Source organism: Anas acuta, chromosome 1 (genome assembly GCF_963932015.1).
Source record: "Anas acuta chromosome 1, bAnaAcu1.1, whole genome shotgun sequence".
Classification (NCBI taxonomy): Eukaryota; Metazoa; Chordata; class Aves; order Anseriformes; family Anatidae; genus Anas; species Anas acuta.
The window spans coordinates 122,372,374-122,444,462 of NC_088979.1; the positions used below are offsets into that span (position 1 = coordinate 122,372,374).

At 40.7% G+C, this 72,089-nt stretch overlaps 1 protein-coding gene across 5 annotated transcripts; it reads right to left on the reverse strand.

Moving 5' to 3' along the window:
• Positions 1 to 6,750: 6,750 nt before the first annotated feature.
• WARS2 (tryptophanyl tRNA synthetase 2, mitochondrial) lies at positions 6,751 to 57,222 on the reverse strand. Of its 5 annotated transcripts, none has more exons than XM_068698801.1 (7): positions 57,078 to 57,222; positions 54,875 to 54,945; positions 35,235 to 35,492; positions 23,176 to 23,256; positions 21,414 to 21,499; positions 18,804 to 18,922; positions 6,751 to 17,200 (listed from the first exon to the last, which is right to left on the reverse strand). In XM_068698801.1, the coding sequence occupies exons 1-7, from the start codon at positions 57,205 to 57,207 to the stop codon at positions 16,752 to 16,754; spliced, it is 1,194 nt and encodes a 397-aa protein (XP_068554902.1). In that variant the 5' UTR covers positions 57,208 to 57,222; the 3' UTR covers positions 6,751 to 16,751. The 5 variants fall into 5 exon arrangements, with proteins under 5 accessions (XP_068554902.1, XP_068554924.1, XP_068554921.1 ...); XM_068698823.1 differs by lacking the exon at positions 54,875 to 54,945 and adding an exon at positions 44,081 to 44,448 and having other exon boundaries at positions 57,078 to 57,195; XM_068698820.1 differs by lacking the exon at positions 54,875 to 54,945 and adding an exon at positions 47,428 to 47,511 and having other exon boundaries at positions 57,078 to 57,193.
• Positions 57,223 to 72,089: the final 14,867 nt, after the last annotated feature.

Here is a 72,089-nt window from a genome sequence, read left to right on the forward strand (position 1 = left end):
TCCCCTTCCCACGAGAGCGGCAGCCTTGCTCCCCCAGCCTTCCCGCACTCTCTGGGATGGAGCACGAAACTTCAGCTCGATCACGAGTAAAAGCTCCCGAGCTTTTGGGGATGGGAATGTCCGCGGCAGCAGAGCTGAGCCCAGCCGCAGTTTCAGGGCTAAACGCCGAGCGGCTCTTCCTTTCGTGAAGCGATTTCTCTTTAGGGTATTGCCATTTCCCAAAACACGTCTGTCTAGAAACAGAACTGGAGTGGTTGTATTAACTCGCCGTCCAATACACGGTTGTGAAATCGCTCACGTCCCGCTCGCAACGGCGGCTACATCACGGAAACGGGGGAAATGCCGGTGGAAAAAAACGTAACTATTTCGGAAATCAGTCTGTGTTTATTCCCGGAGAAAAAGCAACATCAAACTGGTAGCCTATTCCAAATGCGCCTACAGGGAGGCGAATGTTACATCTTTTCACACCATCCAGGAGCTGACATTTCTCGTTTACACATTGACACGGCTCGGGAGCTTTTAACAGGTCGATGCCCATGTATACAAATATAAATACAAATATATTTCCTTTATGGAGGCCCTCTGACTTTTGACTGCTGTGATTGGGTTTTGGTTTGGGGGCCTTAGCCGTTCAAGAATAAGACGGGTCTCTCTACGTTTCATAACTCAAATACGAACGAATTGGGGGTGGAGGGAGGGAGGGAGAGGGACACCAAAACAAACTGGTAAAAGAATGGATGTATACCTGAACACTCACTGATTTAATCTAGGCTGCCTCTCCCGAGAAGTTCAACCCCATAGGTAGATAGACAGACAGACAGGAGGATAGACCGGCAGGCAGGGGGACAGACAGACTTAGCAAGTGAGAAAATGAGCTTGAGCTCAGCCTGGAAAGGGCTGGCACAATTCAGAGAGCGGAACTTACTCGGATTTATTTATTTGGATGGAAACATATATCGCGTTTGCAACCACTGTCTCGCACAGAGTAAAACCGCACCAACACTTTCCTGGCAAGTTCAGAGCAAGAAGGAGGACGCGGAGTAAACTGATGCTGAGAGGCTGGCGGCTCAGACACAGCGCAAAGAGGGGTGACAGCCCGGGGCCACCATACTCACCCCTCTGCCTGGCCAGCGGCTCGTGGGGACACCGGGGACAGTGCTGCCGGGATGCCTTCAAGCAGCAACCGCGCACGGACAGAGCAGCCCACGGCACACACGCACACACGGAGGACGCTCCCACGCACACACACACGCGGGGCCGAGAGGCGGGCGAGCCCCCGCTGCGGGCTCCAGGCTCCTGCGAGAGCAGCGTGGGGGGAGCCTAGCGGGGTCCCGGCGGCACCGCCTGGGGTCGGCTGCCCCCAGACCCTGCTTCCCGGGCGGGGAGCAACCCGCGGGCGCTGGCACCTGAGGGCGGCGGCGGCGGGGGGGCTGCCTGGCACCTTGCCCCCCGCCCCGCGGCGCTGCCTGCCCCCTGCCCGCCCCCTGTTAAGCAGCCCCCGCCTGCTGCGCGCCCCGGAGCTCCCCCCCGGCATCGCACTCACCCTCTGTTACCAGCAGCTTTACGCGTCCCTTCTCTCTCTCTTTATTTTCCTTTCATTGCTATTCATCTATTTTTTACTGGTTTTGTTTGTTTGTTTGTTTGTTTATTTGTTTGCTTGTGTCACACGGGATCTTAGCTCTAATTTTCGATCTGTTTGCTATGGCAATCGATCTCTCGGCGCTTCGCCTGCTTTCCGCAAGAGCAACCGCGGTTTTCCAAAGCATTTTTAACTCCGTCTTAAGGATGGAAGCGCTTCCTCAGAGTTCTCTTAACAGTGCTTTTGCCCGACATTTCGTTTAATCCCTCTGCTCAGACAGATCTCCCCAAACACCCTACACCACTGCAAGCCTTAGAATGTGGAAGGAGTCAAATTCTTATAAATACGCCTTTCCCAACTCAAAACTGCCTAGCTCGCAAGAATTAGAGGGAAAAAACTAAACCATATGTGTACAAAGCCACGTTCCGTATTGCACTATAAGATAAAGAGCTTTGCAGCATTGATTCAATGGAGCTCATTACAAAGAAAGCCCAGAAAGATTATATCCGTGGTTGGGAGGCAAACGCTTGTTCGGCAAAGTTCTTTCGGGCACGGCAACGCTTGGGAAAAGCCGGTCTGGGCGTCGCAGTGGCCTGAAAGCAGGCGGAAAAGCGGCTCGGCGGGGCCGACCCCCGGGACGCCGGGAGGAGCGGCAGCGGAGACCGGGGCGAGCCGGGGTGAGCAGCCGGGGGCGGGCAGCGCCCGGCCGGGGCGAGCCGCGGGGGCGATGCGCAGCGCCCTCGGCACCGCTCCGGCTCCGGCTCCGGCTCCTGCAGCCGCTGGAAGCCGTGAGGCTTCCCCGGGCTCTGCCGAGGGAAAAGCAGCAGGGGGCCGCGGAGCTGACCGCGGCTGCTAGAGCTGTACCGCGCACGGAAAGGTGTCAGGCGCTGGGGGCTTCGTTGCTGGGAACAGATCACCTGCCTAACCGTTTTCTGTTTCCTCTTTCTCCCCTAAACTGTTTTTGCTCGTCGGGAAGTTGCTGCGATTTTTCCCGCTGAGATGCTTGAAAAGCAAGAGCGCTTGCAAGAGCGCAGCGTGCAGCCGCTGCCCACCCGCCAACCTGTGGCCCTAGGGGGGCTGCAGGGCCCGGGGGCTCCGGGCAGCCCCTCTCCGCCCGTCTGCTGCCCCTCTCCACCGCCCCGACGGGGCTCGCAGACCTGCGGCGCCGGGCCCCGCCAGGTTTAGCATCGCTAAAAACATCACCCCAAGGCTGGGATACGCGGACGGGAGCAGAAGTGGCTTTCCCAACCCTGCGTCTTTGCTTTTGTTTGGAAGGCACAGCTTCTAGCTGTTTTATTCGCAGTTTTTAGCTAGTCGGCGGGGAAGGAGAAAAGCCAGGAGGAAAAGGTCGTGGATGAGAGCAGAGCCCGTCCCGCAACAAAAGAAGACGTGCTTCTTTAGCGGCCGATACACGCGTGGTGCTGTGGCGGAAACGAGCAGGATCAGGTGTATTTTGCCCTGCTGATCCTGTTTAATGCCCTCTCTTGAACATGAAATAATGAAAGGTCTCCCGAGCAGCGCAGCACGATTCTCCTTCTCTCCTGGCGTTAGGGAGGTGTCAGCTCGGGCCAGCCTTCATCTCGGCTCTTATTTTGGTGCTTAGGGTAGCAAATGACCTTCGACGAGCAGATGTGACCGCGCCTGCACAGTCCCCTCCCGCACCCTTTCAAACCGCTCGGCCACCGAAATCCTCCCCAGCCTCCGGCTCGCTTCAAGGAAAGTGCTGGGGGGGAATAATCCCCGGGAGCGAGCCAGAGCGAGGGGGCCTGAGCCACGAGTCGAACCTCGTAGCCCCCGGGGGGTTTCCCCACCCCGACGGCGGGGCAGAGCTTGCCCCGATTTTTGCTCTGAAAGCTGCGGGAGGGGGAGGAAGGCTCCCTTCAGGCTGCCGACACCTCGGGGCGGCCTCCGGCGCATCGTCCTAGGAGGGGCAGGGAGGGAGCGGACAAGGCGACTCGAGGGCCGGGGCTCCTCCGGATGGCTTTGGGCGTTTGGCAGGGCTGGGAAACGCTCGGGGCTGGACGAACACCGCGGGGCCACGGAGGACCCTGGGCGCGGGAGGGGGGCGCAGCCCAGCCTCAGTGCCCAGCGGGGGGCTTGCGTGAGCCTGGCAGAGCTTCCGTGCCTCTCGGAGCCCCACCTCGCCCCGCATGCAAAGCCACAGGAGGGCGAGGAGGGGAGGGGAGACCCCGATTTCTCCCCCTCCCCGCCGCCCCCGAGCCCCCTCCGCGCCCTCGGCTGCCCCCTGGCGCCCTGCGCCGCGCTGCGCCCCCCGGCCTCGGGGCGCGGAGCCCCCCGCGTTTGGGCAGCTCCCTCCCGCCCGCCCCACCGCGGCGGAGCTCCCGTGGCACGTCCCCAGCCCAACCTGTTTGCTCCATTGGTGGCTATTTTCGGGACGGGGTGGGTGGGGTAGGGGTGGGGAAGAGCCTTGCAGCAGCAGCAGAGAGGCTTACCGCCCTAGAGACATCCACCAGCACAGCGAGGGCCAAAACTGCTCCTTAAAAAAAAAAAAAAAAAAGGAAAGAAAAAAAACCACCAAGCCCAAACTGTTTACTATTCAGGAAATTTAGTAATTATTTTTCCCCTCCCTGTAGTGGCATTACCCTTCTTTTGATATTAGATCCTTGCTAGAGGCCCTCACTTTCAGGCTGCAGGGAGGAGACAAAGAGCAAGGAGCTGCAGCAGAGATTGTAGTGCAAGCTGCTTTTGGGATATTTTCAGGCATTTTTGAAGCAGAACAAAAAGTATCAAGTTAGGGTGGAATAGCCTACAGGTTTCTGTGAAGCAGACAACTTTGATGCTTTCATTGGATCCGTTATTTATTACTCCGGATTGAACTGGCTGCCCTCTGGCACATTTCACTATGTTTATTCATGCCACAAGCACCACTAATAGTGCATCTCAGGAAGAAATACTATAACTCAAAGCCAAGTGAAGGCATCTTCAACTGGAAGGCTCAAAACGCTTAGCAAATATTAGCTTAGCCTTCCTATACCTCCGCAATGCAATCTCACATGCCTCGTTTTATAGCAAAGAAAACTGAGACAAAACAAGTTAAGCAATTTGTTCAAGGACGTCAAAGAAATAAAAGGCAAAACACATTTTTAGATTTTTTCTTAAGAAGAGAGCAAAAATCTTCCCATAGAAATAACACTAAAAGAGCAGAACACCAGAAGGCAGACAACAAAGACACAAAGTAGATTAAAAACTACAGACCACAATGGCCTTGCTGATATACATTTTGTTGATTTCTACAAAGTTGTGGAAGAACACATTCTACAAAGTTGATAGGAAATCTCTATTTTAATTTTCAGCTGCTGATATTCAACTGCAGATACATTAAGCATTTTATTAAACTGAAGAGAGCTAAGACAACTCCCCCAAACCTTCCAGCATCCATTAAATCTTCTCAGGCCACCCAGAGATCTCCCTTGACAACCCACTCATCATCCACTGAAACATCCTCATAAACCACAAAGACGACATTCACACTTCAGCTAATCCATCTCTTCAAAGGCAAGCAAAGAGGAGAGTGAAGCCCTTTGAGTCAGGACTTTGCTGGCTTAAAGAAGGAAAAAAGTGGAGTTTCCACTCCAAGGCAGTCTGCCAGCATGTGACGTGGGTAAGCAAAATGGATTAAAATAGCAGTGATGCTCACCACCTCAATTCTGCTGTTATTTTGTACACGTGTACGATAAATCTGAAGTCTATTTTAACAACACTGTGTCTCCATAGGAAGTAGAGCCCTTAGAAATAAGAAACCTGCAAAAGCACATTTCATCTTCAGTGGAGCCAGAATAACCTGCTCTCACATATAGGTCAGCAACACACCTGAATCCAAGATCTTCAGGATCCCAGCACATCCCTGAACCATTTCTGCAATGGTTATTAAACACCAAAATGGCACTTTCCCAATGGGTCACAGCAATCCTACGCAACATACAGCATTCACACAGTCCATGTGGTATATTCATCTACTTCACAGTTTACTTCTAGGGGGTTCAGGTTGCTGGGCACAAGCCAGGAGTGTTGCAGCTTGGATTAGTTTTCTCAATGGTAGCAGTAATAATCCTCTGCCAACCAACATTTTACCAGAGTCCATCAAGGCCCTTCTGCCTCGTGTGTCAATGTACGTGCCTTGAGAATGCATGTGCTCTGAGAAAGAAATGGGTTATTCATTCAGGTCCAGTGCACTCAGCCTGCAACTACACAGTATGTCTAGTGCTTCTTGAGGAGTGTTCTTGACATGATGGGGCATTTTCTGTGCATCAGAACTACAGTCTAACTGTGGTCCTTTGAGTTGCCTTGTCCACATGGACTCCACATATGTCCCAGAATGACTGGACTTTTTAAAAGAGTTGCAGCCATTAAAGTTCAACATTCACTCTGCACAACTTTCTTTCTCTTGCAAGAAAAAAAATTGTAACGTATTTTTAAGAGCAAGAATCTCAAGAGCAACTTTCTGATCAGGACAGAAGGCAGGACAGCCTGCGCATGTGTGCAACAAGCCACAGCCACTGTAAAGTAAATCACATTTTTTCCATCTATTCTTTTTCTCTTCCTCTCTTTCATCCTTCTCTCTTTTTTAATTTTCTTTCTCCCTTCCCTTCCCTTCCCTTCCCTTCCCTTCCCTTCCCTTCCCTTCCCTTCCCTTCCCTTCCCTTCCCTTCCCTTCCCTTCCCTTCCCTTCCCTTCCCTTCCCTTCCCTTCCCTTCCCTTCCCTTCCCTTCCCTTCCCTTCCTTCCCTTCCCTTCCCTTCCCTTCCCTTCCCTTCCCTTCCCTTCCCTTCCCTTCCCTTCCCTCTACACAACTTCAAGTTTTAAGGGTTGGCAAGCAGTTCCATCACTATCAGAAAATAGATGAGGGTAACTTAAGAAGAATGGATACCACATCACCACTCACAGGTTACTCGTGGCCCACAAGCCTAAGCAGAAACAGAATATTGCTATTTTTTCATATTCTTGCTGTAGGAACATCTGCCAGACAGACAGTGAAGGAACAAATGTGGGCAAAGAAAGCCTCAACCCACTCAGGACGATCTTTCTTGGCTTGAGTGCTCAGTTCAAGAGCCACTTATTGAGATCTTTGTTATTCATTCAGCAAACACCATGAAGAGTGTCTTGAAATACATCTGAACAACTGTTTTCAGTCACAATAAAAAGTCAGTTCCGTAACATTCAAGATCTTTCTTTACTCAGAGGGGTATGGTTTAGGGAAGGAAACATGAAGGTAAACAGGGTGAATGAAGTCAGAGACCACCTACACCAGAAACACTGGATAACATCAGAGAGTAACAACGTTGATAAATCTCATCTGTACTTAGCTTAACAATATGTTTTTGTAGATGCTGGGGTATCATGAAAGAAGTTTTCACCAAAGACAGAAAAAAAGAACACGTGTTCAATGCGTCTAACAGACGTTTCATTGACTTTATCAGTACCTGACCATTGCTTCATGTGGATGGATGACAATAAAATCAGACTATGACTGAAGACATGCTTAGGAGAACACATGGGACAACTGACGTTGTCCATACAAGATCTTGTGCTTCTGCTTTGTACATCCTGAAGTTTCCACCTAAACTGGAAGCATCTTGTTTCATAATGATTTACGGCAGTAAGAGAGACATGATTCCACCTTACTCTGTTGTAAGCTGCTGCTCCCCAACTGTGGGAGTTAATCCATTAACCCTTCAGATTAGACTCACACAGCCTTTATTTACAGTGATTGTATAAAGGAAGCAGATGGCTTACTTCATCACAGACTTGTGACTTGTCATGTCAACCATATGAATGAGACTATGGCCATGCTCCCATAGCCAGGCTTTTACAAGCATGCTGTTACTACCAAACTTTTAATAACTTGTAAGGACTTCAGTGTTGGAACTCTTGTCCTGACATTTCATCTTGCAGATAGGCCAAATATAGCACATCTGGAACTGATCGAGCCTTCTGGTGTGGCATAGATTTGCCGTTGCTGCCTCACAGCCATGTTGGAGTGCTGAGAGCATGACAGCACAACAGACATTAAGCTCAGTGCTTAGTTTCATGTCCATGGGCAGTATGAGACCACTCATGTAGTGGATAATCTCATCTTCAAGTCATGGTGTTCTGTGACAGCAATTTACCACAGTAGTAAAATTTCTACCAGATTGTTAACTGTTTACTGCAACTGGGCTCATCCCTCAGCACAGGCTGACATTCCATTTTATATAAAATAATTGTTGAAAACAAAGCTGCCTAAAAGTAAAATAATCATCAAATTGCGGCCTCTGCATAACAATATGGAAGTGTTACAGGCAGAATGATTTTTCATTGGCACAAAGCAAAATAAATACTGTCAAATCTTTCATAATATGAGCATTAGCACATCCAAAAAAATCAATAATAAAAAAAAATTCATCATCATCAACAAAAACATACAGAAAAGATGGTGAGAATCAGCACAGAATCTTTTGTGACAAGAAAGGATTTTCTGTTACTTCGGATGCCATTCAGTCACCAAAGGACTGCGAGATAGACAGCTTGGTTGGAAATTCAAAGTTAAACAAAAGTCTTGCCTCACAACCTATTGAGCTGAAAAATAAAATAAAAAAGCTTGAATTAGATGGATGAATGTCACAGAAGATCACAGTTTTTCTGTAGCATTTTCACTGAAATTGGCTGACACAAACAGTAAAGTCCCTCAATGGAAGGTACTTCTGAAATAATGAGAGGAGACGCCTAGATCCTTCCAACACTTTTGACTGCACAAGAAAGTGCCTTTCTTCTTATAGCTATTATTGCCAAATTTGCCCAGGCAAAAGAAACAGACCAATAATTTAAATGAAATTAGATAGTCCAATATAGGAGATAGAGGGTTTTTGCTTTCCTGGCATGAAAACATCTCTTCTGAGCAGAAAACCTTTTCCACTAGACTCCCTATGCTACCTCTTTCTCTCTGTGAAGCAACTATTTGTGAACAGGTAGCCATCATCCAGTAATGCAAACAGAGATATCAACAGAGTGAAAGATACATGTGTTGTTCTTAAAACAAATCTAGACAAGCTGGACCACTGAAAGAGCATGCTCATTAGACGTAAGACTCAAACCCACATGGGTCCATATTGTTGCCATTACCAGAACCACATCCAGACCTTTTCTGAATTTTATCGTCATCTTAGAGACATATTTCCCAGTAAATTTCATGGGCTAAATTGGGAGCACAAAACCGTGATTCACATACAACATCTTCTTGTCAGTGGTAAAAGGACTTGGAACAAAAGGATTTGGCAGAGACAAATGTCTCAAGTGTATAAACATTTTAGTTAGATCTTAATAAACAGTTATTTGCTGGGGAGTTGGTGTTAATCTCTAAACGTAAGTGGACCTCTTCAGTTATTTGGAGATGCTGGGTCCATCTCTGTTCTGATACTGTGGTCCCAACCACTATCATATATGCTTCCCATTCATTAAACATGCAGGAATGAGAAAGGAAGAGATTTAGGTACCAAGACCACAAATTACTGCATGTATTTAAGGAAGATCACTGAAGAAAGGGAAGCTGAACAAAGAGCAACAAAGAAAGTGAGGGTAGTAAGGATACGTCTCCATCTTTCAACTCTTTTTTCTTCAACCAGGAAAGATACAATTTGATCTCTTACCCACCCAGTCTGGGATAACACCTGAGGTTGACTTCCACAGCAGCACAGGCATTGTCTACACTAGCACTGTGACTAGGAGCAGGAGTGTCCCTTTGCAGAAACTCCCCATTGTCCCCACTTACTGCAATTCAGCAGGCATCAAAGAGAAGTTTCATGGTTCATGAATTGGATGAAACCAAACAAGAAAATGCATTTCATGAGTGTACTTACTGCACTCCAGTTGTAAATAAACCCATGGGACCAGGCTACACTTAGCATGAAACAAGTCCCTCTGAGATACATCACATCAGGTCCTCCAAAAAACTGTTTTGCTCTAAAGAGCTATTCTCACTCATCTGCACTACTTTGTTAAAGTAAGCACTGCCACAGAACACCATTTAGAATGTGTGCTTACAAAAATGTTCTGAAGAGGAAGCAGGGAGTTCAAAGAGCAAAGAGATCACAGTAGCTTGATATCAAACAACTTTTACTGATAGTAGCAAGCATATGTTGTTTCGAGCTCAGCTTCTTTCTGCCAACCTCCTTTGGTTGCCAAGTAAATGGTTCAAAGAATGCAAAGAGGCAGCCAGGCCAGGTCCAGCCAGACCCTTAATCTGAATGCCAAGATGGTTAACTTCCCAGAAAATCCATGCTTTCAGAAAACTGAAATAGGCAGCATACACCTGCAAATACCTACGTTATAGTTGTCTCCTCTCAGGAGACTCTAAAGACCATGGTTGTTAGCGGTATTGTGATTACTCCACTGGGCAGATGTAGCTTTTATTTTGGGAATTCCTGGACAGGAGCTTCTAAAATAAAAGCTACTAAAATAAGTCAACAATTGGTAGGTGAACATATTCATTTTACAGAAGTCTGAACTTCCTGAAGAAAAGAAAGGGTTATTTCCTTACTCGAAGGAAATAGGCCAGGCAAATAAGAATCATTTAATTGATAGGGGAAAGAGAAGGAATATATATATATTGTTAAATTAAAGAGAAAACCCTGAATTTGATTGAAACATTGCTAAATATGTTAGGTACAAAGCCCATGCACCAACCAAAGGGCTCTTCTGAAGCTTTTCTTCCTGCTCTGCCCTATATGATTTTCAGGAAAACAAACAAACAAAAAAACCAACATGACTGAGGCACTGAAACATTCTAATCATCCACTTAATCTATCTAATAATATCTAATATCTAATAATCTATTTATCTGTAATATACTTCTTCTTATAAACAATTATATACCTATGTAATTGTGTACATACAACAAAAAATAGTTTACCACCCAAGATGTTCTTTCTAGCCTGTAAGACAGAGATTACTGATCATAGCTGAAAAGGTTACCTAGATCTGGGCTCTGTTTCCAGCTGTTATATTAGACATCATCCACCAGGCTTCCTTTTTGATAGGTTCTTTAGGGCTGCTTAGCAAATGCAGTAAGCTCTACAGGGCAGAACAGTTCAGAATTACCTGGGTCCAGATATCAGTCATCTCTCAGATGCAATTTAGAATTATTTAATTTCATAATGATCCACAGACTGTGTGTGTGTGTATGATGCTAGAGAATGACAAAAGTAGACTAAGCTCAATAAAAACTTGCTTCAAATAATTTGCCCCATGCCTTTGACAATCATGATACAGAAATCCTTCACTAAGAAATGAGGAAGCTACAAACTTTGACAATCAAATAACTTCGGATGTTTCTTGATTTCACCACCAGCTATGGAACAACTACATTGTAAATACTTTCTTTAGTCATAATTATATATTCTTATAATTACTAAAACTGGCAGTTGTACTTAACCAAATCTAAAATTGGATTTTTATTAAATTGAACAGTAGGAGAGGATATGTAATATGTTGCCCCCCCCCTCCCCCCCCCCCCCCCAAAAAAAAAAAAAACCAAGAAAGAAAAAAAATAGTATTGAAGACGTATGAATACTCCTATTTCCTCTTTACTGCAAAGGAGATGTGTTGAATGCCAGTACCAGGTGTTAGGTGAATTGAGTATCGTATGTGTATAAAGACCTTAAAACTGTGTTTTGTCTTTTGAATACATGGTCCTGTCTTTGCTACTGGAAAATGAGAGGTAAAAATTAGATATATTAATGTTAAAGATTTTCAGTATCTCCATGAATACTATGCCTGTTTCTCCTGAAGAACGAATTGTGGGACCTTTGCTCTAATCCAATCCAAGTGTCACAGCAAAACACTTAATGACAATGCTGGCATGCAGTGCTAAGTGAACAAGGCTGTGTTGAGGAGAACTACAACTGGAAGGGGTATTTGCTTTTCATAATGTTATCTGCTCTAACTTACAATGCCAGAGCTTGAGATTTTGTGTGAAAGAAAGATCATTAAAAAGTGGAGATCTACTTCAGCTGAACTGTCCTGCTCTTTAGTCTATGAAGTCCCACTCACTAAATATAGCTAAACTCGTGACTTTAGCTATATTTAGTACAGATGACATTTTAACAACTTCTATTCATTTGCCTTTCACTTTCCCTTGAATATATTTTGTTTGGACAACACAAAAAGTAACAAATCCAGCTCTCTGTTATTTATTTTAATTTATTTTACCATCTTCGTCCTTTTTTTTTTTCTTCTTTACTTTCTCTGCTAAGATTGTGCCACAGAAAGGGGATAAAAAGATTGCAGAAGTCAAGTACGTCAAGTTCTTTGGTAACTCGGGTTAAAATTATGATACAAGCAGAAGAGAGTTAAATGAACCCAATAAGCCTTCATCTTGACATTAATGAATAAAAATAATTGTGAATTGTGTGTTAATTTTTTGTCTTATTTCCCATGCAGACTGATATATATACGAATCTGTTGTGAAACACTGGCCAAAGTCTTACAAAACCACCTGAATATGCACAGCAATAACTGTGCATAACTGTTCCTGAAGTACTACACCTATTTTAAAACCAGAGACTATTTATGAACACACTTATTCTTTTCAGAGGACTTGTCTACATTACATTTAGTTTCCCCTCATTCTCCCCATCTACTCTGCTCCTCTAGTCTTGACTAACTTTAGAAACTAGCATCAAGTTCTTGCCTCATGGCTCTCTTTCTTCAGATCCTTAACAAATACAGGTCTCAGTGCAGATTCCTAAACACTCAGAGCACAACCTCATGTTCTGCAAAATTAACTAGTTATTTCTGAATCACCTCACCATGATAATTAAGTAAATTAAAACTGAACATCATATTTATTTAAAAAGTCTGTATCATATAGAGACCCCCCATTTTTCCAACTCAATAACATAAGCCTACAGTCCCCCATGACAAATGCTACAGGCATATAATGGTTATGAGCTCACAGAATACAGAGCTCAATTTACATTACAGTACAGCAATTTCATACACAGCACCGTTAAATATGCTGGCATAGGATAAGTAAGGCTTTTATTACATTTTAGCATGTACTAGAATCACAGAATATCCTGATTTGGAAGGGACCCACCAAAACCATCGAGTTCAACTTCTGGCTCCACACAGGACTACCTAAAAATCAAACCATATTTTCAAGTGTTGTCCAAACACTTCTTGAGCTCTAGAACTTCTAGACCCTTCATCATCTTTGTAGCTCTCCTTTGGACACTCTTTAATAGTTTTATGCCTTTCTTATATTGAGGCACCCAAAACCACACATAGTGTTTGAGATGAGGCCACACCAGCACTTAGCCAGGCTTCTCTTCCCTCAGCTGGCTAGCAATGCTCTGCTTCATGCACCTCAAGGTATAACTGGCCCTTTAGGCTGCCAGGGCACACTGTTGACTCACATTCAACTTAGTGTTGACCAGAACCCTCAGTGCCCTTTCTGTGGGGCTGCTCTTCATCCTCTCATCTCATAGGCTGTATGCGTATCTGAGATTGCTCCATTCTAGGTGAAGAATCCAGCACTTGCTTCTCTTAAACTTCATATCGTTGTCCAGCCTTCTAATTTGTCAAGATCTCCCTGCAAGACCTCTCTACCCTCAAGGGAATCAACAGCTCCTCCCAGTTTAGTGCCATCTGCAAACCTGCTTAGTATACCTTGAAGTCTTGCATCTGAGAAATTTATGAAAACATTAAAGAGAACTGGACCTAAAATCAAGCCTTAGGTGATGTAACCCCATTTACTATAACCCTTTGAGCCTGACCTGTCAGCCAATTGTTTACTCATCACATTATGTTTTTGTCCAGCTGTATGCTGGATGTTTTGTCCAGAACAATACTGTGAGAAATAATATGGAAAGCTTTGCTGAAATTAAAAAGGATCACATCTACTGGATGCCCGCAGTCAACCAGATGGATAACCTCATCATACAAGGAAATTACATTAGTTAAACAGGACTTCCCCCTCACAAACCTGTATCAGCCATTAGCAGTGACTGTGTTGCCTTTCAAGTGTTTTTCAGTAACTCCCAGAATGACCTTTGTAATTTTACCAGGCACTGAAGCATAACTGACCAGCCTGCAATTTCTGGGGTCTTCCTTCTTGAAAACTGGGACAACATTTGTCAGCTTCCAGTCAGCTGGGACCTCTTCAGATTCCCAAGACCATTAAAAACTAATTGAGAGATCTCGCAATGACATCAGCCAGTTCTTTTAGTACCCTGTAATGAATCCCTATGGGCCCCATAGACTTATGTGCGTTTAGCTTGAGCAGCAAATCCCACAGCATAGGTCAGAGTCTGCAGGGAGTTTCCGGCAGTCATGGTCCTCCAACTCAGGGTTCTGGAGTCCCAGGGCCCATCATTGGTGTCAAAGACAGACAAAGACAGCATTAAACATCTCTGCTTTGTTTATGTCCCTATTTGTGAGGTGATCAACCTTACTAAGTAATGGACCAATGTCATCTCTGTTTCTCCTTTTGCTAACACACTTAAACAACCCTTTTTTTTGTTGTCCCCCACAGCACTGGCCAGTTTCAACTTTAATTGAGCTTTGTCTGCACAAATTTTCTCCCTACAATGGCAAACAGCATTTCTGTAGTCCTCCCATGTCACCTGACCTTGCTTCCAATGTCCACGCTCTTTCCTTTTCTGCCTAAGCTCTAGAAAAAGATCCCTGCTCAGTCAAGCTAGCCTTGTGTCCTACCTGCTTGATTTCTGACATTTTGGAATTGCCTGATCCTGCAGTCTTAAAGAGGTTGCTCTTAAAAAGTGACCAGCACAGATGGACCCCAATACCTTCTAAAGCACAATCACATGGGACCTGACTAATAAGTTCCTTGAGTAGCCTGAAATCTGTTCTTTCCATATCTAGGGTCAAAGTTTTGCTGGAAGTTTTATCACCAAAGATTTGAAACTCAACTATTTCATTGCCACTGTGGCCAAGATGGCCACCACTTCATGCAAGACTCTCTCTGTTCACAGGCCACCAATCCTAGTCTGCTTCCTGGTATCTGCTCTGAGAAGTTACCATCAATGTGCCACAGGAATTTCCTGGACCTGTTTGTATCAGTTGTGTGGTATTCTCAGTTAACATCTGGCAAGTTGAAGTTACCCATAAGGACAAGGGTAGCTGATCTAGAGTTCTCTCTTAATTCTTTATAGAGTAACTGATCAGTATGGTCAACCTGGCTGGGTGGTTTATAGTAGACTCCCACAATGACATCCACTTTATTTGCTTGTCCCTTAATCCTTATCCAGAGGCTCTCAAGCGTGTCATTGCCAACTGTAAGCTCTGTACAACTGAGTCCCTTTGTTACATACGGTGCCACCCCTGTATCCCTCCTGAAGAGCCTTAAGAGTGCATCATAACACACCAGTCACACAACTCTTTCCACCAAGTCTTGGTTATGCTAATGATGTTATAGCTCTGGGACAGAGCTCCTCAACCTGCCCACCTCCTCAGAGAGCTCTGCCATTAGGCTGAGCAGTTTCTCTGCCTGGCCACACCTCCAACAGCTGTGCTCACTGCTGCCCTCAGACACTGACAGAAAACTTGGGCACACCCTGCAGCTTGAGACCTGGATGGCTGTTTCCTTGGGAGCTCTGTCTGGGTAGCTGTGCCAGATCCAGTGAGTGCAGAGGCCACAGGTGCTGCAGAGGACATAGCTTTCTTCTTGGAGGATACCACTGCTAAAGCTCTTTTTGAGAGGATTATGACCATCAATTTAACTAACTTAACTAATTTAACATCAATATAACTAGCCATTTGGACTGGCAGAGTGACAATGCCCTTCCTGCATGCTCTTCCATGCAAACTGCCACCCCATACCTTGTTTGCCCCATGTTGGGGTTGCAGTGCTCCCTAGGGCTGCCTTTTGTAGATTTTGGAGTTTGCTCCTGGCCCCACCAAAGCCTCATCAGTTGCTTTCACAAGAATGATCGACCCCTTCTAGGAGAACAGTGTCTCCTTTTGACAGCTTGCCTTCATTCACCACACACTCCCCAATACACAGCGTGGCCCATGGGTCCCATCCTGTGGGTCTTCTGAAGCATAGGATCAGTAGATGCTAACATCATTCTCCCATTACTGCATTTTCCTGAGGCTCAGTAGTAAGATTTCATAAAGATCTATTTAATCTCATTTTAACAAAATATTTTACCATAGTTCTGGCTCTGACCTCAGCATAATTTTTAAATAAGTAATTTTGTAAATTATACAGGAAGTTCTCTATTTTATCAGTCTAAGATCTCTTTCACACACTCTCCCCCCACCCGGAACCTTTTCTAAAGGAATCTTAGATTTGATGCTGAACCAAAAATCCCCGAGTTCTCTGCTAAACCAAAGTGGGTAGAAAAGAAGCAGCTGAAGCACATGTAGTTTCCTGCTGAAGAACCTCAGAACTGAACAGCAGGATTGCACAGGCAGCAGAAATGAAATTCACATTCATTGCACATTCTTTGGAGTGACTACAAAAGAGGCCATCTAGCCCAGTAGTCAGAATTAGTTTTACAGTATAAATATCTGTATCCATAAGACAGACTAATTTACTTCACACAAACTAGATGTAAATCAAAAAATTACACTGGGTTTGAAGACACAACAGGGAGAGGCAGTAAGTTCTGTCTTCACCATCAAATCCCTGAGCATTTTTATTTGTAAGTCTATGCTTTCTGGTTATTCAAGAACACAGTCTACCACAGTATCAGAGCTGAATAACCATTAACAGGATGAGCTGTCCATCTGTAACAAGACCACATCCACAGCTAAGGATGTTATTGGGAAGATTACAACTCTTTTAGCGAGATTCAAATCATATTACCTATACTGTAGTTTTTTTACAGTAGTTGATATGTATTAAAAAAAACACACACACACACACACACACGGGCAACCTTGTCTTTTGCTTTTGTGGGATTTCTTCATGAACTGTGATTGCCTGCACCCTCCTCCTCTGACCATCCTCATAAGCTCACTGCTGGTCCCATTGGAAAGAACTGGCTTCACGCACATTTTTGATGCAAACATCTTAGATGTTCTACTTGGATTTTGCAATAGGAAAAGAAAAAATAAAAAGAGTGTCTGTTTCAAACTGATATGATTAAGATGATACAAGTAACAAAATAACTGTCCCAGGAGCAAAAGTCCTTACAACTACTCAGCAGTTTCTACTGAAATCCCACCAGTCTTCTTATTTCTTGATAGATGGGGGTAGCCAGTTCTTTGGCTTTCTCTGCTCCAGCCTCTAAAACCTGTATCAGATGGGCTTTGTCCTCCTGGAGTTTCTTGATTTCATTCCTGATTGGTGCAAATTTTTGAATAACTGACTCTGCTACCACCATTTTGTAGTGAGCAGTGTCAAGACCAACAGATTGGTGTAGCACTTCTTCTATGCTAAGTCCTGATACTGCAGAATGAATGGACACCAGATTAGAGACACCAGGACGATTGGCTGGGTCATAGGTCACCTCAGAGGTAAAGTCAGTCACAGCTTTGCGGAATTTCAGCACTATTTCATCAGGGCTGTCCACTATGTTAACAGTAGCTAACTTCTGTGTGTCTGACTTAGACATCTTCACCGTTGGATCTCTGAGGGATTTTATTTTCTTTGTTGTACCTTAAAAAAAAAAAAAAAAGAAGGAACAATTATGCACATGCACAGACAATGGTTTCTTATGACAGTTGCTAAGAACACTGGTAGCTGTATGGTTAAACTCTGTTTGCCCATGCTTAAAAAAGAGTTGTGAGCACAATCATGTACCCTCCTATTTAGTCCTTATGGCCTCTCTGTCCTTCTAAGTCAATTTTCACCTCCCCTAACTAAATGAAAACCTAGCTTCATTTTTGCCCTACTCTCTAAGTGGAAACTTCTGCGGGGACACTGTCTAATATCTTCTGTGGCTACATGATAAACTATTTCAGTCTTTCACCACGAAACATGATTCATGGTATACACAAAAGTACCTCTAATTTAGAAAGTATTCACACCAATTGTCTTTAGACATCTAATACAACCAACTAAATTAACTGTGTACTCTTCATTGACTGATTATGTACTCAGTGTAAGGACAGGGTACAGTTCAGACTGCCCCAGAAAGGGGTCTATTCTGAATCACCTTTTGGAAGGTTCTGTCTCTTCCCTGCAAATTTGAAGGAACCTGGGTAATTAAGCTTCCTACAGTTAGTGAGTCTGAGTAACTCCCTAACTGCTCCATTATTCTAGGTCATGTCATTGGTTTGTGTATACCTGTGCACTTATTAAGGTATGCTTCTCATGAGGAAAGTGAAAAGTTTTTTTTTGTTTTGTTTTGTTTTCTCTTTACAGTTTGAGCTTTTGCCATACTGTTAAACAGTCTCCCCCTGTGCCATAGGCTACATTCACCTCCTCATTACAGTGCTTACTGTTTAGTTGTTCATTAGAAACTACAGGGCTTGCAATAATCAGTATTCTTTAAACCCCACTCTAGGTCTAACACCATTTTTGTCACTGAGGCTTGAAAACTGAGAAAGGTTTATTACTGCCTGTCTTTTTTAAGGTGAGAGCTCCTTGCCCTTTTGGGGGCGAAGGTCTCTGCTGTGCATTCCTCTACATTACTTACAACAAAGATGCAATGCTTCTTCCTTGCCCAATTTTTCACGTTTCTTAACAAACATGCCATTTGCGCCATCTGACTCCCCCTCACCCCCCGGCCTATGACCTTGTAGCTCAAAATGGCTGAGAAGATTTTCCTTATAAGTCTCCCTTAGTCTAAGATCAAAAAACAGCAAGTCTAAGCTCTATAAAAGACCCTTACTGAAATATGCAAGTATAAATTAAACACACTTGAGCACTTTTTGAACACCGTAGCAATAAACCTATGAGCTATTTAGCATGCTTAATGTAAATATTACCATTCAGAAACTACAGAATTCTGCTTGCTAGGGTTCTTATCTTGTTCTTTAAACATCTCCTGAACTAGCAATATGTAGGAGAGCCCCTAAAAGCATACATTTCTCTACCAAGGCCTTGTAAAGACTTATGTCCATTTTGGTAGTTCATTTTCATAGCCGCTAGTCTTTTGCTGTCAGTTTTTCCCTTGTCAACCCTTTTAGCGTCAGAGCATTCTCTTTTCCTGGTACCTGAAACTGTTCCCACAATATTTAAATCCATCTTCAGCCTTGAAGTGCAATTTAGGGGGTAAATAAATAAATAAATAAATAAAACACCAAGACCAGCTCACTTAAAATGGCTTTGGGCACAGGAAAGAATTCTCCGTATTTCTTGTTGAAATGTTGTGCTATATCTTGGGCTAGTTCCAGGTGCAGGACTTGATCTTCTCCAACAGGAACATGTGTCGACCTTTTAATAAAAGACAGATACAGGAAATTCAGCAAAGCTCTGTGGTTCTGCTGAAATGTTACTCAAGACTGTCACAGCTCCTGCCATGACTAAGAGCCAGACTGAGCCAAACACACAGTCCCAGCTAGATATAGGTGCTGTGTGGACAAGATCCCAAACAGACTGCATCCCAGTGTGAATCTGCTTTCTGTGCTCAACGGAAGCACAATTCCAAGGGTAAAAATATTTTTTCACAAAAACACATACAGTAAAGAAACCAGTAAGAGCAAATAATTAAACTCAGCTCAAAGAAAGGTTTTTGTCGTATCTCCTGCTGTCTCTTTAGAGATCAAAGAGCATGTGTTAGAGTGTGTGAACAAAGCAAGAAAGATCTGCAAGGCATAAAGTCCAACCTTGCCTTGTCAAATCTCAGGAAGACATAACTGTTGTTGAGAAGTTAGTACTATGAATTTACCAAGGGAAGGAAAGAAGAGAGTGGTTCTTCCTCATGGGTCATGATTTTATAAATATCACGTGGGCCAGTATTTCTACTACCACAAGTGTTATCTTTCCTAGATTAGGGCTGTTAGGATCAAAGGATCATTTGATCTTCTGATTTTCTGTACTGAGCTCCATAGCTTGAATGAAATTCTGGAGGAAAATATAATCTGCGTCTGAGGACATGAGGAGGTGAAGAATCCATTACTTCCCCTGGTGATTCTTTCCCACAGTTAATCATACTCACTAAAAATATATATGATTCTTTAGATGAGGCTGACTTGAAATTTTGCCAGCTTTTGATTACTCTTCCCTCCTCCAAGCAGATTTTTTTTTCTAACGCTTGCAGGGTATTCAGCTCTGAATCCTGGATACGTTCCAGCGTAAGAAAGTTCACTATGCATCTTTCAAGTTCCCAGAAAAATTCAGTTCAACACGGTACTTCTTCCTTCCGATTCTGAATTACTGGGCAGACATCCAGGAATCAATTTGTCCACCTTTATCCCCCACCAAATAGTCAGCAAAGCAACCTAAAAACAGTTACAGTAGCCAATAGGAAATCACAGTGGCCTACAACTAACAGAAAGAAAATCAGTTACCATAATCAATATACTTTAAGCAGGTCAAAAGAAATGTTTCCATATGCCAAAATGGTTCCATATTCACAAAGTTTGCCACTAAACAGAAAACATATTGTTTTTATAAATGTCTCTGCATGATTCTTTGCCTTTTCCCTTGCTGCTTTTTTAATATTTCTGTCCTGTTGCTATTTTTATTCCTTTCTGTCATATATTTACCTTCTGTCCATTTTCCTTTTTCTTTGATCCTTGGTTCATCTGAATTAGTACTGTTTATCCCCTTCTCCTGTTCTTAATTCTTCTTCGTGACTGCTGTTCCCTTCCTGTGTTTCCATTTCTCCCTTATTCTTGTTCCCTATATTATGCTTTTACATTAAAACATTTCTTATTAAAAATACTATCCGAAACTTCTTCAAAGAGATATTGTTTCTCTTTCACTTCCCTGTTTTGCGCTCTGTCTGGACAACCTGCTGTTAATACACATGGTAGCAAACAAAACACAGACTTCACTAAAGAATGATGAATCACATAATCTTATTAGAGATGGAAGAGGCATACATGGTTGAAATCAATCAATCAAAGCAAGGTAATTTCTGATAATGTTGTCTACATTTCACCCTACAGTACTGCTTGACAACCAATTGGGTCTCAATATACAAAAGATTATTTTAATGTTCAAATTCTAATTCTTCCTTTTGCTTCCTTCCCATTATTTTTAGCTAAATTTCAAATTAATTAGAAATATCATCTACTGATCTTCCTATGTTACTGTCTTCCCCTACTAATGATTACTTAGGATTAAATTTCTCTAGATACGTTTTTCTGGTTAACAACTTGGAAATCTTAGTTATTTTGTCTTTATAGTTCTGCATATAACTTCAGTATTCCAGCAAATATTCACAACTTTACTTCAAAAAAAAATCAAAGTACATACACTTGAAACATAAAAATAATTAATGCACAGTGAAATGCTTCTGACTTTTACTTATGGAGACAGTTTAAAACATATGAAATATAACCAGCCATGACAGTGTACAGCAAGCTTCAACAGCTAGGCTCTATAGAACTAGCACTGCATGAAATAAAGCATAACTACTTGAAAAAGAAAAGATATGTACAAATGTGTGTGAATATGTAATATCTACAATTAAAATCAGTGTGCTATAATTTCCCAAGAGTCATTCTGAGATTGACTGGCTTTGTTGTTGTTGTTGTTGTTGTTTTTGTTTTGTTTACAGTCATGTCTTTTGCTTTCAACCTAAGCTAGATTTCAACTGGCCACTGTAGAGGGAAAAAGCTGTCATCCATTTCCAATCTTCTGATCTAATCACACCCAGCTCCCCACTTAGTAAGTTAGCATGTTGACCTGATGAACATTCATTCATTTTAAAGCAGATGAACAGACATTGCCCATGGGCTCAGATTATGACTCTTACTTGTACAGCAAAATATCTGCTGCTTGAAGCACAGGGTAAGTCAACAAACCAACAGTTCCACCATTACTCTGGCTGGCACGCTTCATCTGTTTGGACAAGAAAAACAAAAAGAAAACACCTTTAGCTAACAATATCAAAGTCCATGAATTATATCTCCAAGTAATTTGTGTGTTTCAGCCGTAGTGCTCATTCATCGTGTAACTCTATAGAAAAGTGTGTCATGTAAAATCTGCTCTTTGTGAATACATACATACCATTTTATGTTTGATATGAATTTTCCTACACTGTTCTAATATTGTAGTAGGAAGAGAATACAGGCTTATGCTTGCTTTCTGACCTACTAACCAAATGATTACAAACAGAAAACGGTCAGGTTGGTTATTACACTTCTTATGATAACCCCTACTTTTTAAATAACATTTTCAGCTGTACATTTTTGAAATAATTTATAGTGTAAATATAAAAAGGCATTAACCACCTGCATTTCAGTGACCAGAGATCAATATGCAGTGATCGCAGTCACCAGGAGGGTCAGTGACAACCCAGAACTACAGAGGCAGGGTCCAATGTTCCCTCCATTAGTTCACATTGCCCCACACAAACCAGCCTCTGTCCTGAAGTCTTCTACCACTCCAGGATATTGGTCATTGAAACCAAGATATTCCAGCTTAAGATACTCAGTATGTTATAGCAGCAGCACATCTACTTTTTGTTTTTAACCATAGTTAACTACACTAAAACTCTACAGCCTAAGTGATTTCAGTAAGACGAAAATATCTTTCATTTTTTCCTCACCCTATCACACAGATTCTCTCTTCATCCCCACAAAATCTACTCTGGAAAACCTAGCACCTGTAACACCCATCTGTAGATTTGGAAAGTCAATACAGTTAAAGTAGGACTTAAGAGTTTAACTTTAGAACCTCAGGTTTAAAAAGGTTGGCTTTAATCTATGCCACGCATTAACGCTGGTTGCTGTATTTAAGTTTTACTGTTTTTATTTAATTAAGAAGAAAAACAGGAAAAAAAGAAAACATCTGGAGGTATTTAGGATTGCTCTGAACTCTGCAAGCCAAACTGCTCTTAAGATTTTTTTCCCCCTTTTTTGATACTTCTCTCTCCTGCCGTTTGGTTTTTCTGCCTACTAAATGCCAAATAAAATCCAAGGAAATTAAATGCAAGAATGCAGTTGATACAGTAATGCTGATACAGTACCAAGATTAAGATGAGCATGGAACTTGTAAAGGCAAATATTCAAGGTGCATTAACTTTATCATTTGGCACACTTTTAATATTTATAATTTCTATACTCCTCTCCCAGCAAATGTTTCTTTTGCATCCTCTTCTATAAAATCTACAGAACAGCCACCTCCCTTTATGGAACTCCTTAATAAGCAAGGCTTCCACTACAAAATCTTGTACTTTTCTGCATTATTAAACAAACATTGAAACAAGTCATTAAAAAAAAAAAAAATCAGTTTAATAAAACTAATTAAACTACTCTTCCATCTGGTACAGCTTTTGCTAATCTCTGCCAAAAATATTATCCTGTAGTTTCTAACAGGAACACATTCACTGATAGCAACAGACATGAAAATACACATTTTCCTCTTTCCACCATATGACTAGAGAATTGTTTAACCCAAAAGCAAGGATAACCAAGATACAGTTGGTACTTCACAGATAGCAAATACTTCAAGGACAAAAATTCTACTGAATTCCCATGCATTTCCTTTCAACTTATTAAACAGTTCATAAATACCTTCCATTGGGGCAAGCGTAGTAAGCGTGGCACATTAGTTATGCACCCAAGAATCCAGGCAAGTTCTGCATGCTCAGGGACCTGGAAGTAAAAAGTCAGAATGTATTTTATTCTTCTGCATTTATATGTGCATTTCCTTGAAATCAAAATAGATAAACAATATCAAAGATTAGAAAATCATTTAATTTTGTCTTCTTTTTTTTTTTTTTTCACTGAGGTCAGCAATGACAAGTTAACTTAAAGGCTTAGGCCATGTCTGTGGGCAATCCAAGAAGCCCAGTAAGAAAATCAGGGCAGCAGGTACAGCACTAAGAACAGGTACACCATGACATAGCTCAGGTGAAGACCAGGGGCCACAGTCTGAGCTTAGGTGGAGACCCTGGGGCAATGGGCAGAAGGTGCATGGGTGGAGGGCCCTGGTGAGGTTTGTCAGGGCTTTCAGTGCACCAACAGGCCTTAATTACACTGCCACTGTCTGAGTAACAGGGATAACAGCAGAAGTTGTGTGTTGAACTTAGAGTATAGCCTGAATAGCACATTAATTTGCCCCTCAGTTCAGCAGTCCTATCAAAACTAATACTTATCTAGAGGTGGAAGAGAAGGATCAGGCCCTTTTAAAAGATGAGAGAGAAAGGAGACCCTTTGTAATCTTGTACAACAAAGTCTTCATTTAACCTTCTGGGGAAAATGTCACAACAGTGAAATTTTAATAGTTTCAGAAACACATTAGACAGAGTGATATTCCTTTCTTCCTGCTAAGAGGAAGACATTCTACAGACCAAGACAAGAAACACACTGTGCAGCAACCTATGCTGTATGAATCCACATTTAGATTTTTGATGTACATCCCTCAGTTTTTGCATTTTCAATATTTATTTCAGGATTTATAAAAAACACGCAAACTTTGCTGATGCATACTCTGTTCTTTAACATCTTTCTAGCCATTTTCATCTGCTGCTAGTTAGTTATAAGATAAAAAACAAAACAAAACAAAACAAAAACAAACAAACAAAAAAAAAACAACAAGGTGATCTGTATTCTGCTCCTTTGCTTCCAAATTTTATTCGCTCCTTTCAATATTGGCAGGTTTGGACATTTAAAAGCATGCTAACCATCTCGAAGGTGTTCAAAGCGTTATGCTCACAATATGATACAACCTCCCAGATGGAAGGCAGTAAGAAATGTTTGTTAACAAGTAAGAACTTGCATTGTTAATTGCAATTCCTTTGTTGTCACGTTTTATATTAAGTCATTTCCTAGCTAACAGTCATTAGACTGTTTTGGTTGCCAATGCTGCATAAAGGTATCTGACCTCAAGGCAAAATCCCAGCGAGAGATATGAAGTATTTCTGGTTGATTTTTTTTTTTCCTCTCTCTCTTTTAATTTCCTCATGCTTATATGACTTGCTATTTTCTGTGCACAAGACAAAGTGCATCAAGATGCACCAAATGTATCTTCTGCAAGACACAAGGAGTAAACTGAGCTGCATAGAAAATACTAAGCCCAGACTCCTATTTCATCTAGGAGGAATCACCATCTGGTTCAAAGTGGTTTCTCATTCCTTTCTTCTAGTCACGGATAGAGAGAAGATGGTGCTCTGTTGCACTTGTGTTGACAAGGACTCCCTTTAAAACTATGCAGTCATTGATCTGACTCTGTCAGACGTTGCTTCCACAGCCAAGACTGCATGTGTGTTTCATTGCATCAGGGGCTTTGACATTACATCAGTTACCAAAACACCAAGTGATCTAAACAGCATTTGTTGAGTTGATTCCACAGTTCTGGGTTCCTGCAAGCTATATTTCCTTCTAAACTTCAAAAGCAACCCAGTTCTTTCCTAAGTAAGTCTAGAAGAGTTCTGAATACTGTGAAGAAAAAGACTGATGAAAAGGGGAGAAAATATAAAAGAATGCACAGTAGGGTAGAGATTTCAGCTAGAAAAAAAAAATGTACTGGAGCCTAATGGGTTAACGTTCATCACCTAAATTGCAGTAACTGACTGTATGTTGGTCTGTGAATCCAGAGGTACTAGGCCTAAACCACAAATCATTTGTCAGACTAAATCACAGTTTAAGCTACTGTGTTTTACTTGGCAAGAGGGGCAGGTAATTGGTGCATTGGTCGGTCACTGTGCACCAGTTGAAATGTGATTACTCAAGCTACAGTACTCTACCACTTTGAGTTGTACAACTACAAAGTTGTATACAAATACAAAGAAACTGTAAGGTGATATGTATATGATATCAGTAAAACAAAGGCCCAGTCAACTCTGCCTTTCTGGCACTGAGCAATAGTAATAGATTGTCTCTTGGACAAGATCTGTTAGCCTCCTGCCTCCTCTCTCTCCCCACCACCACTCTGTTTAAAAATCTGACTGAAGGTCTGCATTAAGCAACCAAAACATAGGAACATTATGAAATATCATACTGGATCACAGTAGAGGTACCTGTAGCCAAGAACTCGTTTCCAAGAGTGGAAACAAGAAATGCAATTTAGAGAGCATATATGAGCCCATCACTTCCTGCAGTATCTTTCCCCTCATATTTCACCAGCATTCACAACAGTTGTACTAGGGAAAATCAGAAGCTATCATCAATGGCCTAGTCTCATTAGTATCCATGTTCCCCATGTATGGGCCTACCCCCTTCTTGAACCTCCTGGTACTACTCACTTCACAACCTCACACAGCAACAAGTCCCAGAGGTTCAAACCTGGTGGGTAAAATACTTTCATTTATCCACTAAATTCTCATTACTAGTTGTAAATGCCACCTACTTCTTGTATTGCATAATTCAACAATTCCACAAGACTTTATTGAGTTGTGACTAAGTTCAACACTGTGTAAGGGTTTCCAATACTTTTAGATAGATGCTTTACTTTGTATTTCAAGCTCTTCTGCCACCAGTGTGCCTACCTAATCTTGTTTTATGAATCCTCTTGGTGTTCTTTTCCCCTGCCATAGCATTTAACAACTCAAAAAGAGCTCAGTATTGCCCATAAACTTGGGGAATCCCTTTTCTTTGGGAAAGGGATTTTCTGGGCTACTGTGGTGTTTGAGTGGTGCTACATATTTTATATTTTTAAAAATATACATATATATGTTAGTTTTTTAAAATACTACCTCCAAGATGGAGGTAGCTTTCACACTTTTTTAAATATATTTTTGACAATTGGACTTCACTTTCAGCTAGCTCTCTTTCTTGAAATTGAGCATTTGTGTACTTTATTGCATTTGATCTCTCCAACTACAATGGTGGCTAGTACTGATAGGACTCCACTAAAACATCCTGATCTAGATAGGTCCTCTGCATCAACAAAAACAAACTGAGAATGGCATCATTTCTCATGGATTTTAAAACTAGGAAGCATCATCTGTTGCATCCAAAAATGTTACCAGTATGCCTTTGGTAAAGCTTTTACATGGATAGTTAAAATGTAATAATACTGCTCCCTGTCCTAAATGTTCAGCTTCTCTAATCAATAATTGGAGGACTAATTGTCTAGTAAATCATCTATTTATTGTTTCCGTGGCAGTGACGACTATTTTGCATTTTGTAGCTTTCACAAACAAGTCTAAGCAGATCCATACAGTGAATGCTGCTTTTTAGACAGCCCAAATCTCACCCTTTGCTTCTCTCTGTAAATACATTGTTTCCACCCATTTTCTGTTCTTCCCTCTTGCCCATTTTAATGCAGTTTTCCTTCCTAATCCTTTAAAAGTCTGTAAAACCCATCAACATTTCTCAAAGGGTCAAGATGGTCATCTCTCTGCTATTACCAGCAACACATTTCCTCCTTCAATTTCCATTGCATTACGCATCCCCCACGACTGGCTTGCTAATCACTACTCAAAGAGTTATTTCCAGAACAAACGACTGGCATTCCTTCCTCATGGCCCAACACACTCCATTCTGCAGTCAGGTTTTATTATTATTATTAATTATTATTTTTAAAACCACACTTTTAACAAAGGTTACCACTTACAAGTGGTAATGCACCGTTAGCTAGAAGGTACAGAGATCTCTGTTTCTTCATTTGGCTAAGTACCTTGCTCCTTCCTCTTTACAAATAGCTTCTTAATTGTTCACTTGTGCAGCCATTCAACATTACTAAACTCAGATCACAATTTACACTTGGAACATCTCTGGAGTGCTACATGCTGAAGTACAACCTCAGAACTTCTCCCTGCAGATGTACTACTTAGCTCTTGACCCCAGCTATTCCCTACCAAGTTATTACTGCTATCCCCTGGCCACAGCCAGAGTTGATGACATGGAAAACCAATAGCTACTTTGAGTCCAAGTAATTCTAGATGGCTTTTTATGCTGAAACATACAGCTGAGGAGAAGAGCAAGCTATGAGATTCAGGAACAGAGGGAAAGGCATGGATTCTGCACGCAGATAGGAAAGTAGGCAGCTTGGTAACAATGGTACCGAGCTTTCTGATGCTTATTACACAAAGTTTTGTGTCAGCAGCTGAAGAGGCTTCCTGCAAACAGGGATTCACTGTTTCATTTTGAAGATGGATTTCCTCAAGTTGCAACCTATGCCCTTCTTTATAAGGGACTTCAGACTTGCTGCATGTCTGCTATGTGGAAGCAGCTTCCCATCAGCCATGTAACCTCATTATGATCTACATTTTAAATGGGCACAAAGTTTCAAAGATTTGTTTTTGACAGCGCAGAAGACAAATAAACAGGTCTGGAAAGATATTTTGTATAGTTGTGTACTAAAAAAGCGGGGACAGAAGACAGAACACTTCCTAAACTACAAAAGAGAGAAAACATTTTTGAGGATTTTCATTTCATCTAGACATACCAGTTAGTGCTTCTAAGAAATTCAAGAGGCCTTTTATAACAAAGTTCTACCCACATTTGTTTTTCTACAAGAAATAAGATTTTATTAATGCCTAAGAATGCAAGCATTATGTTCAAGATGCTTGGTAATGCGTGTTTATATTATACAGTTAGAAAGAATAATGGAGCCATGAACAAGACAAATTAGACTGCTCTTGAATTAAATGCACATAGCAACTGAAGCACCCAGTGAGAAAGTTTTATGACAGAAAATTTAACATGACATCCCAAATTCCCATTCAAAGAAACAATTGCAGCATGGGTGAAATAAGTTCACGGTTACAAAGGCAGTGTCTCACTTAAAGAACATAAGTCAAGCAACATAGAAAATTGTGGGGGAGGGATGGTTAGCTATTGCTGGCAAATCCATCGGTATTTACAGCTTTCATTACCACCTTTGACCAATTTAATAATTTACCCTCATTTATATTTGATTAAAACTTACAGAAATAGGATCAGACTCCTCTTTCCCCCAAAATCTCATCAAGAATAACCCTGCCAGAGTCTAACAATTATAAACCCAGATAAAGTAGAGTCATTTCGTCCAGACAATCTTTTTCTTCCCTTTATTCAATACCAAATGAACTTATTTTCAGAAACATTTTTCCAGTTGAACCCACAATACTGTCTGAGTAATCAGTTTGGTGTGTCCAGAAGATTGGTGGAGAGGAACGTATAAACAACTACATCCTAGTATGAAATAAACCAGGTAAATTACAGAAGAGAAAAGCCAAAACCAAAACAAACAAACAAACAAACAAAAAAAACACTAGTAAACCATAACTTTTCTTTCTGCTGAGCACTGGTTATGTCTAGCTCAGTCCTATGAGGGAGAAAACACAGGGATGAGAGAAGCAGAATAATATGCTAAATTAGTTACATACTTCCTCTTATGACAGGAAGTTTTCAATGGACTATGGCAAACTAATGGACTTTAATGAATTTATAAGCCCTGATGCAATGGAAGCTTTTAAGGCCCTCTGAAAATTGGACAAGAAGTAGCTTGAATCTATTCAAACTCTGCCCACAAAACAAAGCAGCTGGATATTTCTGGAATATAATAGCAGTGCAACTGTTAGTGCACACATTTAAATTGTCGTATTTTGGCTTTTGGAGTTAAGGCTAAGACAAATTGGCAAATTCCCACCTCCAAGAGTTACTGCTTCAATTTGCTTGCACATTGCAAGAATACTGCAGTTAATTATACTTAAAAAAAATAAATCACCCCATCGAGAAGGCTGAAAACTGCAATTTTCCACCCAGAAATTGAAAGTTAAGTTGTCCAGAAACTCACAGGACTTTTCAGAGAAGTGTTAGTGCAGCATATCAACCTTTGCCTGCTGAATTGACTCTGATAGAATTCTAGTTTCTATTGGGACATTTTGCATGTGTGGACGAGGATAGGTAGGTGGACAGGAAGAACAGCCTGAGACCACATAAAAGCAACAGCAGTTTCTAAAATCGTTTTGACTGTGAAGCAGATGAGACACAAGATGGTTATGGGTAAGAACTGAAATGTGCATTGTATCTACCAGGAATCAGAGAAAATGGGTTATACCCTTTAAGCTTACCATGTGTGCAGATTGCTTAGTCTTCTTTTCTTCCCTGTAGTGCTTTTTGGTTTTAGTAAAAAATTCCCTGTTTTATGAAAGATGACTGTTACAGCTTTTTATCAGTTATGGTACAATTTAAGGAACATATTTATTCTTTTTTATAGTATTTTTAGGATACATTGTGTAAGTCATTATTCTGCTAACTTCCATTTTATGCCTGATAGGTAAAGGCAGCCACTGAAAGAGTATCCTGATATTGTTTTCTCTACGAGCAAAGACGGTTTCATACATCTTGCAACTGCACTCCAAATGAAAATTAATAATTCTGAAATATGCATTTATTTTTGTTTTTACAGATATTGTCACTCTTCTATGACTTGTCTTCCTACCTAAGAAAATGTAATTAAAAGAACTGGAATGAAAGATCTTCACTCACTAGGAGGCCATTAGAGCATCCAAGATATTCCACAGCTGTCTCTTCCTAGTTAATTTAACTAGGTGTGCTTGTTTATAACCCTTCACAGACAGAGTGATTCCAAACACTACCCTAAATCTTCATCATCGTCTTCTAAATATTTTCAAGTTATCATCATCTATTCTTTCCAGCCACTATTTACCTAAGCTAGAGACCAAACTTGTATAAGGTAACATAGGTGTGGGAGGTATTCCGAGAACAGCTATATATGTAGACCAAGTATTCAGACAGACATTCAGTTTCTGTTTGTGTATGTTACAGAAAACTGTAATTTACAAATGGTAGATTCTGAAGCATATACGCCTAATTTTCATCAAACTAGCACTGTGCATTTGTAGATAACCGAGCTATACACATGACAATTAAGAACAGATGCCATATGACCTCAAAGTAACACGACAGAAATCAGCCTATACAAAATTCCACTTACTTTTATTTCATTTTCCTTGCAAGGCACATCAAAGTTTGGGGACTCAAAGGCAACCTGTATCCTTATCACAATAGCACCTTTTGGATCTAGCGTAAATCCGAGAGCTATCAGTTCTCGCCACGCTATTTTCCCAGCAGCCAATTCATGTTTAATATTATTCAGCCTTCTGTCTCTTTCTTGCATTGGAATGGACGATAAAATGTGGGAAAACTTTGGAGGTATTTCAGATAGTTCTGGATTAGAGATTTGATCTGCATAAACCCTGCTGTAAATAAAAGACTACCGACAGTGAAACCCTTGCGAAATGCACATGCCTTTGGAGAAACAAAGTAATCAATATTTTTCTTCACATATGGCAAACATATTCCAGAGAAGCAACACAAACAGCAGAAAGAAAGAATAGAAAGAGTAGCTAAAATAAAACAAACCAAAAAATTCCTTCAGGGATTCTAGACCATTCTTCCCATGTTGATTCAGAGAAAGTAAAAGGATACAGGAACATTTTCAATAGCAACTGCATGATCAATTCCCTTAGTGGGAGCTTGCCATTATCAGCTTAGTTTTAAACTACAAGAATTTAATCATTATTACTGCTACAGGATCAGAGTGTTTCCAGTCATTATTTGTAGCTGTTTTTAGTAATTAAACACAAAAGTTCATATTTCATAATCACGTCATTGTGTAGTGTTTACTGAAAAATGAACAGAAGCGTTAATCAGAAGTAACTGCAGTAACATTTCTGTGATCTACAGATTTTGTAATTTTCAAGATAGAACAGAAAACACAAGAAGAATTGTGGTGTGCTAAGCTACTGAGAACTCTCTCTTTTAAATAGAAATCTGAACCGATAAAACAGAAAGTCACTTTGTCAAATCACCAAACACAAAAAACATTTCTCTATTTGCAGAGGGATTTTCTTTGCTTTTGTGCTGTCTTCTGAAAGTACAACCTACATCAGTATCCATCCAGTTTTCGTTACTTTGCTTTACACTTCAGCCAAATCTCTGTAAACAAAAATAGTCTTTTTTAAACTATCCTTGGGGACTGCTACAGTTGCTGAAAAGGAGAGGCCATCTCCTTTTCATCTCTCTTTTTTTTAAAAAAACAAACAAAACAAAAAGAAACAAAAACTAAGCAATTAGAAATCTAAAAAAGAAAATAAAATCAGGCAGTAAGCTTTCTTAATTAGAAATAACTGCAATCCATCTTACACCTTTGTTCTGAGGAACAATCATCTTAATATTATATCATTCCTTAACTTACTATTTCTTTATCATACTAATGCAATTATCACATTAGCAAGGTTCCTGTCTCCTTTCCTCGCATCAACAGCTACACGCAGATATTTCTTTTAATTGCTTCCAGAGAAATGTCTGGTCCTGCCAATGTAATTGTAACAGATGAAGAGTGCATCGCTGTGTATACCTGACCACCACATACAGCTTGAATAGATTTATTTTGGGGAAGTCAACAAACCACTTCAGCCTGAACCATTACTGAAACGGTCTTTATTCACGAACTACTATCATAGTACTTCTGCTGTTCGCAGTGTGACAACAAGCTTACAAAAACCTGCCAAGATCAGCCACTTCTGAAAGCTGTATTGATACATGTGGTAAGTACTAGTAAGACAATGGTTCAAGGCATTAGATACCACTCACAGAAAGCATATATTTAATGCTTTAGATTAAATATCAAGAAAAAACATTCTATCTGGACTGGTAAGGGTACCCAGAAAAGTTAAGATAAAAGCTAGTAAGCATATTTAGCAGAGGCCAGCCAACCTATCATAACATAAAACAATCATCTTTGCTGTCAACTTCTGTTTGATAAAGCTGAACATTTTTCAAGTCTAGCTAGCCAAAATTTTCACTGGTTTCTGAGTGCATTGGTTCTACAGAAGTGTCACTTTTAGTCCTGTCTTCCATTTTCTGAGTCTGATACTTTCTCTTTGGGGACACAAAGATTCAATCTCAGTATAACTTTTTTGTGAAAGATACAATGTGCTTTCTACGGCTAACTGCAATGCAAGATCCTCATTGATAATCTGGTAGGTTCAAGGGAATTCTGCATGTTGGCTTTTAGCAAGACCTGTAACAGCAACAGTTTAGCTTTAAAACTCATAAGAATGTAAGAATAGCAACACTGGATCAGACCAAATATTCACCTCTGACAGCAAACAACAGAAATGAGCTTAGGCACAGAGAAAAGCACAGATACTCTCCTAACATGGGCTAAGCATGGTGGCAGCTATTTCTGCAAAGGTGGAACCTCAGGTTTGCAACAGAACCCAAGAGAATTTGCAGATTATTTTGTCCAGTCCTTTTTGAATCCACCTTCAGTTTTAGAAACCTGTATTTCCTTTCCTTCCAACCATAACCTGCAAATCATCTGTCTTCCACACTGAAAAGTCCTTGTCTGTGTTTCTAGTTGCTTGTAACTAACTGAATTATTCAGTTGCTTGGAGAAAAAAAAAAAAAGAAAAACAAAAAGAAAAACAAACCAAACTGTTTTTTACTGCATTGATGGCTTGTAACTCATCTTGAGAATATTCCAGTTAATGTCAGCCTCAACCTTAATGAAGCTAAGTCAGGCTAGAGCCAAGTTAAAAGCCAAGCTTTTTATTCAAAAAGATGAACAGATTTGAACAAAGGTTAAATTAATTTAAGCACATCTCCATTAGAATTCTGTGGTAATCTACTTAGATTAGTTTTCTAAGATAGAGGAAAAAAAGATGCAGGCAGTGAATCTGTCTTCATCATTTCAATATCCATCAAGGACACGGAGCTATGATTATCATTTGCAGTTTGACAATGACAGGAAACTGCCTGTAAAGAACCACGTTCAAAAGAAAAAAGTAATAGCTGGGTTTCATCTCTCACTGATAAAATTCAGACCTTGTGTATATCACCTTTGCAGTTCTATTGCAAGTTGGACATCTGTTTAAAGATGTCTTCACAACAGCATAAGCTATGATACATCTGCCTCTGTTGGAAATAACAGAAGTTTGCCAATTTAGAGTCAGATACAGAAAGTTAATAGGGCAAGAGAATAAGTTGTGCCCCATGAAAATGCAGCGTGTGCTAGACCAGGCTTACACATGCCAAGTAGGAAGGTAAACCCACTATTGCTTGGCACAATCAGGAGAAGAAGCAATCACATACGAATTACCAGATCAGGTGGGCAAAGGTGTGTATGAAAAGGAGCTTGTACTGAAAGAGGAGAAAAAAAAATCCCAGAGAAGACAGAACTCACTGGTGATTATAATGGAACTAACAAAAAACATACCATGCCAATCACCTGCAGAAGATATTGTGCAGCTGGCAGATTGAGTAGTAAATGCCAAAACCAAAGCATAGAGGCATGTTTTACTTGCCCTTATGGCTGCACAGACTATGTTATGAGTTACCATACAGTGAACAAAATGAGACTTACTGAGCTAAATTAATGATTAACAGGTATTTTCATTGTGTTACTCATAACACACTCTATTGGTTTTACATGGCAAGGTTTTGGCTGCATGGGGGCTACAGGGGTGGCCTCCATGAGAAGAGTCCAGAAGCTGTCCCATGTTAGAGAAAAGCCAGCTCCAGCTGGCTGCAAAAGGGACCCACTGCTGGCCAGAGCTGAGCCACTGAACAACAGTGGTGTTCACATCTCGCATCTGTGACAGCATGTTTAAGAAGGGGAAAAATTGCTGCACAACAGAAACTGGGAGAGAGGAGTGTGAAAATGTAGAAAGAAACAGCCCTGCAGCCCCTAAGGTCAGTGCAGAAACAGAGCAGGAGGTGCTCCAGGCAGGCAGCAGCAGTTCCCCTGCAGCCTGTGGAGAGGCCCCTGGTGGAGCAGGCTGTCCCCCTGCAGCCCATGGGTCCCACAAGGAGCAGATCTCCACGCTGCAGCCCATGGAGAGCCCCCACAGGAGGAGGCCCCGGGCCGGAGCTGCAGCCCGTGGAGAGGAGCCCACGCAGGAGCAGGTCATCTAGAAATTGCTCCTGCCCAGTGTGGATGTGTGCTGGTGCAGTCCAGCTCCTGAAGGATAGACAGCATGGTACAGACCCATACTGAAGCAGTTCTTGAAGAACTGCAGCCTGTTGAAAGCCCATGTTGGATAAGTTCAGGAAGGGCTGCATCCCGTGGTAAGGACCCCACAATGGAGCAGGGGAAGAAAGTGAGGATGAAGGAGACACAGAGATGAAATGCTATGGACTAACAGTAACACTCCCTCTCCATTTTCTTGTGCCATTTGCAGGAAGGAGGTAGAAGGTGGATCAGGGGAAGGTGCTTTTAGTTCTTGCTGCTCTCTACTGTTACTAATTGGCAGTAAATTAAATTAATCTTTATCAAGCCAGGTCTTCTTTGTCCATGATAGTAACTGGTGAGAGATCTCCCTGTTCTTATCTCAGCCCACAAGTTGTTTCATCGTATTTTCTTCCCAGGTCCTGCTGAGGCAGGAGAGTGAAAGACTGGCATGGAGGGTACCTAGTGTCCACCACACATGCATAAGCTGCTAGCTCTGCTTGGGAAATTTATAATGTATTTTTCTCAAAATGGACTTTCTGATCATGGTTTCAGCCTCTTCAGAACAGCAGTAAGGGATGAATTTGAAATCCAACACTGCTAACATTTTCTAGGACCACAAATATGAAGAAGATACACGAATTTGGTAATGTTATATTCCTTCATTGACAGGACTGGAAAGCCACTTGACTAGAAATGATACTAATATAACAGGGGCACTAACCAGAGACTGTCGGAACAGGAAGCACTTCTTGGGGTCGATCCCACAGGCAAGGATGGCAGCGGTGGTGTCCAGGATGTTTTGACGCAGGAGAGCTGGTTCCTTCGGCATGGTGAGAGAGTGCATGTCCATAATGCTGTATAACACTGAGCTGTACTCTTCCTGCAGATTCACCCAGTTCTGAATGGCTCCGAGGTAGTTACCCAGATGGGGTGTCCCAGTTGGCTGTATGCCAGAGAAAATCCGATCCACAACCATGTTCTGTTACAAAGCATTGGTAAAATTAACATAAGCATTTTTGACAAATTCTTTTATATTTTACGTTTATTAATAAAGCCTTACTTATGCTTGTCTCTTCTTTCCACTTGTCAATGTATTAAAAAGCCCTACCTAGAGATGCCTAAAAATAAGCGTAATAAGTCAGTCAAAATACTGTTACTGCAGAGACTGACAATTAGCATGATCTTAAATAGTCAGATCAAATATGCAAACAAATATAGCTGTAAGCATGATCAGTGAATGTTAGGTTTCAGAAACCAAGTGGTAGATTCTTTCATCTTCTTTTTGCTCTGAAACTGCATATTTCTCTTTAGTACATTATCCTTTTTTATACCAATACTTAGGATCACAACACAGAGACATCAAAACATTTTTATTATAAACATACACAATACCCAAGCAGATTGCCATCTTAGCTCCCATGGACACTACACTCTTATTCTAGCTGCAGAGAACATTCTGAGTGTTCCTGAAAGAAAACTAGTCCTTGATCCAAAGGTCAAGACTATCAAAGTTCTGAAGCTATCCACCTTGGCAGCAGGAGAGTTTCTAAAGGGCTCTAAAAAGAAATACTGCCATAGCTCAGGATCACACCTGGAATACCATCAACACAACAGCACCAGTGAAAAGTCAACATCTGAAGGAAGTTCACAGAAACTGCTAAAAATGATTAAGAAGCTGAGGTTGTGAGCAAAGATTAAAAAGCTTAAAAGATGTATAGCTTGGCTAGGTGACAGTTACCATCTTGGAAAGTTTGTTTTCCCGCATCTCAGCGCTCCATCTGACCGTTTCTCAGAGCCCCAAGCTGTCAGCATATGATCAATTACCTCCCTACTTTTCCAAAGAATTCCACCATATTCAGAAAGTAATTCAGCAATGTTTTACGTGAAAATCCTTGTTACATGCCAGGTTGTGAAAGCATGCAAGACTGCTCAACTCATAAACGAGGGTCTCAGCAACATCAGCAGGGAGTCCCAGTCACAGAGATGTGCAATACAAACCATTAGACTCTGATGTGCAACAGGAACATCAACTCCATTATACCTCTGGCTGCAAGATTTCTTTCCCGCTAAGTTTTACAAGCAACATTTATAAAAAGTTATAGATTATTTATTTACTGATATTATGTTACCATTCCTGTGAATGTTTTAAATGTAGGGGGGTGGGAGGAGAAAAAAAAAAGTCACACAACTATGAAATCATGCAAAATGGCAGCAAGAATCAAAGACAAGTACCAGTAATTTTAACTATGAAAAATAGGACTTCAAATTGACTGCATTCCCTTAACACTTTTCAACTCTGACTCAAGAAAAATGATTGAGAAAGTATTTCCAAGCAGAGTTTTTTTTTTTTTTTTTTTTTAAATAATAATTATAATCTGTAGTTCAGAAAAGCCTAGCCTATTTACTTCAAAATTTGCTGAAAAATTATTGCTTTCAAAGCAAGCTAATTTTTCAGGTCAAGATAGTTTTCTTATCCAATGCATTAGCATTTGTGCCGACAGGTAAGCGCAAGTTCGGGCTAGCAGCCATACTAATTTCTCTCCTAAGTGCCTACACACTTAAGTCCATGTGGTAACCCTCCCCCTCCATCCCAAATATCTGCTTGATTTCACAGTATGTTCCTGAGTCAGTTTCTAAATGCTCTTGGGGAACCTCCAGCACAGTAGCTGGAATGTAGCTAGTGCTGTGAAAAGCACACCATTTCCTCCAACAGTAATTCTAACTCCCTGTTCTTGTGCTTCAGTCCTTGACCACCCATACCCCTTTTCTCCATCACAAAAAAATGCGATCATGCTATACAATGCCTTGCTTGCCATGTGACCCCTTGTTTTCCTAGGAACAGAGCATTTATTGCCACCTGCAGAACCCCTGAATTCCTGCTAAGCTACTACCTGGCCCGAGGACTGCAGCCAACTTGCTGTTAACTGAGCAAGTCCAGGTGCTCACCTAGAGAAGGAGACATAAAGAATCCCAACATATATATGTAAAGTGAAGTTTTGTAGACACTTGAACTGAAGATTCACTAGGGTTCAGAGCTGTGCTGTTATTATTAAGGACATAGAGCGGTGGCGAAGCAATGCAAAAGTTATTCAGCAACATTTGTCTTTTGTTTCCAATGTTGCTCAGGAAAGAAAACAAGACTATAAATAGATGATCACTAAGATGGCGTTCCGTACCCAGGGATCCCAGAACAGCTGGTTGTTTCTCAGAGCACATTTCCTCCCCTCATCTCTCTGTCTCCCTTCACTCACTTCTAATCCTGATGCTCCTTCCCACCTTCGTGTCTTTCCACAGTGCTGATTGTTTCCAGCACCCACTTATATGCCTGTTTAACCACACTATTCTACACAGGCTAAGGTTCACTTTTTGTTTTCTTCTCCATGTAGTTTTAGCCTTCCCGTGTTCTTGTAGTATTTTCTTCCCCTACTTGTTTTCTCCCATCCCCTGCTTCCCAGATGAACTCTTGCATGGCACATCAAGACAGCTAGGAGGCAGAGGATGCCATATGGTAAGGAGGCTATTGCTGCCTTGACTCCAGTGGCTTTATAGAGAATGTTTCCTAGCTGCACTGCTGGAATAGTTGAGAAACTGTACAATGTTTCAGAAATGCACTACGGATATAAATAAAGTATGTTAAGATGACCATGTTAAAGCATGATGCAGAAGATTGCACATCTTTTGACTGCCATCTAGACAAAGACAGCATCATGTGAAATACCCTGTTACTGTTTCATTTCCCTGAGACTCTGAAGCTCATAGCACTTTAGGACAGAAACAGCTCTGCCCCCTTGGGGTAAACATCTGTTGTACCAGGAATCTGGAATCTCTGCAGTTCACACAGGTCAGCTCACGTGCCAATGCCTTCACCCAAACACAGCTGGCACCCTAAGCCTGTGGAGAACAATTCTATCTACAAACCTCCTCAGCCCCAAAGTCACACTGATTCCTGTCTCCTGCAGCCTCAGTCCCTGCTTCATATGCTTTCCATGACATGTTCTTTATCTTCCTTCTTCCCTTCCAAGATCACTGCCAGCTCTGTAGATTAAGTCACTACGAACGTATCAGACATACTAACAAAATTGTCCCTGATTTTAATACACTCAAATAGATGGCACAAATGTAATAAAGACATTTTAACAGGTAGTTCGAAAACATTTTTCACCAATAAAATACAAAATATTGGTGTCTCAACATGCACGTTCAAATTCTGTGCTAACACCAAATATCTTAAGGGTAATGATGAGCTAATTAAAGATGGGTTTATTGTAATACTATGTAAGTTAACATTTGGTGACACAATTTAAGTTGGAAAGAAAACACCCAACTACAATGCAAAACGGACATCGTTTTATATAAACAGAGAAGAAAGTTCTCTGTCTACCCAGAAAAGAGTGTACCTGTGAAAGCGAGCATGGCATCTTTAATGGTACTTGTGTGTTCAAATGGTAAACAACTACTTATAAAAGGGTTGTTCGGTATATGGGCAATAAATAACAAGTTAAACACAAGAAACAAACAGTAGCAGCATTATACTGAGTCAAAGCTCAGCAATTACTTTACTCATAGTATGGAATTTGCAGAAACAAGTAAATCCAATAATGAAAACTGAGCTAGGCTTGACTTGCAAGTACATTACAAAGAACAAACCCACACTGGCTCCCAGCTGAGGGACCAGTTGACTAGAAGTCTTTCATCTTTAACTCCTTTGATTCTCTTTAACAACATAAAGCATGAGATGTTACAGCAAATAGGGTGGTATGAAATATTCCATTGTGTTAGCAGAAGTCTATATTAAACCAAAAAACAACAGAGAAAAACACCCCTAAACGAATCTTGAATTTCTAGCACTAAAAATATACAGAGAACATTGCTCCTTTGGAGAGAGTTTATGTTCCCTGTTTGTTCACTCCGTGAGAAGCAGCGGGCAGCATAGCAGCATGGCAGGGGAGTTCTGCCTGGTACCATGAAATCATAGGGCTGGAATGCGCTTCAGTGGAGCTGCTAGGTCAGGGGATGGGAGCTGTGTGCTCCGAAGTACCGAAGTTGGAAAAGGATGAAAACAAAAGGAGTGAAGACTTCCCAATGGAGCAGAGTGAAAGCCACAAGACATGCAGCTCCAGCCCACAGGCACTCACTCATTCAGACATCTGTAGTAAGCACAGTGTGAGCCTGCTGTTCGTATGTTTAACTCTGTATGGTGTGTGCACCTACACCACTAGTGCTGTATGTTAATCTACACTCCTGTTAAGAGGATGGGATCCGACAGACGTTTTAACATCCATTGCTTGTTTTCTCTCAATAAGACATCTGCAAGGCGATTCCAAACACCACAGTGCATTTCCTGGCTGCACTTCTAAACAAGTTTGGTCTAACGCCTGTTAAGGATCAGGTGTCTTCTTACCTGCCTTCTTTTTCAGTAGTGAATGAGTAACTGCTGCTCCTTGAACTGGAAGAGTTCAAGAGCATTTACTTGTCAGCTGCTATCAGGAATAAGCATAACGTTGTTGCAGAGTGCGATGATCCCAATACCCTGCATCTGTTCTGAATGCCAAAGGCTATATCGGAGAAGACGACACCTTCCCAAAGCCAGTGCTGCCGTTTTGGACCAATGCTGAGCTTTTCTCAACAGGTCACATATGCAGTAAGGAGAGATAGAATTGTCAAGGCATCAGTTTGGCAGTCAAAGCCAGACTCATTCCCTGTACATGTGAGACAAGTGTGCCAGAACTGGAGAACACAAAAAAGTTGCTAGTTAGGGAAACGCCACTTGTATGTCTCCTAAAGTCTATTGCAAACAGTTTTATTTTGAAAGCTAAGGTGTTTATAGCATGCTTGTCTACCCAAAATAATTCTTGAAAGAATATTACTAAAATCAATGAAATACTGTTCAGTTACATAGGGAAATATCTGCACGATACACAACTTTCTCATGTTAGTTATGGCATGGGCAGACTGGCTCAAGCAGCACTGAACCTTATTATCTTTGAAAGAAACATGCAGACTGCCTAAAGTTTATACGTACAACCATCTACCAAAGCAAGAAATTGTTTGAAGAGAATGGGGAATTCAAAAATACCTTTGACTTAAGTTCCCCTTATTTTTTTGTCCTTGGTGGGCCAAACTGTTTTCACATATTAAGCAGTCATGCTACATCAAGAAACAGTCCCTTTCACAAGTTATAGGAACCCTAGGGAAAGAGGATTTTAGGGGTTAAGATGTATACCTCAGAAAACAGACACATGACTCTCTCATCTGTTAAAAAGCACACAGAGAAGCTTCCAAGCTCTTCAGCAACCCAGCAGCACGTTAGAGCAGCTATGCAGTCCTTTCGATGCTGGTAGCTGTACAGATTGCATTTCCAATTGTGTTTAAAAGCTTTTTGCAACCTCCAGAGCAGGATGCCATATGCTCCTTAAACTATTTGCAGCTGTAGAAGAAGTTTCACAATAAAGTTTCTCTTTTTCATTCCATGACTTTCAGCTGACTCAAATTTACTTTGTTAATACCCTCTAATTTAGACATCTGTACAATTTGAGTACATATTACTCAGATATAGGTATAATTGATATCCAAACAAAACAACAGCTACAAGACATCTTCAAAAAAAAAGCCCATGTAAAACAATTACATACTTAAAAATTAAATTAAAATACATAATAGCTTCTTCAAAGAAATCTAGAAAAATGTATTTCTTTAAAATTAAAGATTACAGACTGTGGAAAGTAGAGACTTTAAGACTATTTTACGAACAAGCATGGAAATGTACAACTAGCTATGATCTAGCATTGCTTTACCAAACTAAAAATCAAGTGGAAAGCAAAACACATGTCCATTACTAAAAGCATTTCATTATATCACTGACCATGAACTTACAGGGCTCTTTCCATGAGCTCAGCACCACATCTGCACCTTTTAAAAGGGCAAGTCTTCTTTTGTTTATTAGTATAAGAAGCCACCTCTCTCTCCTTTAAAATTATAGGAAGTTGCTATTTTTTTTTTTTTTTTTTTTTTTTAAGATTTTTTAGATTCTTCACCAGGAAGAATTTATTTATTTATTTTAATTTGTCAGGCTAAGACCCAGGCAAGCTCAAGTATGAACTGTCTTCATACTGCAAGACACAGCACAGACACAAATATAGCCATTTCGTGAAGGAACCTGTGATTTGGGAAGCCTCAGACTGCATTCACTCAAAGATTCAAGCAGATCAAAAAACCTCTGTGTCACTCTAAGCAATTCTTTGTATCTTGACTATGCCCATCATGTTTAGCTTCATGAATTCTGGGAGAGCTGAATCTAAGTTAGATGTATTTATCTGGCATGGTCAACAGAAATCTGCCTCTCAAACACGCAGCAGAATCAGCCGTAATGCAATTAATTTGATTCTCAAAAGGAATTACACAAATAAAATGAAGTAAAAGCATTCACAGGAATTAAGCCTCTTCTTCCTAACTTCTTTATAACTTTATTTATAACATAAAGATTGCAATCATACACTTGAAAAGATGTCAGATGAAGACAAACCTACAAGTATAAAGAAATCTTATGCCAATAATTGAATCTCTTCCATGTTTTAAAAAGAGAAAAAAGCTAGCATCTGTTCAAGGAGATAGGAGAAAACTGCCCATTAGCAATTCTCAGGACTGCTTTCTCCTTTTCATTTGGCATAGGAAATATTTAGGTAATTTCATAAGAATTCAGCTGATAGGAGTCTATTATAGAGCTACGGTTTGACACGACAGACCATAATAAGACTATGGCATTAATCCTGGCCTAGAACTACAGAGGCAGTACATCTCAGTTTTTCAATCTAGTGGTACCCAGGGAAGGGGGAGATGGACGTTTGTATTTTCAAGACACCCCTCCCTCCAGCCAGATACAGAGATATAAAAATCAACTCCTGGAGAATCTGCTAATTGTATCGTCTGAGTAACAGAGCATAAAGGTGAGGTTTCTAAATAATTCCTTCGGTCTGTTCATAAATCTAACCCAGCAAGTTAACTGATGGGAGACCCCTGCATCTAAATAATATATCTAATTAATATTTTCATTTTTAGATTAATTAAAAGAAAAACAACTCGGTCACAAGCTCACCTTTGGGCTGAAACACGAGCAATAGTTTTCAGAGCTAAAAACCTCATCATTACAGAAGATTGCAGCAGTATTACAATAGCTGTAACACAACAACAGCTGCAGCAGCAATCACCCTGCAACCCACAGCGATGGTTGCTTTTCACATGCTATAGCATTTAGCCCCTCCGCTTTATTTTGATAGCCATGTAGTCAGGGCAGAACAGGTGAAGAGGCAAGTGAAGTCTGCAGCATCCGAGCTAATTCTAAACACAGGTGGCGGGCAAGACAGAGAGAACAGGAAGTCGACAGGAGAATCGCTGCTGACACGTATGACAGGCAAGATTGATGGCTTCCCTCTCTAGTTTTCCCCACTGTGTAGGCACGCAGGGGGTGGGGGAAAGGGACGGAGAAGCTGCTGTGCTGGCGACATAACACACCGCACAGCCGCCTCAGCGCTAGCACTGATTAATGAGACTGGAACGACTCAGGAAACAGCAAAGGATCATTCACAGACATTGCTCTTCTTGTTATAATTTTATCCGCGGCGGTTCATTTAGTCCTAGCTGTCCCAAACTGAAGCAAGTTCAAAGTTGCCAGAAAAAAAAAAGCAAATGTGAAAGTCAGGGGGAAGAAAGAGCAGCATTAAGTAAACACAGACTCGAGTAAAACACACAAATTAGAAATTTTCAAATTTCAAACGTGAAGATCCTCCCAACAGGGATCAAAAAGGGAGGAAAGAAAAAAAAAAAAACAACAGAAAACTAAAAACTTGCCTCAACCTCAAAGACAAAAGAAATTCTTGGGCTGACAAAAGTTCCCAACTACTGCATTTTTTGCATCTGTCTATGATTTTTTATTTCCCTCATTAATACTTTACAACTTCAAAGCTCTCGTTTCTAAAACGATACGCTGGCTTAGCAGAAAACTGTCTTCAACCAGCTATTAAGCAGCAAAATGCAGGGAAACCAGAAGTCAGATTTTACTAGCCAAAGCATATATTTTAAAGCCTAATTGGGACAATTTAAGTGTTAATGCCACTAGAAATCAGAAAAAAAATGTAAGAGGGAACCTTAGAAGCAGTCTATGTACTACAGGCTTTTCTTCATTTATTGCCTCTTAAGCAATTACTTCTCCGCAAAGTTGCTGTAGAAGCCTTTAAAACATGTTTATCTCGATCTCTTAATTCAATACATCAAATTCATCTGGTACAAATGCTATTTCATCATGCTTATTTCTTAAATTTAGGGATTAAAGAGCTAACATTAAATTAGAAAGAAAACATATTTATACCAGAGCAAGATTTCAGATTAATAGCTTCTCAGAAGGGCTTAACTCACTGCTCAGAAACCGAAATAAATTAAGATTTAAAGAGCACTGCCTGGTACCCCTTTCTTGAATGTCAAATACATTTATATTTAAACTTAAGTAAGATTTTAATATTTATATTTAAAATGAGAAACACATTTAAAGGAGAAACATTTACAGCATACACTAACCCCACTCTATAAATTTAACTCTGCCCTCTAGGGCTAGCAAACGACGGCAGTGTAACTGCGTTTGGGTTAGGCTGCCCTCTCATGCTGCCTCCTTGAAGATGACTAAGCGAATGGATCCTTTCATGTGGTGCGCTGTGTCCCACAAACGTATTCTCCCATTTGCCTTTATGAGCTCCACGTGCCACTCGACGTGCTAGTGACAGCTGTACTGACAGGCACAAGGATTATCTGTGGCAGGTTGCCGCAGTCCACACCACCGCACCACAGAGTCACCTCCGAGCCCCAGGCATCGCAGGCCTGTCCCCCTCTGTGCAGCGTTAAACAGGTGACACAAACTCCAGCTAAGGGACAGCGAAGCAGCTGGCAGCCTACAAAACAGAAGAGTTGGCTCAAATACCCCGCAGAGGTTTAGCACAAGAGGCAGTGTTAATCTTTGACAGGGCGGGAAGGGTTTGCTCGCAGTGGGTGAAGTAAGCAAGCACAGGTCCTGCACGCAGCCAGCTGTTGTGACCGATCCTACTCAAAAACACAAAGCCTCCCTGAGCAAGGCCACAGACCCATAGCCTGATTTTTGAGTGCTGTGCTCCCTACAGCACACAGACGCAGGGGCTGCTGCTGCACCGCCTGGTTCCAAAGCCACGCGCTGAACTGCAGCCGATGGTCTCAAACACCACAAGACGGGCAGCACCCTCCCTTTTTTAAAGCAATAAAGCTTTTTCAACCAAACTTCCTATTCACACATTAACTGCATTCACACATTAACTGCATCCATTAGCCAATTTCACCAAAACCCAGTGAAATACCCAGTTAGTGCCTCTCCAGCAGGAGGCTGCAGGGGGAGCTAGGCCTGCTGGACAACCAGCAGGAGGCTTCTGGCCAGCTGGGCAAGGCACCAAGGTCAGGCCAGCCCCATGCACGCTACCTCCAGATCCCTTAGGTGACACACGCAATGATCAAAGCTGAAATTATGATAGTTACACAGTACTGTAGGCACTGCTTACAAGGAAAAAGGAAAAGTAGAGGGAGTTATGCAGGCTCATTTCATTGCGGAGAACACACTTAGGACACACACCCATAGAAAAGTTTACTGAACTTCGCTGAATGAGCAGCAATCAAATAATAAACACTTGAGGGCACAGATTCCTGGAGACTGGAGACAATTCTCTGATGTATCCACCAGGTCTGCCTTCCTCCTGATCCAGCTGCAGCCCCATGGGCCGTACAAAGCACACTTGCACAGCAGCAGCGGGCCAGGAGAGAGCAGAGCGGCTTCTACTCCATGCTGGGACCTCACCCAAGAGTTACTCTGCATTAGTCAGAGTAACTGCAATTTTTGGAAAATACAGGAAGTAATTTTAAGAACCTAGAAGAAATTACAGCTATAAACAGCAAACAGCAGTACTTCTCAAGATCTAGCGATGCCAGACTTTTCTAATAACCTTCTACAGCAGAAGAGATGCTAGTATGGAGAAGTATTAAAGGTTATATCCTGATTTTTAGGGTCTCAATTTCCCATAAGCTACAGAAATAGCACCTAGACAAAATGCTACATGCTAGGGGGTGGAATTGGACAGCAAAAAAACAAAGAAACAAAACAGCATTTATTGATGGCTTACAGTGGGTGTGGAAAGATAAACCAATTGTAGATTTGCAGGGTTTCATCTGGGGTCCAGTACTATTCAGTACTTTAGTAATTCATTAATAATCTTGATGATGAAATAAAGAGTATTCATTAAATGTGCAGACACCAAGCTGGAAGGGCTCAAAGCGATCTTGATAGAGGGGCAAAATGGTCTGAAAAAATGGGATGCTCTTTACCAGGAAAACGGACATCGATATATACAGTGAGAAATACTGAACTGCATAAATACAATGAGAACAGCTGTTCAGGCAACAACTGCAGAACAGGATCTGAAGTTTATAACACTTCAGAAAGTGAAGACTTAATGTCATGCTTAAGCAAAAACACAGATTAATAAACCACAGCAAAAATTGCACAGGAATACATTGACAGAATCAAAATCGAAAGGCACAAAACAAATCTCTCACCCTACTCGCGATGATGACGGCCTCAAGCTGTAGCAGTGGGCCACGATCTCGGTCTGCATTTCAAAACAGTGGTAGAAGAAGGCCACAGACGTTTAACCAAATCTAATGAGAGACCTCAGAAATAAGACTATTAAGGAAAGCCTAAAAGAACTGAGGTTTAGTCCAATGGAAGGAAAACTGAGGAGAGACGAGATTTTAAACATGCCTTAAATACATAGTCCTCTGCATATGACTTTTGAGACCACAGTTAATAGGGTAAGAAAAAATGAGCTTAAGTTGCAGTAAGAAAGATTCAGACCAGATGTAAAGAAAACTTCAACAGCAAGAAAAAGAAAACATTTCAGAAGAGTGCTTACAGAGGTTCTGATTGCCTAACAGTAATGAAATAGTTATAAGAAAATATTATATGAGATGTGTTGATAAAGACATAGGACAGCTCACTTCTATTTTGGGACAGCGGAAGCACCAGATCACCTCTAGGTGGGTCTCTCCCAGTTCTTTGAGCCTATGATTTTATGTAACCATGACTAAGGTCAAAGTGAGATGAATGAAGATAGAAGACAGCTCTGTGTAGACTGGCTAGATCTCACGGTAGCTCAAGATGCAAGTCCTTCTACCAGCATTTAACAAAATTTGAGGTTTGAAGCCTTTTCACAGGTAGCAGCTATACACTGACATGCTTTGAAAGACCATTCTGTGTTGCTGAAAGATGTGAAATCCTGGTTAACGTCAACTGCTTGACATCTGGTAAATACCCATATTCAGAAATGTACACTGCATTAATAGAATAAAACTGACAGCCATCTTTGAAGAATTAGCACTCATTTTGCTACAAGAGACCAACATTAATAAAGTCATAAATTATTTAATAATTATAGCTTATTTGAACAAACACATTTTAAGTATTGAAAACATTGCACTCTTAAAAAACAAACAAACAAAAAAGCTAAAGAATGCCCCCATAACTAAATACTTCCCTCCCAGAGAAATTGGAGAAGTTTTATGTTTTTGATCACAGTAGTATCCAAATATCTTAAAACATCTGATGACTGTTGATTCTCCTCTGACCTCTAGCTGAAAGAGAGTTCATTATATTTCTTATATATTTTGTTTGAATGAAGAGTCTGCCTGCTACCAAGATTGCCCTATGGGATATAAACAAAGACTATCAACTTACATCTAGAGAGATGTTTTTCAAAAAATAAAAATTCCAAAGAAAAGTTATGTTTCTTCAGAATATTATCATAGAAACTCAAAGAGTAGTTCATTTCCCCTCCATTATTTTATTTGGCAATTACCTTTAGCTGGGAAAAGTTGTCTTCATTTCACATGGGGCCAAAATTAACACAGCTGTTTAAAAATTTTCACCTTGTGGTCACTGTCTGAAAAGGAAAATTTTAAAACCACCTGATGACTGTTGGAAGAACTTACAAAGTAGAAGTCTCAGTAAATTCCCTAATGGCATACTCATGCACAAAGAAAATGCCCCAACTGGTCCTCCTTGATAACTCTCCTAAGCATAGACAAGTTGAATGCTTTAGGCAGAATAATCACTTCTGTCAAGGACTTCTACAGCATTAAAAACCAAAACAAAACATTTTCTGAAGTGAGAAAGGTAATACTTGGAACTTCACTTAAATTGTTTTTAATAAGTCTGTCCCAAAAATCACCAGATCAGGCTGTTTCCACAGAAAGGACAAACAAAGAACAAGGAATGGATGAGGGGGACAAAACCAGGAAAGTTCATTTATGCTCAGGTCTTGCCCTCAAAGATGGATGTAGCCAAGGCATGATCCTGAGTCCTGGAGCACAGAAGCTCATCTGGAAGCTTCAGCTCAGATACAAGTACTGACCCCAAAGACAGTGGTCAATGTGGCCAATAAAAAAAATGGTCAAAATAGTCAATAAAAGCTGTATGCTTTCCCTAAGGAATTGTATCTAAGGTTGTGTTGAAGATAGGATGAGTGTAGTATCTAGATTTCTATTGCCTGTGCTGGAAAAAGTAGGCAAGCAACTATTGAAATCACAACTGCTAAAATGTTCAGTATACAGAGCAAATTCTTTGCTTACAAAAGAATTATTATTTATATGTATATATATATATTTTTTAATTTTGCGGATTTGTAGCAGTACATTTAAGGGTTATCATGATTGAGGCCTATTGCACGTAGAAGTTTGCAGAATGTTATATGTGAGATTAGAATAGCTGCATGAACTCCATCCATGTCACATTGTCCCATCACAGTCCCAACCGTGATGCACTTTGAGCCCAGAAATGTCAAATGAAAAGTTCCTTAGTTCCTGGATGACACTGATTTATTTTAAAGATGGAATCTCCCTCACTAACTTACCTCTATTACCCAAACTGGCCCACAGGAAACCAGAAAAATTGCCAACCCTCAGGTTGGATATACAATTTGTACATTGGTGTAAAAGCAGACTGTACTGCAGTTATACCAGAGACGTATATTCCATTCTGCTTTGAATGTATTCTGCTAAAGACTCAAAATCCATTTAGCATGGCCATGAACTGTAAAAATGTCACTCTGAAGTGAGGAACACCACCTTTGGCTGTTCTGACCTTGCTTAATATTTGATGAACATGAAAAGTGCTGACATTGCTTTAACTCTGCAAAGATGTCAAATGTGAATATATTCTAAAACAACAAAAAACATTAGAAATATATGGAGACCAGAAGTGTACTCATTCTTGGTGGTAGCAATTACATAGGTTAATTTGTAGCCAGCAGAGATGCAAAATGAGATTTGGTTAGGAATTCAGAGGGCTGGACCCTTCATTCCCTTTACATAAGCAACAAAGAGGCTTTGAAATGTTTGAAACCGTTTTGTTCTTCTGTGCAAAAGGAAAGCACCCTATGGATGCCTATTAAGTAAAGTCTTTCCACATCTTGGCAAGTATGTGATTTCAAGAAAAATATTTGCAAATGGATAACCCAATTCAAGTAGAAGTCAAAAGACCACCTTTGAAAGAAACTTTGATGTGGCTATAAAAAGATTATATTTAGGAAGGATAGAATAATGTGTTTCTGTCATCAAAAGTTTGTAGCTGCCCATAATTCTTTGCTGATGTTAATGTAAAAAGCAACGCTGGTAAGCAGAAAAGGGAATGCCCACGAGACCTTCTAGGATTAAGGAAGAATCCCTCAAAAGAACTGTTTCTGTTGTTGGATAAGCTCAAAACAGGCTATTTAGCAATCTCACTGCCAAAGGACAGTGATATTAGAGTATCTGTGAGCATGAAAGCAAGTGACAGAAATAGTCGCTATGTGAACCTTTGGTCATTTGGACCAAATCATCACTTCTGAGATCATTTGGAAGCCTGAAATCTTATTAACACAGAAATGTTGAAATATCTTTTTCAAGGCAGAGCTACACGGCAGATGTCAAAGTCAGAACTACACACCTGGCAAAAGGAAAAAGATGATGGTGAGCTTAGAAGCTGCGAAGATGCTGGCAACTCAAGTTTTCTGAAAGCTGGCCAGTAACTTTCCAAATGAGATCAACAGCTCAACATCCAGATTGTTGGGAGAATGCTATGAAGACCAAGGTATAATGATATTTGATTGTCACTGAAAGCATGTGACCAGAAAGAACAGTAAGAAGATTGTACTGATTGGATTCAGAACCACATATTAATACTCCATCTGTCAGAGTGGCAGTACATATACAATCTCATCTCACTTTAACTTCTGCATACTTCTGGGAATTAGAAGCGTTATACAGGAGCTTTGAGCCTCAGAAATGGAAGCTTATCACTACTTACCCTTGGGATCTTTCTGCACAGGAACTGAAATATTGACACACACCTAGGTGGGATTACCCCCCTTTGAAAGCTCAATAAGAAGCACTTACGTTACCTTCTAATGTGTACTGTAAGGCTCCAAACCCCTCATCTATAAACTAGTTAATGTAAACAAAACAATTCTATTCTGTACAGTAATGAAAGTGCTATATAAATACAAATGGAGCATTACAGGGTTTTATCTGCCTGGTTATGAAAAAAAAAACACATCAATATCCTGAGTAGTGGTTTGTAACATGACCTACGTGCAACACCACGAAAACTGAGGAACCCCCTATTAGTGGTCCCTGCACACAATACAAGTTCTTTATTCAGACATCGTGCAGATATCACTGAAACAATTGCATCAACTTCACCTTTGCAATGCTCGTGACAGCTCCAGGCAGTGGAAGCAAGCCCTAGCATAATCCAAAAAAACCTTGAGGTTAAAAGTTAAAAACAGACATTTGATTTCTGGTAGCAACCATATATATGGTTTCCCTTCTTTCTTCCCCTTGTAGTAAGAAGTTCAATATACTCTCAAGGCAGACAACACTGGGGACAAAAATGAATTGAATTGAGTCCAGTAGATGAAATGGATTTGCTTGATACAACACAAAGTGATAAGATTTCCTACAAGAGTCGTCCGAGCAGGGGACTCTGAGAACGGTATTGCTGCAGTTACTAACAGTTAACGGCTCAAATAACCAGAAGGAAAACAATTTCAATTCACTACTTACAAACTCAGCAGAGCTCAAAAAATAAATGATCTAAGGTGACATAACTGACTTAAAGTTTAGGGGTTTTCTTCACTTCAGCTTCTGATTCTACTGTAATTTGAGTCAACTCCATAAAATGCTTGTTCATCTAACCCTGGAGTCCCAGGATAAACCACAACTTGTGTCATGGAAAAAGTAATTGTTGAAGGTCTAGAATAGCACTTGCCGTATTAGTAAATGGAAACTCTATCTGCCAAAGAAACGGCATTAAAACAAGACCCCCAGTCTGCAATCTAGAGACAGAGGTGATCCACTACAGACTGCACAATTCATGATAAGTTTGTCCAATATATGCACCAGAGAAATGTACACAGAAATTCAACATCCAGGACTGCCAGTGTAGCATCTTTCATTAAACTCACTCTACAAAAACAAGTTAATAAAAACAGAAGTCTCTCAAGAGAAAAAACAGGCTCAGCCAAGCGACTCAAAGCAAGGGCCAGAGGGGGAAAGAATGGTGGGACTCTACCCAAGCCCTGCCAAGATGCCAGAATAAAGGGCTGTTTCCTGCTAAAACAGTCTACATTTGCCAGACTTTATTGTTAGAACTCCATTATGGAAATGAATAGGGCCAGTTCACGCCTCAAAGATGCTTCATTTCTGTCTACAATGGGGGGCTCTCTCTTGTGTAGCTACAACAGTGGCCAAAATTTGCTACAGACGAAGCACTAAGCAATGCAGATTAGGGGAAGTCTCTCTCTAAGTGGAAATTCTAATAAATCCGTGTGGAAATTTGAGTGCTCCCAAACCCAGTGAAGACTCGAGAAATATATATTCTCACTGCACACTAACTTCCTTTCACCCTTGAAAATGGCACACAAGATAATGGTTTCATTCTGGCATGGAGAGTACCTTCATTACTATCTAAAAGATAAGGCAGTTTTCCTAAATGCAAATTATTTAGTGATTAAAAATAAAACAAATGACTGATTGGGAAAGAATTCATTAATTTCCAAACTGGATAAAATATGCTAAAGTTTTAATCCAGAGGCTGGAACATGTTGCTAAATCCAATTGATTTCTGGGGCAGTTGGGTAACCGAACCATGAGCACCTATGCCCATCAGCAATAGCCAAAAAGCTAACATTTAAGAAAATGAGAAATCAAAATAAATAAATAAATTCAGTATCAATTTCTGTGCATGAATCCACATAGAAGCCACTCCAATTTGGAAGGTACTTCTCACGTCTCTTAGATCTTTCCTAAAGGTCCTGTAGATTACAACATACTGAACATACTGGGCACCAGGACATGGCACAGGTTTTTGCTATCAAATAGGCATTTGTATTTCCACCTTTTTTCTCAGTCAAGAGCACTTTGCTGCCTCCAACCTTCATTCTCCCTAGAAGAAAGAGATGCTACACCAGGGACTACCACAATCATAAATCCAAGGCAGGCACTTAAACTCTTTGCTCATCCATCAATCTCAGTACATGAGTGCCTGGATGGTCGTTCTGAAGTTGACCTGCTGCAGTAACCTGTGTACAACCACAGCTTGTTACATGCATCTGGGGACTAATTTCATTAATGATTAACAAAGTGATCCCTATGTAACAGCAACAAATTCAAGATGGGCACATGGTCTCCTTTAAAGAGTTTGCATTTCATTTATAACAAAGCTGAATGATACGAAGCATCGAGCTCTAGCTTCCACTGTAGTTTTAACTTCAGTCTTTGATATTTGTAAAGATTAGGGTCTGGTGCTTTCAGTTACCACCTTTCTCCCTAACTCATACAGTAACTATAGCTAAAAATATTCCAGATTAAATTTGCAATTTGGGAAAATGCATTTTAGCGGTTCTCTCTAAAACAACCCTTCAATTTTTATCTTTGATGCCTTTTTCACAGCAATCTTCATTAAAAAAATATGAAACATGACCAAACGTTAACATAACCAGCACAGTAACAATGGAGCGATCAGGTGGCCTGAATACAGAAAGAACAATAGTTCATCAAAAAATGAATCATATTTCATCAACGCCAACCAGTTTGAAGATCTTTTAAAGTACTAAGAATGCTGGCGTTCACAGAGGCCTAACAAAGTATCAGGAGACCAAAGAAGGACAAATGTCATTCCTGTCTCCAAAAATACAAGCGATGATAAAAGAGGCAGCCTGGAAGGTAGTCTGCTTAGCATAAATTCTCAGTGAACAAAACCCATTTTTTGTAATTCCCTGGAACATAACTAGAGGGAAAAAAACAATAGCAAACGCGGACTTCTTAAGAGCAAAGCATGCCAGACTAAGGAGTCTAACCTTGGCCTCTGGAAGCTGCCACAGCAGAGGAAGAAACAGTAAATGCACCTTGATTTTAGCACCATCTTTGGTCACAAACTGTGACCAAAAAGCAAGCTAGGGAAATGGATTTATCCTGTGGCATTTTTTTGGCTATTAACTCATGTAAAGGTACAGGTACACTACTAACTGACTGCTGAGTTTACCAACACATTGGCTAAGATGCCTTGGATTTGAAGGTCTTGTTTTTGTGATGGTCCTGACTAAACATTCACCAGGGATGTTTTCTGTGCAGCACTCTAAAAGAGGCAGGAGCAGCACCCTTGGGACTCCTGGACTCAAATCAATCTTTTCTCTGTATGACCTGAACAGTGCCTGACAGACTCACTGTCCTGAGTTTCGTTATAGCTAATCCAAATTTGAGTACAAGGAAAAAAATAAAAAGGGCTGAATTCTAATACCAAAGATGAAAGTATTTTGTATTAAAATAAGACATCCCATGTGTCTAGAAGAAGCAGTTCTGCATCACTGAGAGCTAAAAGAAAATCCACTTTCCAGCTAAGCAGAATGCTGCTAAAGTTGGTAAGAGATGGAGGTTGTAGGATATCAAAGCACACAGGTTACCAGAGACAATACCACCTCTGCAATAGATCATATGTGAAGGCCAGGAAAGGCTTAAGCATAGAAGAGGGAATGTCAGGGTAGGAGAAAAAGAAGCAAAATGAAAAGTGCATGTTTTCTTTAAAAGATGCTCTCAGAAAGAAAAAACAGAGGTATTACAGTATTCTTATAACAAGTGATAACTGCCTGGCTATTAGAACAGAAAAATGGTGCTAAAGGCTCCTGATATCTTCCAGAAGGCCAATAACACGTAAAAGTAGGCTTTTAGGCTAAAGGATGAAATTCTTCAATGTGAGGGTGGCAAGGCACTGGAACAGGTTGCCCAGAGAAGCTGTGGATACCCCCTCCCTGAAAGTATTCAAGGCCAGGCTGGATGGGACTTTGAGCAACCTGGTCTAGTGGGAAGTGCCCCTGCCTATGGCAGGGGAGTTGTAATTAGGCAATCTTTAAGGTCCCTTCCAACCCGAACAATTCTATGATTGTATGGATTCTACCTGGGTGCCTGGAAAACCAGCTAGTGGTGCATGAGAACCTATAATCAAAAGCAAGACCTCATAATTCTTCTACTTCACTGAGACAACATAAACAGTAAAGTGTGTCTGAAACATACTATGTAGCAACAGTTTTGTAGATCTGAACAAAGCAGAGTCTGAACGGGACACATACAATGCTGTCTAGACTTCTCTTTGACCAAATCCTAAGTCCATTTTGAGGTGTAAAGGAGAAAAGAAATATCCTGTCCAAGAGCTTAAGTTTACACTGGTACAAAAATGCTTGGCAGTTAGTCACAGACATTGGTAGTACTGCTGACAGGTAAGATTTTCTTCCCCAGTCACCTAACTACATACAGTTCATAAGTTCACCTCATTCACATACTCAGATTTTTTCATCAGTAGCTGCTGTGGTTAAGAATGTCCTGTTGTGGTTAAGAATGCCCTTTGCTGACAGGACTAAAACTCCGCTAATTCATATTTTATCAAGTCAGACACCAACACCAACTGACTTACCTTACATTGTATTTTCCTACTGATACTTTAGGCTATAGTTGGATTTCTCATAATATTATGAGTAATTCCCTGTTGTACCTGCAAGTTGCCATCTTTAAGACTCTCTGATCAAAGAAAAAAACTTGATTTCCCATAACCCTGGCTTACAGGCCACTGATGAGCAGTAAGTCAAAGAGTACGAAAGTAAGGTCTTAAAAGTCAAGATCCACAGAATATAATTAACCTCTCCAACAAAATATTAATTTCTTCTTAACCATGTATATTGTGTTTACATGTTCCAGTTGTGTAGTAAAATTACTTACAACACCAGGAACTTTTACACAGCAGGATAAATCCAGCCTAATGATGAACCGTTTACTCCAGTGAAACACAGCTGAAATCACAGAAATTGCATCTTCTAATAACGATGACTACATTATCAAATGCTTAAAATATCAAGTCTTTTAGGGTCCAAAAAGTACATATGACTGAAGCTTGAAGACAAACACATTTCCAGCTTGAAATTTGAATCTTCTGCATTAGCACACAGCAAATAAATGATCAACCCATTCCAAGCTGTCTGCTGTAATAGCTGAACTACACCAAAGTGCAGTCTGGCAATAGGAACAGCATAAATTAGGAAGCCAGTTTTTTTTCTTCAGATTAGAGTGCAATTCTTTGTAGATAGCCATAAGAGGACACTTAAAGTGAAAGTGACAAAAGCCCACAACACATTGGACTTGCAAATTTGAAAACAAAACAAAAAAAAAACAATTCAAATTACCACTATTGTCTGTGGGAGTGTGGGAGTACAGTAAGAAGTTACATAATACTAACTTTGAGCTTCTTGTTTTTTAAATTAAAAACATGTATAGAATAATAGGAAGGAATTACATTCTCACATACACAGCACATCTAAAGGACAACAGTTAAGAGTAAAGACGTGACAAAGCACCTGATGAGTAATCTTGACCTAATAGGTGACTTTAACCTGGCAAATAAGTTCAAGTCAGAGAGAATATTAAGATGTAACAAAGCCAAGTCTACTCAGAGCAGATTTGTCTACTATGCAGAACAGAACAACAACCTTTTCAAGAGGCATGAAGGCAGGGGAAATTACCTGTTAGGATACTAATTGGATCCCAAAGAGCTACAGTGAGTAGCTGAAAAGACAGACATGTACAATGTAAAGCTGCTTGTCGCATATTTGTGAGATCTGCATGTTGCTTGCTTTGACAAATGTATTACAGGGACAATGTAATTGTTCAAAACGTGAAGGGTTATAAACCTAGGATGACTTAGGTACACATCGATGAAACGAAATCAAAGCACCTAAAGGAATGGAAATACCTAACAAGCTTATTGAGTATGACGTGTCAAGACTCTTCAGGTCTTCCATATGGTTAAAATTCAGAGTAGCCTTATACACAAAATTAATTCCAAAACAAACAAAGAAAACTAAAATATAAGTGGACACCTTACCTCTGCCCCATAATAATACCTAGTAGGAAGTGTACAGAATTACTAAGTGAAGTATCACTTATGAAAGTTTTCTATGGGATAACAGATTCTTCCTCTTTCCCTCCCACTCCCCCTCCTCAACAGAGTGCTCCTTTCAAAACTTGGCAGAATCAGGGTCATTTGCATGCTATTAACTGTGTTGACAAGAAACCGAAATGTGCCCTCATTTCTTAAATTTAACCTTCAAAATCCTAGTTCTGAAATAATCCAAACATCCCTGCAACTTGAAACTTATCAAAACTTACTAATATGTAAAGATTTTTTTGTGTGTGTGTATTGGTGTATTTTTTTTTTGGCCAGAAATTTTCAGAACAACTTTGTGATCGAGGGGAATACAGTTGCTGCAAGGTCACAGCCAGCAGGATCAGTGAGAAACTGGAAGTGGTATTTGACCTTTCACTTCTCCCCCTGGGCTCCCTGAGATGCAGGTTGTCTGCGCTGGCAGCCATGAACTGCTGATGAACTGCTCCACTATAGAAACACAGAATATCAACCCAGATTTAGATGATATATAAACGTGACCATGATTTTCATGAAAAAGCCAACTGCCTCGCTATGAAAACAATGGTTTATTACGACAGATTCATGGCATTACAGAACAGTTTGGGTGGGAAGGGACCTTAAAGCCCATCCAGTTCCAACCCCTCTGCCATGTGCAGGGACACCTCCCACCAGCCCAGGCTGCCCAAAGCCCCATCCAGCCTGGCTTTGGGCACCTCCAGGGCTGGGGCACCCCCAGCTCCGTGCAGCCTGTGGGCAGCCCCACGTTCACACACGATTATTTGCCTTCTGCAGGGGGAACTCAGAGCCCCCCCCGGAACCCAGCGCTCGGGTCGAGCAGTGCCGGCCGGAGCTGCCCGGGGGAGCACCCACCGCCTCGCCCCGCCCCTGCGCATGCGCAGAGCCGGCCGCGGCCGCTGCGGGTGGGTACGGGCAGCCTGGCAATTGGGCAGGCCCGAGCCCGAGAGGCCGCGCAGGGCCCCGCGCTCGTCCCGGTGCCGTTACCTGGGCGAGGGTCCCGCGGCGCGCGGCCCGGATCAGCCCCCCCGGTGTCGCCATGGCTGGGGCGGGGGTGGGGGGGGAACGGGGAGGGGGAGGAGGGAACAAGGGCACAAGCCCGGAAGTGCCGGCGCATGCGCACAGCGCCCCACAGAGGCGCTTCGGGGTGTGGGCAGTTCTCGGGCGGTCACGTGGTGGCCGGGCACCGCCCACGGGGGGTGGGGGGAGGCAGTAGCCATGGCAACGGCTGGGCTAGGGGCGGTTAACGGGCCGCTGAGGTGGGGTTATGGCCGGCCCGGGGACCTGTGTGCAGATGCAGTGACACCACTCAGCACACAGGTGGTTATTCCCAGCAGCCAGCTCGGTGCTGGGCAAGATTAGCTCAAACCTTACCACAGGCAGCATTCCCCACTGTTTTACAGTCCCTAACTCCAAAATCCTGAAGTATTCTCAATAGTTAAAAGCACCACACGTTTATATAACCGTTTCCACTTGGATGCACTGGCTAATAATAACAATAAATGACAATTTTTACAGTTTACAGTACTCACAACATTGGACCCTAGCCTCTATTTAGCTCCCCAGACTCTAAAACCGTAAAAAATTGCAAGGTTAGTGAGAAATCTGAGCCCCAAAACCATACGTGTAATTTTCTTTTCATCGTTTGTATCATCGCTATGAATGTTGGTCATAATTCGAGCTGAAAACTTCCCCTGTACAATGTCTGTCTTCCTCTGACATTTTGTTTAGCTTTTGGTTTCAGCAAAAATGTCAGCCTGATTTTGAGAAAATCACATGAAACTGCTTGAATTGTAGGAGACATCAGAGAAGAAGCTGAAAAATAGAAAAGACCAGATGATATTTTTTTGAGATTTTCCTGTCCTAAGGCCAAAACAAGCAAAAAAAAATATTAGACAAGCTTGTGGCTGCACCACTGAAGTGAGACTGAAGACATGCTTTGAGTGAAGCGTTGGGGAACAATCCAGGCGGTGGGAGGGATGTATGGATGCCTTAGCCTCTGTCTCCTGACCAGAACTTCTTTCCATTGGAGAGAAATTAAACAAGTAGGGCTGTCTCAAAATAACAAGGTGAAGAGAGGGGTGCTAAAGAGAGAAGCAGAATATAAACCTAGCTTTAAAAGATATAAAGAAGGTTGAGATGACGTGACAAGGAAATGTAGGCCATTCCTCACTTGTGAAGAGTTTAAAAACAAGCCCTTTTCCAGTATGGAATTACCAAGGAGAAAGCTTTGCAGCAAATACTAAATATGAATATTATGATGTTATTATAAACCATTAAGTCAGACCTTGATTTCAGGCAAAATGATGAAGCGAAAAGCTATGTGTGTTTCAGTGATTGCAAACTTAAGAATGAAGGTATTGATGTTATGTCAAAAGTATTAGTGTTCATTTTCAATGTTATTAGAATTTGAATTAGTAAGTGTAACAGTGCAAAAGCAATACTTCTGAGAATTTTTAATTATTTTTGACATAGTACCACAGAGGATTCTAATTAAACTTATCAGAGAAACACATATTAAATGGGACTAAGGGTTGATTACCGGACAACTCTCAAAAAGTACTTTTCAAATTTGAATTTAGAGACTTTCTAGTAGACTTCTACAGTAACCCATGATTTACCCTACTTAGTACTGTTACCAGTGATCTGGAATATAGATGGTGAATAATTGATACCTGAAATATGCTCTTGACACAAATACTGACAGACTTGTAAATAGCACCAAAAACATAGCTATCACTTAGTTTATTCTGATAACCAGAGTGTATTAAAACAAAACATGTTTTAAAATCAAAATGAAACTGGAGTAAAAGCCTGAATTCACGTTGTTTTTTTCCTTTCAACCAGAAGAGTCTGAATTATTACTTTGAAGTCTTTGTTGAACCCTAACTCAAGCTGAACAAAGTGAAAAATTGCCACTTACTTGTTTACAAAAGCACTTTAACAAAAGAAGAGACCACTACTACAGCAGAAATCTAGCAGGCACAGAAGAAGCAGCATGGGATATTCTTGCTGCAGATAGAGAGGGAGAGAGATGTGAATGTATGAGAAGGGTGAGAAGAAAAAGAGGTTGGCTTAAAAATCCCAGAGAAAGACGAGAGACAGCTTGCATCTTGAGAGAAGGTCAACTTAGGGGAGGAGAAAGATTCACTGATCATATTTATTGCCCTCTGAAATCTCCCACTGCAGCCAAAACTCTTCCAACCTTTCTCATTGATGATTCTTAGACACTTTTCCCTGCTAATATTACTCCAGTACATATTGTGAATCCACCCAAGGCTGTTTAGATGTGAAGAATCTGTTATGGAGCCCAGATTAGGAAAATATCAGTAGCAGGTGCACATGAACCAGATCTCAGTCAAAATATAACTATGTCTGCTCTCTGTTTTTAATATCTCCAACTTGACTTAAAAACAAAAGTTTAAGACCATATATTTCAGGCTAGTGAGTGTCTCCTGGGACACAGCAGTTTTGTGAAAGATCTGGAGTTTGTGTTTGACAAACAACTCTATTTCTAGTGCAATCCTCTTGCTGAAATGTTGAAAAGTGATTTTTTAGTACTGGAGTACCCATCAATAAATCTAAGTCCACTTTGGGTATCCACGTTTAGAAAAAAATATTGAAAAATCAAGGAAAAACCTGCAGACAGTAGACATAAAATGATTCAGGAGAAGACTTAGACATATGCTCAAATAAGTGCTTAGTGAAAATGTGTGATAGTGCTAGAAGCAGAACACAAACTGTTTGTTTTTTTTTTCTTTTCTTTTCTGTTTTTTTTTTTTTTTTGGGCAGGAGGACTTCCATAGCTGAGCTATAGTCCACAAAACTTATATTTGCATAAAGCCTTTAAGAGGCACTGCTTTGCATAGGATCCAGCCTTGGTTGTTCTACAATATCAGTGGGGTCCAGGGAATATTAGGGATGTATAATAGTCCCTCTCGGGATTTTGTCCACAGCCTCCTTGTTGTATTTAAAGTAAAAATTAGAAATTGTTTGGTGGCTGTGGCAACAGACTGTAAAAATGACAAATGGTTAAAGAAATTGCATAAATGTTGAAAACATGGCTTTATTCCTTGCCACTTGTCCTAGAGTTCTTGTGTGATGCTAGGCAAATCATTGTTCGCTATAGTATTGCTCAGGTACTGTCTAAAATGTAGGCCCTTTGTGCCATTCATTGCTTAAGCCTACAAAAGGAGGTCGCCAATGCTCCAGATAGTTCATAGGCTGAACAGGCAAAGTGGACACAGATTAGAGAGTGTATGACACACTGTTTGATGAGGTTGCAGAGATTGCCATGTGCAATAATGTGCATTGCATGTGCCTAGCATTCTTTTTTAAATGAAGGATGACGTTACAAAGATAGTGTGTGAACAAAAAAGCAAGGACAGGACATTTTGGCAAACTAGATGATGCAGAGGAAGGAGGCCAGATAGGGTGGAATCTGAAGAATACAGTCAGAAACAAAGTTGGAACAGGCACAGGAAGGAGTCCAGTCCAACCCTTTACATTTCCGAACAGAAAAAAAAACTTCATTTCAGACACGTAAGTTGGCATAGTTTAAAAGCACATCTTTGACATTTTGGAGAGCCTCAATGTTAGCAGCATGACTGGCTGAAGAGGGTAAATCCCACTCTTACCAGCTTCATTTTATATTTTACACGTGCTATGGAAGGATTTTTGACCATTTTTATACATTTGCCAGCTCAATGAAACTTTGGCAGGGCAGTCATTTGAATGTGCTGAAGATCTGGCAGAGAATGAAGAAGTGTATTATCTTTTGTGTGCTGAAACTGTTGGTAGTATCATAGATAACTATTTTCTGTGAATTTCATGGAAATACACTGTACTGGTAGCCACTTGGAAATAAAAACACCTAGAATCTTCTGAAATCTGTAAACCTTTTCTCCCTATAATATGTTGGGAAAAAGAAATCTTTCCTACATGTTCTTTTGTATTATCATCAGTTATGGTGGCTGTGTTTTTTACATTCATTTTGAATCTGTGTTTCCTGTCATGAGCAGATTAAAAACAGAAGAGAGCAGAGTGAAAGTTTTCTATTGCAAACATCTGTGTCTGAAAAAGGATTGTATTTCCATGTCCTGGAACATCAAGGGGAAAAGCTTGCCCTCCCCAGACACACACCTTTAGTTTGCAGCAATAAGGAGTTTATAGACAAGGTTGGTTTACTACAGTAAATAGAAAACCCAAATCTGCTGTGATTTCCAGTGGTTAATCCAGCCTGGATGTCTGAGGAGACCTTCAAACATTATTCCCAGCACAGATATATCTCATTCTTTATCAGATAAGAGTAGATATCTATAGATAGAATATCTAAATGCGTAGCATATTTCTGGGTGCAATGTATCAGTGCTTTTGTGTTCGGTATCTGAAATAGTTTTGTATGCAAATGTTGCTGTCTAGATAGTGTTCTTAGGGACTATTAATAGAAATGGAGAATGAATGCATTTATCCTCTAGAAATTAAATGCAATCCACAGGCAGAAAAAAAAAAAAAAAAGGCTGTGTCAATGGAATTCACAAAGAAAAAAAGTAGTGCTGAGGTATCATCCACATATCTGTCTGCTTTAAAGAACACAGTTGGAAAAGGACATAAAAGATGTTACAAGAACCCCTGATTCCTGCAGGAACTGAGTCCTGGAAAGAAGACAGTTTATTGGTTTAGATGGTGCTCCAAGGCCTCCCTATCTCAAACATAAATGCTGTCCTATTAAAACTGTTATATATTAATATGCATTCAGTGCAGATACCACCCAAACAATATTTTACTAGATTCATGAACTCCCTCACCCAATCGTACACAAAGGTCTGTTATGTTGTATGCAAAACTGAAACAAATCTGGGAAATAGTTTAATAAAATTATCTTCTGGATTGGTTATTCAGTCATAATCTTCTTGTGCCTTGAGGATGCTTGTAAGGAACAGCACGTCTCCTTTCCTGAAGTGATAACATCTCTTGAAGTACCAGACTATTGACTAGAGTTTTACTTTGAGCAACATTATTGGCAAGGATGGTCTTACCTTTCCTTGTCATTTCCCCAGCTGCCAAATGTCATCCAGGTATACCCAGCTGATGGTGATATTTTCATACATGTGAACATTTTAAAGACTCTTAAGACTGCAACTGTTATTTCTATAATTAATAGAAAAAATGAAGCATGATTAAACAAACATGTTTTAAACAAACATGGCAAATATAACAAATAACCAAACAGCTTTGGAAAATTTAGAAATAGGTAGGAATTCACACAGTCTGAACCTCTCCTTTGTAACTGCTTCTTCAGATTAATAAGAAAATCACCAAGCTGCTATTTGAACAGTACCAATTAGCATGACATATCTCTTGCTTTTTCTAGAGTATGCATTACAGTGTGAACACTTTTTGGTCTTAACATGTCTGTCCAAGATTCTCATAGGAGATACTACATAATTAAATTAATCCCTCAACATGCTTCTGTAATAAGAATCATAAAGATGTGAATGTGGGGTTCAAAGAGATCTGATTACCTAATTCACATTTAAATCATTGGTCATTTGTCACTGGACACTTTTGACAAGTAATAAATGTGAAACCTATCACATTTTTATAAATTGTTTCAGTTCTTAAAAAACGTGACATTTCCAATATGAATTGCTATAATTTCACTTTACAATTTTAGGTTATAGAATATTGTTGCCTTTTAAGCTAAAACACTTTTTATTTTCAGAAATTCTCTCCTACCATAATCAAAAAATATTTTTTTTCTTAAGCAAATGGCATAGACTGATTTTCAGAACTGTCATCATAAGATATGCTTCATATATTTTAAGTTAGGGTTGCATCTCTTGAATCTTTGGAGTTTTTCAATCTCTTCTCTTCAGGGTAAGCATCAAAATATGCCATCATACTATTGAAATATTCAGTGTAATTTTTCTGCTTTCAATGATCAGTAGGAAAAAAAATAGAAGTGTTATTAAGAAAGTATGCAGAAGATGTACAGACTGATAGAACAATAAATAACGTGTATATATCAGAGATTACTGTTGCCTACTGTACTGAGAGCTCGTGTTCTTTTTGTCATTTTCAGTGCCAGTGATTTCCACAGTCCCTCAGCTTGTAGATGACTTAAAATTTTTTGTTTTCAGGTGTGTGACCTTCAAATTATTTCTGTTCAGACACATTGCTTGTATGGATTTCCTTTCCTACCAGACAACCCATCTGTGTGTAAGTGTCTGTTTTTCAGTACTGTTTATCCTTTCATCAAGCTGTGCATCATCTGCAAACTTTACTAGCCATGCTTTCATATTTTCTTCTATGGGACTAATAAAAATATTAATTGCTAAACTGAGATCAGAGGCTTAAAACCTGTTGAGTTAGTAGTGGTTTAATATCTGTTCAATGTACAGTTAAATATACACTTCACTGATTATTTAATGTTTATTTTAAAAATGAGACTGTCATAAAATACCAAAAGAAACACAGCATTACAATGCAGATATATGGTGATGTGAAATGTTTTTCTAGACACCAAAAAGACTGAAGTATACATAAAAGGCAGAGTTTTTACAACTCTTTTGAAAAAAATCATACCACTGTGTTAAGGCAATTTACCTAACACCCCCAGATAAAGATTTCCAACATTATTTTTTGTTTTATTTTATTTTACCGTTTACATAGATATTCATGGCTATGCTTAGACTATTGTGCACCCATCTGGGAACTTAGAACACTTATGGTTTATGGGATACTTCCACCAGAATTGCAGCTGCTTTGTTTCACCAGAGCAATGAAGAAAATGATGAGAGAGGTAGACTCTAGCACCCTTTACTTTCTGCTCTTCTAGACTCTTGTTGATAGTGGCAGTGGCTGTTCAGCTCCTCACAGCGTTTCCCTGAGCGCTCTGCCTCAGCTCTTCACCATTTCTGCATCCCACAGCAAAAGTGACACTGTTCCTTCTACTCTGAGCAGCAAAATAGGATTTTGCCCACATTGCTGGCAAGCCTGGAGTTATCCCTCAGCCTGTGCCCACTTTCCTCTCCATCGCTCCTCCAAGGACGGTGCGCCTGGCCTCCCTTTTCAGTGCAGAAAACTGGCATGCTGTCTCCCACCTCCCTCTCAGCTTCTCCATAGGAGGGTCTAGCATAATAGGTTCTTTCCTCACTGATGCTTATTATGAATGTCCATACTTACTGTTGCTTTTTCTTGTTGTTGTTGTTGTTTTCCCCATGCAGGATTGTTCCCTTTTAGACTGGCCACCATCATCCATTGTTCTCCATGAAACAGAAACTGCCGTTGCCCTTGGGGGAGATGGCGACTGGCTATACTGTGAGGCTTCATAAAACACAGACCCCGTTGGGAACAATGGAGAAGAGCCTCCTCAGCGTGGCTACCAGCTGAGGCCTGCCACAGCTCACTGCTGGTCCACAGCAGTGGGGAGTAGCAACCACGTTGAAGGAGGCCATGGGCCACCAAGAAGCCTCCAGGCCCTGCTTGGGGGGGGGGGGGAAATGGATTACATGCAACAGGAGAAAAAAAAGCAAACAAACCAATAAAAACAAACAAACGAGCAAAAAACAACCCACAATTTAATAACAAAACTGAGTGAAATGAAGTCTTCATGCAAGGTTTCAACAAGGTCCACTTATGTGGGAGCTAGCAAGGGTTTTAGCCTGATTTGTAGGGGAGGTTGAGTACTGCTCTCTCCTCTGTTGATGATCTGACTCCCCCTTAACTACTGAGAGAAAGAGATTCTTATTTGACAATTTGAATAGGAAACAATTTTTGCCAGAGAGTAATAAGCATTTCATCTGTGAAGATGTATTTCCCCACCTTCGCTTTTCACTGGTATACTCCTGGGTCGCTAGAGCATATTCTGTTACCAAGATAGGAGGCAAAGGTCTAATAATGGGTGGTCTGTTTTTTAAATGCCTGATTTTTTAATTAATTTTCATCTCTAAGCAAATGAATATATTCAACTTAGTCTTTGAAATTGCCAGATTTCTTTTAATCACCCCATACACATTTGCTGTTACAGAGAGTACACTGTGTTTTTCCTAGAGCAGTGAAACATACCTGAGTTGGAAAATTTTGCCCTCACTCTGGAGTCTTTACTTGCCTTGAAAACACGATTACAGTGATAGAAAATATTTTTATAGATATTTAAATTTGAGGTTATGCTTCATCAATAATTAAACATAAGCCATACTGTAGGAATGTTGTGATTATTTTAGAAAACAAGCATTGTGATTCATGGAAATATCCAAGATGCTATTTAATAGAAATTCAAGCTTTTTAGGTCATTAAAATCACAATTAGTATACTTGACCATGTCAAAATATAATCTATTAAAATCCCACTTACACAAGCATCCAAGTCTTTACTTTCATATTTATAATTATATATTTATAATTAATATGAAAATACTTTCATATTTATAATTTTATAGGATGAATAGTCATCTGCTTCTGTTATTCCTCATAGAAAAACAATTTCCTCTTGAGCAGAAGTCTCAGCCCTGCCATAGAGTGACTATCAAAACGTTTATAATTATGTCTGTGGCCATTTCTGTGTCTTTGTATTTAAACTGATAAAGCTGATCTTTAAAGATTCAGTATATATTCTTTCATTCTCAGAGTAGGAACCATAATTATTTAAAACAAGTGATTCATCTAGAAGAACAAAGCTGCATTCTCAACTAAAACTGAGGTACTAGTATAATACACCTAATATTGTGACGGGTGCTGAGACGCAGCTTTCTGATTTAGAACCAGCCATCAATCCCACTGAGGCTGCTGGGCGTGCTTGCTGCCTTGCGCACCAGCTAAATGAGGGAACAAACAGATGTCCATTTGTTCAGCAATAGCTTAAACTGTGGATGCCATGCCCAAAATAAACATTGAATGGATTGATTAGAGTGACTAAAGCAGGGAAAAGCAGGAGGAAACAGGGAGGGAGCAAAACAAAAATCATGATACACAAAATGAGGTGAATACACAATGGCCTTGAAAGAAAGCCAGGGAAAGGAGCTTTTTGAGCAGTGTACTGACTGCAAGCAGATCTGGATCATGAGCAAAGCACTGGATTCTTGTTCAGTCTTACTGTATTTGAAGAAGCGGGACTTTGTTTGTAGTAAAACAGGATTACTTCAAAGAAATACCTGGCTCTTGTAATCAATTTCTCATTCTAATGGAAACAGCCTGCTATGTCGTGAGTACTAGCTGACTGCTCAAGCCACGATGAAGTTAGACAATGAAAACAGAGCGAACAGAACAATGAAAAGCAGGGAGGGAGGACAGAGAGAGATTCTGGAAAAAGACATGGTCAAATGGAAGAAAAATGAAAACTTGGAGGAAGTGAATCTCAGACAAAGTAAAGGGAGATGAAAAGGAATGTGGTGAAGATGTACATGTATTCTTCAGCATGATAGTCAGTTAGCTAGGAGATGCTTGTGGCTCTGGGAGAGAGTAATCCCTAAGGTGTAACCTTGTTTGAATTTCTGATAAAAAAGAAGACCGTGTCCCTCTTGTCCCATTGCCATTTCAAAAAAAAGTAGCTCTCTAAGGCAGGCGCCCAGGCATCACGACGGAGGGTTAAAACACATGAAGCTGCTGCCCATTTGGAACGCACTCTGTCTCCTCTCACATCTGCAGAGCATTTAGCCGCTTGCATCTGGTTGTGTTTGCGCAAATATAATTCCATATTCACTAATAATTCCCGAGGCTAAAGGCCCCTCTCCTGTAACCTTGTTAATATTCTCACAAGGCCTGGTGTGAACGCCTCACAGCATTTGGATTAGAATTCAGTCTGGTGGTTTTTTTTCCCCCCCTGTCTCTTACTCTTTCTCTCTCTCGTACTTTTCTGGCCTCCAGTTTCCTGGCCACCCACATGACGAGACACTCTCCCTCCCTCTCTCTCCCCATTCTCAGTTTCAAGGAATTTCCTTTTGTCAAAGGCAAAGTGTGATTGACATATTTTCCCCCTCTTAAGTGCAGTCTTCTTAATACTTGATTTAACTATGTCCTTATGGGGCTCGTATAATCATTACCTAGGTGAGAAAGAGACCCCCTGCTCCCTCTCCACCATCCGATCTTGGGCTTCAAGCTTCAGATTTCTGGATTGCTTAGCACTCTTTACATGTTTTTTATTCACTTTTTAAAGACATTTTAATTAATTTGGTGCTGACGAGGGATTCCAGATTGACAGCCTTGGAAACTGAGGTCATTTGTTTGTCCACAAAACAGGTACCACCAAAGCAGCAGAACTGCCAGCTCCCCTATCAAAGAGCCTTGGGCTCCCCTTTTAAAGCACCTCAACCGAGGCCAGAAAAATCACCTTCTGCTCTGCCCTTTCTGGGGAGAAGACAATTCATTTTCCTAATCAGGCCTCAACCCTGATGCCAGGATTGATTAAAAAAATGAGCAGGAGCTCACCCTGACCACAGTGCCACAAGAATATACATTAACATTTTGCTCGTTTTGCTGGTCACTCCTTTTTTACCACAATAAATGATATTTTGCTGTTGTTCTCCAGTGTTTTTTTCCATGAGGCCACATGGCATGGGCCCAATCAGGCCCCAACATGCTTCCCAAGGCCAGCTGTCCACCCCAGTAGAGACCAAGGTGTGCCATGGCAGTGGGGCAAGGATTGGAGGGAGAGCAGCTATGGGGCTTGGGAAGGTGGATGGGCTGCTGGCAAGAGAAGGAGAGGAAGGCAAGCTCCCATGCAGATAGCTTGGAGTCTTTAATGATCCCCTGTTAATTTGTATTGAGCACACTGCTGTACTGCTCTGCCTGGTTCAATATTAATGTTTCCATGTAATGGGGTTTGTGTCTTTTTGCTGCTGAGCAGTGCCAGCAAATACCTCTTACCGTTACCCAGGCATTTCTGATATTAAGTTTAGGTCTGAGGAAAGCTCCTTGAAAAAGAAAAAAACAACCTGAACAATGCTTAGGCAAGCTCATTCTTACAGCCTTTAAAAACTTCTGACAATATCAAATTCCTCCCTTGACTGTTTTTATCCATGTCATGTATATTGGGGAAAAACTCTGTGTTATGATGACTATGGGCTGTCTGTGGGAATCCAATGGAAGAGGTTGCTCAGACTGAGCCAAACATTTTAAATACAACATAAGAAGGATTATCAAAAGTTTTTAACTAAATACTTGCAAGACCTTACTGTACCCTTTAATCAATATGAGAGCAAAACAGAGTTTTGTTTTCCATTTAAAGAAATAACTTAAAGTGTTTTCAGGTAAATAATTGCTACAGATAAGAAAATGTTTATAATTAAGTATGTTGGCAGTTTGTGCCAATCATTATAATACCTTGTTTTCAGTTATGCATGAACTTTCTACATTTGAAGTAGCTAGGATGAAATTTCCCACGTGGGAAGTAAATCTCTCTGCCTTGAATCGTTCCTTTTTCCCTTCTTTGGAAAGGAGGAAAGAATAATTAATTGAGTTTTCACACACACAGAAAAGACTTTATTCTCATGTATGTATTAAAAAACCTTGGAGGAATACTAGTAAGAAATCATAGTCCTTACCTAATTTGTATCAGAAGTTGGGGCAGGAGATCCCCCTGATATCAGGAATGTGCACTTGGCTATTTCCATGAAAAAATTCCCACATTTACTCAAGTTATGAGCCTCACAAAGACCCGCTTTGCACAAAGACATTAGAAATGCACGTTCTCTGAAGAATGTCTGTGTATTCTTAAACCTAGTGGTGGATCTTCTCTCCCACTGGAGCAGCAAGGTACATGGTCCAGTTGTGCTGTCCCAGGGCACAGGAGATGAACAGCACTGCTGCTTCTGTTGTGTTTTCAGTGTTCATCTGACAGAGCATGGGAGAAGAAGGAACCTTTCTGACAAGACTACAGAAGGTAGGAACCAAAGTACTGGGAATGAGGACATAGGGACAATCCTGATATTCAGAAGAAGTGTGGGGGACTTAACAGCTGGGAATGGAAACACGATGGGGGAGAGGCATGGACCTCAGATGGTTATTGCCTAAAATAGACCACTCTGTAGTTAGTTCAAGCTGGCAATTTTAAAATTAAATGTTACAGGAAAAAAAAAAAAAGTCATAGAAAATTGATGATGCAGAGAAGAGTTTGGTTGATATGCTGTAAGTAAGACATGAACCACCCATTGAGCAGTGAGTATAAAAGAAGACTTCAAATACACAAGTTCCACAGCAGTGATCCAGTGGAAAATTGTTCCACTGGATATGTGATTAAAGACTGCAAGGAGCTCATCGATAGGCCTAAAATAAGGTCAGGCTTATTACTGATGAACCTTAACACTGGAATGTTTGACTTTGCAACATTAATAGTTTCTTAACGTAGTATTGTTTCTACAGCACATAGACCTGGTGTAATATATAGGCCATAACCTACCCTTCTGTGAATTAAGTTAGATTAAGAATTTCATTAATGGCTTAAATTAAATTAATTAACAAGTATTTACCTTAGCTCTGTTCCAATCTGAAAGGATTCACACATCCTTATCCTTTGCTAAGACAGCTTCTGTGTTTTGTGTAATGAGATGGGACCAAACTGTAATGATATAAAAAAATCCTTTCATTCTTGTCTTCCTTTCTTCACACAAACATGTGCAGCTGTGGCCCATAGCTGCTGAAAATAGTCATCACCACAATATGGCAATGAATATTTTCAACCATTCTTTAAGAAAGCTTTTATCTTTTCTTGGCCCCACAATGTCTCCAGGCAATCTATCTCTGTTGTCAGGGCCCTGTTTAATGAAGTATTGTTTCAGGAAGCATAATCCAGGACTTTATTTCTGGTATGTGCCCGGGAAGGAGATAACTTGTAGATGGCTTTACCAGTTTATCAGATCACAGTTCTCAGCCTCAGTGCTGCCATGTGCCAGGACTGCCTCAACTGACACGAAGAGCCTGTTCTCTGGCTTTTACTTGTTTGGATTGCAAGCTGGTCAGAAACTGATGTTGGGATCCTGACTACAGGTACTGGTAAAATACTGAATTTATGTGTTATGGGAAACTACCAAATTCCAATGCTGCAGAATAAATGAGTTCAAGAGGCTGTGACTGAAACACTTGGAGAAGGTGATGTGAGAACTATTGTTTCCAGCTCCAAGGCAGCTCTACATGCTGCAATAGTTTACCCCTGGTTCAGTTATTTCTATAGCTAAAATAGCCAGAAACTTTGTAAAATATAAGCTGTGATTTCTATAGCATAACTTACAATAATTGATTTTTATGTAGGCTCCAGAGCTGTAGGAATCAGAGTCTGCGAGTAAACAGCAGAGCAGAGTGTGCCCCCCAAGTCCAGCTCATACCACTTCTAATTGCTATCCTGCCCTTTCTTGTGAGAAGTTTCTGTTGAACACCGTATGTCACAGTCTTGTGCACATCACCTGTGAGACCAGTTCTCTACCCTTGTGACCTGGACACTTTCTGTGTGGCATTTGGTGAGCTGTGTCTTGCCTTCATACTAATTCAGCCTCAGGATTGCATCATGATGGTTTCTCAGGCTTGCAGGACTGCCTTTTAAACAATAAGGCTCTGTAACAAAACATGGGAAATAAATTCTGAAAACTCTGAGGCAGGCTTGGCTTTCAGAATGACCCCACGTATCTCTGAAGACAAGTGACCTGAAACTTGCTAGAATATTTGCATAACTTGTTCTTTTCTGAAGAAGATCTGTTCTGTTCTCTGTTGTCTGAAACTGCCAGTAGCAATGATTTTTTTCAGAATTTTAAGAAGCAAATAAATAATCCAGAACCTTCCCCAAGACCAAAGTATCTTTCATAGAATGATTTGGGACCATTGAAAGGAGCTTTGAAGTTCCTTTGAAGGGGCAGGGACACTTTCCACTAGACCAGGTTGCTCCAAGCCCCATCCAACCTGATCTTAAACACCTCCAGGGATGGGGCATCCACAGCTTCTCTGGGCAACCTGTTCCATTGGCACTGAACCTCAAAGTAAAAAATTCTTCTTTATATCTAATCTAAATCTCCCCTAGTTTAGTTTAAAGCCATTGCTTCTTGTTCTGTCACTACCTGACAAAGAATCCCTCCCCAGCTTTCCTGTAAAGGTCCCCTTTAGGTACTGGAAACCTCTTCTCTAAGCTGAACAACCCCAATTTTTCATTCTTTTTAGCTTATAAGTAAGTATTTTGAAGGGTCGAGGGGAAAAAGGAGAAAAAATGCTTGAATAAGTTGTCAGTGGAGAGTCACAGTGTATTAGGTGTTTTCCAGGCATTGTGTAAAACAGTCTCTGTTTTATTGTGCTTACAGTCCTGAAGAACAAAATACAGAAAATCTGGAATTAGAAACTGGGAATGGGGAATGAGGCTAGTAGCAAGCAGCACCATGGTACTGGAGAATAAGGCTGGAGGGATCTATTGCCACCACAGCTCAATTTGGTGAAAGTGGAACATAATCCAGAAAACGTTTGAGTCACTCCACTGTCATCAAGTACCTGTGAAGCCCATGAGTGAAGTATGTCTCGCCCCCTTTTTGGTGGCCAGACCAAATACAAAATGACAGCCTACTGCTGTTGCTAGTAAATTAAGTAACAAAGACATTTCTCGCCCTTCATTCCCCCCAAGCAAATAGCAAGCATGGAGGATGCTGGGCCTTTTGTTATTAAATCAGTAGTTTGACAGCTACACTGGGAACAGTGACTGATACTGAGGACCAATGGCTCTATCAAGATATGATTTTAAGATATTAAGATATCTAATAAGACAGGGAATCCCAAAACACAACGCTTTTCACGAGGAACGGGGAACACTGGGATATGGTATCTGATGTTTCTGTTCCTGACACAAGTGACCAGGAGCTCCCTTCTGCATCTCCAGGAGCAGCCTCCAGGCATACAGGGTGCTGCCATGGGCTGAGATCTGAGACAGAGAGCCTAGTTTTGATTTTCCAGAGGCAGGTCCTGTTCCCATGGATGCTTTGGACAGTGAAGGGCATTGTTCTGGGAACTGCAGCTTGCACTGAGAGGATTTATA

What these genes read in the sequence shown, in the direction of transcription:
- WARS2 (XM_068698801.1), bottom strand. Translation starts at nt 57,207, where the DNA reads ATGCGCCGGCACTTCCGGGCTTGTGCCCTTGTTCCCTCCTCCCCCTCC. An exon ending in GCCGCGGGACCCTCGCCCAG is followed by an intron (nt 54,946 to 57,077) that starts GTAACGGCACCG and finishes CTGTGATTTCAG; the next exon opens with CTGTGTTTCACTGGAGTAAA. An exon ending in TCCTGTTCCGACAGTCTCTG is followed by an intron (nt 23,257 to 35,234) that starts GTTAGTGCCCCT and finishes TTTTACTTCCAG; the next exon opens with GTCCCTGAGCATGCAGAACT.